Source organism: Lolium perenne, chromosome 2 (genome assembly GCF_019359855.2).
Source record: "Lolium perenne isolate Kyuss_39 chromosome 2, Kyuss_2.0, whole genome shotgun sequence".
In the NCBI taxonomy this organism is placed as follows: Eukaryota; Viridiplantae; Streptophyta; class Magnoliopsida; order Poales; family Poaceae; genus Lolium; species Lolium perenne.
This window is the reverse complement of record NC_067245.2, coordinates 249,554,249-249,626,337: the sequence shown is the minus strand read 5'-3', so window position 1 is coordinate 249,626,337 and position 72,089 is coordinate 249,554,249. Positions and strand designations below refer to the sequence as shown.

The window sequence follows — 72,089 nt, the reverse complement described above, 5'->3', positions numbered from 1 at the left end:
GTTGCCACTAGGGATAAAACATTGGTGCTATGTTCAAGGATGTAGTTACTGATTACATTACGCGCAATACTTAATGCAATTGTCTGTTGTTTTCAACTTAATACTGGAGGGGGTTCGGATGATAACCTGAAGGTGGACTTTTTAGGCATAGATGCATGCTGGATAGCTGTCTATGTACTTTGTCGTAATGCCCAATTAAATCTCACTATACTCATCATAATATGTATGTGCATGGTCATGCCCTCTTTATTTGTCAATTGCCCAACTGTAATTTGTTCACCCAACATGCTGTTTATCTTATGGGAGAGACACCTCTAGTGAACTGTGGACCCCGGTCCAATTCTCTATACTGAAATACAATCTACTGCAATACTTGTTTTACTGTTTTCTGCAAACAATCATCTTCCACACAATACGGTTAATCCTTCGTTACAGCAAGCCGGTGAGATGGACAACCTCACTGTTTCGTTGGGGCAAAGTACTTTGGTTGTGTTGTGCAGGTTCCACGTTGGCGCCGGAATCTCTGGTGTTGCGCCGCACTACATTCCGCCACCATCAACCTTCAACGTGCTTCTTGACTCCTACTGGTTCGATTAAACCTTGGTTTCTTACTGAGGGAAACTTGCCGCTATGCGCATCACACCTTCCTCTTGGGGTTCCCAACGGACGTGTCAACTACACGCATCAATGATACCTACATGTTTTATGCATACTTTATGTCATATTGTAGGATAACGTTGCATAGAAAACAAAAATTTTCCTACGGCGAACACGCAATCCAAGCCAAGATGCAATCTAGAAGACGGTAGCAACGAGGGGATATCGAGTCTCACCCTTGAAGAGATTCCAAAGCCTACAAGAGGAGGCTCTTGTTGCTGTGGTAGACGTTCACTTGCCGCTTGCAAAAGCGCGTAGAAGATCTTGATCACGATCGGTTCCGGCGCCACGAACGGGCAGCACCTCCGTACTCGGTCACACGTTCGGTTGTTGATGAAGACGACGTCCACCTCCCCGTTCCAGCGGGCAGCGGAAGTAGTAGCTCCTCTTGAATCCGACAGCACGACGGCGTGGTGTCGGTGGTGGTGGAGAAATCCGGCGGAGCTTCGCTAAGCATGCGGGAAGTGGAGGAGCGGGGCGGCTAGGGTTTGGGGAGAGGGGGGCGCCGGCCACTATAGGGATGCGGCCACCTTGGTGGTGTTTGAGGTGGCCGGCCCCCTCCCCCTTGGCCCTCATTATATAGGTGGAACCCCAAGAGGTGGTGTCCAAGTCTTCGAATAAGACCCGAACCCAAAACCTTCCATAAGAGGGGGAAACCTAGCCCAACTAGGACTCCCACCCAAAGGTGGGATTTCCACCTCCCATGTGGGGGGTGGCCGGCCCCCTATGGTGGAGTCCACTTGGGACTCCACCCCATCTAGGGCTGGCCGGCCATGGAGGTGGAGTCCCATGTGGACTCCACCTTCCTTGGTGGTTTCTTCCGGACTTTTCTAGAACCTTCTAGAACCTTCCATAGAACCTTCCGCGACATTTTTATTCACATAAAATGACATCCTATATATGAATCTTATTCTCCGGACCATTCCGGAACTCCTCGTGATGTCCGGGATCTCATCCGGGACTCCGAACAAATATTCGAACTCCATTCCATATTCAAGTTCTACCATTTCAACATCCAACTTTAAGTGTGTCACCCTACGGTTCGAGAACTATGCGGACATGGTTGAGTACTCACTCCGACCAATAACCAATAGCGGGATCTGGAGATCCATAATGGCTCCCACATATTCAACGATGACTTTAGTGATCGAATGAACCATTCACATACATTACCAATTCCCTTTGTCTCGCGATATTTTACTTGTCCGAGGTTTGATCTTCGGTATCACTCTATACCTTGTTCAACCTCGTCTCCTGACAAGTACTCTTTACTCGTACCGTGGTATGTGGTCTCTTATGAACTCATTCATATGCTTGCAAGATATTAGACGACATTCCACCGAGAGGGCCCAGAGTATATCTATCCGTCATCGGGATGGACAAATCCCACTGTTGATCCATGTGCCTCAACTCATACTTTCCGGATACTTAATCCCACCTTTATAGCCACCCATTTACGCAGTGGTGTTTGGTGTAATCAAAGTACCTTTCCGGTACAAGTGATTTACATGATCTCATGGTCATAAGGACTAGGTAACTATGTATCGAAAGCTTATAGCAAATAACTTAATGACGAGATCTTATGCTACGCTTAATTGGGTGTGTCCATTACATCATTCATACAATGACATAACCTTGTTATTAATAACATCCAATGTTCATGATTATGAAACTAATCATCCATTAATCAACAAGCTAGTTAAGAGGCATACTAGGGACTTCTTTGTTTGTCTATATATCACACATGTACTAATGTTTCGGTTAATACAATTATAGCATGATATATAAACATTTATTATAAACATAAAGATATAAATAATAACCATTTTATTATTGCCTCTAGGGCATATCTCCTTCAGTCTCCCACTTGCACTAGAGTCAATAATCTAGTTTACATTTGTAAAGATATAACACCTTGGCCTTATGGTGCTTTATCATGTATAGCTCACGGGAGAGGTTTTTAGTCAACGGATCTGACACGCTCAGAAACGTATGTATTTTGTAATTCATTTGCGTCTCAACGCATCACTCATTTCCAAATGAGTTGGCATTAAATATGTTTGATCTTATGGTGGAACCTTAATTCCGCGGTCTGAAATAAGTCACTAATATTGTCACATACAATATAGCTTCAAAGTTCTGACACTATCGAAACTACACCAAGTTCTCAAAGAACTTCTTGACTCAACATCCTCAGTCATTTGTCAAAACAAATGACATACTCTGCCTTCGTTTTGTAGAATCCATCACAATATTTAGAACTCTTCTAAATCTAACATAGACAACTTCTAGTTCATTGTGCTACCTTTAAAACAACACTTAGTCTAATTTGAGATTGAAATTCTATTTTGATATGTGACAAAATAAATATCGGTGTAACACCTTACAGCGATTTGTTTGTCATTTCTTCATACAAAAATATATATGTATATCCTTAGTTCTTCTAAAGTACTCAAGGATATTCTTCTTTATCGTCCTATGATCATCTTATGAATCATTCCGGTATATGCTCATAACATTTTAGAGCACAAGATATCTGATTTTGTACATTTTATTTGTGATCTAAAATCACTCATGTATTTTTACTCATCGAGTGTCAGATACACTCAAGTCTTGTTAAACTTTCACATGACAAGAACATTTTCTTAATATTTCTATATTGAACTATTTCAATATCCATTCTATGTACTTCGACTTAAACTTATTATGTGTTTCAATCTATCTTCATAGATCTTGACACTAAATATGTTTTAGTCCATATCCTTTCATTGAAGTTAATTTTCAATGAAACCTTTTAATCAAGTATGTAATTACATTATTTATAACCAACTATATGTCTTCTACATAAGTATTATAAATATGTCTCAGCGCTCCCACTTAATTTCTTGCAAATGCAAGCCTCTTCATCGTCTCTGATGAAATCAAAAACTCTTTGACCATTTCATCCAGTGAAGATTCAAACTCCGCGATACTTACTTCATCCAATTGAAGTTCGTATACCTATCTAGTATTTCACGGACCAGCAAAACTCTTGGTTTGTATCTAGTATACACCTTTAATATACACTTCTGTTAAGTAGTGTATTTTGCCATCCTACTAACATATCTCATAAAAGAAATATGTAGTGATTACTAGAATAATCCACATAGACTATAAGCATTGCTACGGAAGATCTAATCTTATCGTAGTCAACTCTTTGAACTTTGTCGTAAACAACTTTTCAATAAGTTGAGCTTCTTCAAGGATATTTCATCCAAGTCCATCAATTTCATAGATCCATTTACTTTCAAAAAGTATTCATCTATCTTGGATTTTATGGCGTATAGCCATTTTAACGAAGTCAGGGCCCATCATAACTTCTTTGTTTGTAGTTGGTTTATCATTGTTCAAAATCAATCCTTTGTCCACAAATCATTTATTTGATCACAAAGTAAACCATACCTACAAGGTTCAATATGTACTTCGATCTCCATGGCTAAAACACTTTGTAGTCATGAGAGCCATGATCGTCGTGGCCGCTTCCGAAACCAATTCGATGCTGCGCTACTCGATCATTATGCTTAGGTTCATAAACCTTACCAAATTATATTGTCCTCCCACTCAAATACTTCACTCGAAACAATTTCTCGGAAATAAGAAACATTGACAAACACTTTTGTCTTTGTCTCGTGGGAAGAATTCCCAATTAAATCTATGGGATAACCAACAAAGACATTCATCCGATTTTGGTTGACTATTAGGGTTTATACCCATGCCATAACTTGTATGGTGTCATTTCAACGGATCATGATGATGCTCTATTCAGTGTAAAAGCGGTAGTCACTAAAGCATAATCCACAAAAATATAATGGCATCAATATTTTATCTCATCATTGATCCAACAAAATTTGGATATATCTCTTGGATACTTCATCATCACTATGATACTCCAAGAAACATAAGTTGTAGAACAATTTCATAACTCTCTTAGATGTTCGCTAAAACTCGTAATTCAAATATTTCCACCATGATCCAATCATAGATATTTGATTTCTATTACGATGATTTCCACTTCATACTGAAATTTATTTGAATCCATTCAAATGTTTCAAACTTCTTCCTTATTGAATATATCCACATATATATACTCAATTCATTGTTGAAAGTTTTCATGAAGTAGAAGAATCTCCCGCACACAACTATGCCCAGTGAACCACATACATCATCATGTATTTTTCCACTAAGTTAGTTGTCCGTTCTACTTTTGGCCTATGAACGGTATTTTAATCATTCTCTTTAGAAAAGATTTGCAAGCGCCAAATGATTCAAAAATCAAATGACTCCAAAAATCCATTTGCATGGAGTTCCTTCATGCGTTCCTTTCTAACATGACCTAAACGGCGGTTCCACAAATAAGTGGAATTCAAATCATTTGCCTTATGGCATTTTAGCGTCAGTGTTATGTATGTGTGTTTCACCATTAAGATTTATAATAATTTATCCATCGTATATGGAGTAATGTCATGATTTGAACAACTCATTGTTTTCATTTGACCAGAGCAAAATAACAATTATTAAGTTCTTTATTATAAATTCTAAGGGCTAGATAGAATGCTAACGACGAACATAATAACACTTTATTTTGTTCCAGGCGAACATTCTTATCATATTCCTCGTCAGTCACTTAGGCCATTGTATTCTTGTATTGTGTTGTTTTGTATGACACTTCATACCAACCAATATAGTACTAATACCCAAGAATTTCATAGTGTGACTTAACTAGAAATACAACCATAACATGTATATCATTTATATACACCTGAGCTAGACTTTCTAGTCTTTTCTTTTTCTTTTTGCCAAAATATCTTTTGCAGTTTCTCTTTTAGCTTTCCTCATTATTCAGAGAAACATATCAACTTCAATAACTTCTCGGTTTGTTGGTCAAATACCAATAACCTTGAGGTTCTTACTTTGAAGTTGATCATCATATGACAAGTGTTCCAGATTTCACTATTAGTAACTTTGTAATATGATGAACAATTTCACTCATAATTTTATCCATCATATCATGACGACTTTCCGAGACCATGTCTGTACATGCTAGGCTCGTAAAGTTTTAACCTTGGTATTTGCATGTGCAAATCTAGCTTGCACCCGTTGTATGCACTCGTAGAATCTATCACACCCGATCATCACGTGATGCTTCGAAACGACGAGTCTTAATAACGGTGCATATTAAGGATGGTCACTTCATGGATATGCGAATATTGTTAGTGCCCCAATAGTTGGAGGATTGTGACGCCTGGCGTCTTCAACCTTCATACATTCCCATAAAACTTATGAGTTTATGTAGTCTCACCAAATTATATTCTATTATCTTGTAATAAGGTCTTAGATATCACATATATCTCATACCTTGATTATTTCTGAAAACTAAATTTTCAGCTCCTTACTTTTCAAACAAATTTGAACTTCAAGTTTTACGGAGACAAGATAACTTTAGGTACTAATTGAAACTATAACTCTTTGAATCAACAATGTGAGGTTTACTAAAAGTTTGCAATAGGACTTAATTAATCTTGATTCTTTAACAATACGGTACCAAACCGTAAAGTTTCTTGTCAGATTTTAACAGTATTTCTATCTCAATTACAAGACTAGCGCATAGTAGTAAACGGATGCCAATACTACAAAATTAATTCAAAATACTACTCAAACTATGTTTATGATAATTAGTTCATGTTTTAATCTAATTACTAATGAACTCCCACTTATTACAACATCCCTCATAGTTGTTAAGTGGTACACGATCCAAATCCACTACACCAAAAACCGATCATCACGTGAGATGATGTAGCTTCAATGGTGAACATCAACATGTTGATCATATCATCCATATGACTCGTGTTCAACCTTTCGGTTTCCGTTGTCCCGAGGCCATGTCTGTACATGCTAGGCTCGTCAAGCAAACCCAAGTATTCCGCGTGTGCAACATGGCTTACACCCGTTGTATGTGAATCGTTGAATCTATCACATCCGATCATCACGAGATGCTTTGAAACGACGAACTGTTACAACGGTGCATACGAGGGGAGAACACTTTATTATCTTGATATTAATGTGAGGGATCATCTTATAATGCTACCGTCGCGATCTAAGCAAAATAAGATGCATAAAGGATTAACATCACATGCAGTTCATATGTGATATGATATGGCCCTTTTGTTCTGGCGCCTTTGATCTTCATCTCCAAAGCACGGATATGATCTCTATCATCTTCGGGCATGATCTCCATCATCGTCGGCGTAGCGTCAAGGTCAATGGCGCCGTCTTCATGATTGTCCTCCATGTAGCAACTATTACAACTACTTTGAAATACTACTCAACATGAAATTTAAAGACAACCATAAGGCTCCTGCCGGTTGCCACAATACAATAATGATCATCTCATACATATTCATCATCATATTATGGCCATATCACATCACCAAACCCTGCAAAAACAAGTTAGACGTCTCTAATTTGGTTTGCATATTTTACGTGGTTTAGGGTTTTCGATAGAGATCTAATCTACCTACGAACATGAACCACAACGTTGATACTAATGTTTTCGATAGAAGAGTAAATTGAATCTTCACTATAGTAGGAGAGACAGACACCCGCAAAGCCTCTTATGCAATACAAGTTGCATGTCGAACGAGGAACAAGTCTCATGAACGCGGTCATGTAAAGTTAGTCCGAGCCGCTTCATCCCACTATGCCACAAAGATGCAAAGTACTCAAACTAAAGATAACAAGAGCATCAACGCCCACAAACCATTGTGTTCTACTCGTGCAACCATCTATGCATAGACACGGCTCTGATACCACTGTAGGATAACGTTGCATAGAAAACAAAAATTTTCCTACGGCGAACACGCAATCCAAGCCAAGATGCAATCTAGAAGACGGTAGCAACGAGGGGATATCGAGTCTCACCCTTGAAGAGATTCCAAAGCCTACAAGAGGAGGCTCTTGTTGCTGCGGTAGACGTTCACTTGCCGCTTGAAAAAGCGCGTAGAAGATCTTGATCACGATCGGTTCCGGCGCCACGAACGGGCAGCACCTCCGTACTCGGTCACACGTTCGGTTGTTGATGAAGACGACGTCCACCTCCCCGTTCCAGCGGGCAGCGGAAGTAGTAGCTCCTCTTGAATCCGACAGCACGACGGCGTGGTGTCGGTGGTGGTGGAGAAATCCGGCGGAGCTTCGCTAAGCATGCGGGAAGTGGAGGAGCGGGGCGGCTAGGGTTTGGGGAGAGGGGGGCGCCGGCCACTATAGGGATGCGGCCACCTTGGTGGTGTTTGAGGTGGCCGGCCCCCTCCCCCTTGGCCCTCATTATATAGGTGGAACCCCAAGAGGTGGTGTCCAAGTCTTCGAATAAGACCCGAACCCAAAACCTTCCATAAGAGGGAAACCTAGCCCAACTAGGACTCCCACCCAAAGGTGGGATTTCCACCTCCCATGTGGGGGGTGGCCGGCCCCCTATGGTGGAGTCCACTTGGGACTCCACCCCATCTAGGGCTGGCCGGCCATGGAGGTGGAGTCCCATGTGGACTCCACCTTCCTTGGTGGTTTCTTCCGGACTTTTCTAGAACCTTCTAGAACCTTCCATAGAACCTTCCGCGACATTTTTATTCACATAAAATGACATCCTATATATGAATCTTATTCTCCGGACCATTCCGGAACTCCTCGTGATGTCCGGGATCTCATCCGGGACTCCGAACAAATATTCGAACTCCATTCCATATTCAAGTTCTACCATTTCAACATCCAACTTTAAGTGTGTCACCCTACGGTTCGAGAACTACGCGGACATGGTTGAGTACTCACTCCGACCAATAACCAATAGCGGGATCTGGAGATCCATAATGGCTCCCACATATTCAACGATGACTTTAGTGATCGAATGAACCATTCACATACATTACCAATTCCCTTTGTCTCGCGATATTTTACTTGTCCGAGGTTTGATCTTCGGTATCACTCTATACCTTGTTCAACCTCGTCTCCTGACAAGTACTCTTTACTCGTACCGTGGTATGTGGTCTCTTATGAACTCATTCATATGCTTGCAAGACATTAGACGACATTCCACCGAGAGGGCCCAGAGTATATCTATCCGTCATCGGGATGGACAAATCCCACTGTTGATCCATGTGCCTCAACTCATACTTTCCGGATACTTAATCCCACCTTTATAGCCACCCATTTACGCAGTGGTGTTTGGTGTAATCAAAGTACCTTTCCGGTACAAGTGATTTACATGATCTCATGGTCATAAGGACTAGGTAACTATGTATCGAAAGCTTATAGCAAATAACTTAATGACGAGATCTTATGCTACGCTTAATTGGGTGTGTCCATTACATCATTCATACAATGACATAACCTTGTTATTAATAACATCCAATGTTCATGATTATGAAACTAATCATCCATTAATCAACAAGCTAGTTAAGAGGCATACTAGGGACTTCTTTGTTTGTCTATATATCACACATGTACTAATGTTTCGGTTAATACAATTATAGCATGATATATAAACATTTATTATAAACATAAAGATATAAATAATAACCATTTTATTATTGCCTCTAGGGCATATCTCCTTCACATATTTATGCATTTTCCGGCACTAACCTATTAACGAGATGCCGAAGAGCCAGTTGCTGTTTTCTGCTGTTTTTGGTTTCAGAAATCCTAGTAAGGAAATATTCTCGGAATTGGACGAAATCAACGCCCAGGGTCCTATTTTTCCACGAAGCTTCCAGAAGACCGATGGAGAAACGAAGTGGGGCCACGAGGTGGCCAGACAACAGGGCGGCGCGGCCTGGACCCTGGCCGCGCGGCCCTGGCGTCTGGGCCCCTCGTGACGCCCCTTGACCTACCCTTCCGCCTACTTAAGCCTATGTCGATAATAGCCCCAGTACCGAGAGCCACGATACGGAAAACCTTCCAGAGACGCCGCCGCCGCCAATCCCATCTCGGGGGATTCAGGAGATCACCTTCGGCACCCTGCCGGAGAGGGGAATCATCTCCCGGAGGACTCTACACCGCCATGGTCGCCTCCGGATTGATGTGTGAGTAGTTCACCCCTGGACTATGGGTCCATAGCAGTAGCTAGATGGTCGTCTTCTCCTTATGTGCTTCATTGTCGGATCTTGTGAGCTGCCTAACATGATCAAGATCATCTATCTGTAATGCTATATGTTGTGTTTGTTGGGATCCGATGGATAGAGAATACTATGTTATGTTGATTATCAATCTATTACCTATGTGTTGTTTATGATCTTGCAAGCTCTCCGTTATTAGTAGAGGCTCTGGCCAAGTTTTTACTCTTAACTCCCAGAGGGAGTATTTATGCTCGATAGTGGGTTCATGCCTCCATTAAATGCAGGACGATGACAGAAAGTTCTAAGGTTGTGGATGTGCTGTTGCCACTAGGGATAAAACATTGATGCTATGTCCGAGGATGTAGTTATTGATTACATTACGCACCATACTTAATGCAATTGTCTGTTGTTTGCAACTTAATACTGGAAGGGGTTCGGATGATAACCTGAAGGTGGACTTTTTAGGCATAGATGCATGCTGGATAGCGGTCTATGTACTTTGTCGTAATGCCCAATTAAATCTCACCATACTCATCATATCATGTATGTGCATTGTCATGCCCTCTCTATTTGTCAATTCCCAACTGTAATTTGTTCACCCAACATGCTATTTATCTTATGGGAGAGACACCTCTAGTGAACTGTGGACCCCGGTCCATTCTTTTAATCGAATACAATCTACTGCAATACTTGTTCTACTGTTTTCTGCAAACAATCATCATCCACACTATACATCTAATCCTTTGTTACAGCAAGCCGGTGAGATTGACAACCTCACTGTTTCGTTGGGGCAAAGTACTTTGGTTGTATTGTGCAGGTTCCACGTTGGCGCCGGAATCCCTGGTGTTGCGCCGCACTACATCTCGCCGCCATCAACCTTCAACGTGCTTCTTGGCTCCTACTGGTTCGATAAACCTTGGTTTCTTACTGAGGGAAAACTTACTACTGTACGCATCACACCTTCCTCTTGGGGTTCCCAACGGTCGCGTGTTGTACGCGTATCAGGGGGCGCGGCCCACCCCTTGGCCGCGCCGCCTACATGTGTGGGCCCCCTGTGGCCCCCCTCTGGTGACTCTCGGGTGTTCTGGAAGCTTCGTGGAATTCTAAGATGTTGGGCGTTGATTTCGTCCAATTCCGAGAATATTTCCTTACTAGGATTTCTGAAACCAAAAATAGCAGAAAATAGGAACTGGCACTGCGGCATCTTGTCAATAGGTTAGTTCCGGAAAATGCATCAAAACGATGAAAAGTGTGAACAAAACATGTAGGTATTGTCATAAAACAAGCATGGAACATAAGAAATTATCGATACGTCGGAGACGTATCAATGGCCCACTACCGTCTCAACACTTGGCACAATGAACTTCTGACACATCGACAATTGGGGCCCACATGCAGGCACACATGTGGCAGGGAACTGAACTTTGGGCCCATGTTTGTAGTCACTACATCGGGTCATTAATGGACGGCCCAATTGTGGCGGTCCGGTATGGGAATGGCTCATTAATGGACGGCCCAATTGTGGCGGTCCGGTATGCGAATGACTCATTAACAGACGACCCAGTTGTGGCGGTCCGATATGGGAATGGCCCATTTTTGTGGCCCATAACGACAAGCCCGTTTACGGTGGTCTTTTTCTTGGCCCACTCACGGCCGGCCTTTTAACAGCCTAAATGTGAGGCCTTACTATCCCGGTCCATTATTACTACTACAACGTCTCAAAAAATAATTGCAAAAAGGTCTGTTACTTCAAGCCCATGGTGTGTTAATAATGGCTTGTTAGCACGGCCCGGCCTAGTTATCGCAGCCGGCTCGTTACTACCCGCCCATAAATGCCGGCCCGTAAATAACGTCCGGCCTCGTTATCTTAGCTGGGCCGTTACTTTCAGCCTGTCAAACCCGGCGTGTCAAATAGCGGACATTTTGTGGCGGCCTTACATATAAATAATACATAAACACTCAAAAATAATTACATACAGAATAACTAGATAACTGTGCATCAATTTATATTTGATCTTAGGTTCATCCTGCATACTCGCACCATCAATATAATAGTTCAGCTCCTCCAAAATAATAACAGTTTAACTTGCACCAAAGCGAGACAACCAACCCACAACTGTCTCACCATAGCACCACCAGCACCATAGCACCACCAGCACCATAGCACCACCAGTTGACCATGTTTACTCGCGCACGGACCTGGTAAATGTTTCAAGCTTTGCCTCACAAGATCTTGAAGGTCCGCTTTTCCCCTCCGCTCCGTCTCCAGTAAATCAGCTAGGGTGCTCATATTTGATCGCGTGGGTCTATGCTCGAGTCCCACATTCTGAAGAAACATAGGTTTCTTTACTCTCTTACCAAGGACCTCAGATAAAACATGGGTCTCATTCTTTCGCTCTCCATGTGGTGTAGGTTGGGACATCTCTTATTCAATCTCATCCTTGTTTAGCAATAAAGACAGAAGACAGATTAGTGTTAGATGAAGCAATGTATAAACTTCATTTCAGTGATAACTCAATAAATGCTTACTCACCAGAACACGTTGTACTTCAGAGGAGTAGCAGTCGTCCTGGCTACGGTGTGTCTCCTTGAACAGATTTATGGGACTTGGTTGTTTACCCATGTACGAGTCTCCCTGAAAACAAACACATACATGCAGCCAGCTTATAGGTTCTATAAAATATTTTGTGAATAATCAATAATGTGTGCGATGTTATATGTTGATGTGCAAGTTAATCACTATTTAGAGCACTTCGATGCAGAGCATCTATATTGTAGAAAGAATCTGCAGATTTACCGCAAGCAACAATGTGCACAAAAGCTCCTGCAAACAAACAACTACCTACCAAAAGAGGAATTTAGTTTAAAATGCACCTGAGCTATCTATCAGAGAACTAAGCAATCTACCTTCTTGGCAAAGTGAGCATCATGAAAATGATATCAGGAGTTAGATATATTAACTATCTATGTCAAACATGTATGAACACAATCAGTGATTTAAAAGACCACCGCATGCATCCAGCAAAATACAAGCTACATAGTAAATACCCATCCAGCTTGTTGATGATTCCATGATTATAAGTTCATAACCCATGTACTCTATCATTCTATAAACAACACAGGTCTTCACTTACGAGATTTTCCACGTGTGCAGTGTAGCTGCGCGATCCAGTTGTTTGGTGGAGCAGAACCTTAGAACGGTTGGTTTTATTTATACTGCTGATCCTCTCCATCAAAGGTAGAATTACTAACGCTATACATGCATATGCATGTACAAGTAAAAAAACTTTGATTTTAAAAAATAGACTGACAATGTTGTGGGGAGACTTCCACTACTCCACAAGCCGGAACCAATCCTCGTGAGTTGTACTGGTAACTTGAGAAAGTGGAACGCCATCAAGTATTTTTTTCTTTAGATTGTGCCGAAATTTACGTACACCATTATGAAGATGCTTGTTGCATGCACCTTTTACTGGTGACTGCTTTATGTCCATTGAAAATTTACCCTAACATGCATAAGAATGAAAATTTATGAGAAATAAAAGCTTTATAAACAGTAAAGAGAGGCAAAGGAATGCAGTTTGTAAAGACCGTCATTTTTCCATAGAAGTCACACATGAGCTCTGGGTCTTGGCAGTACTTCTTTCAATGCGTATGTACAGGAATATGGTTCCTGACTGCAATGTTGCACTCAGTTACAAATTTTATGCCGATAAGAGCTGATGTCGATCTTGTCCTCCCTCTTGTTATTATCAAAGGCAGGTTAGATCCTCGAGAACATGTCAATTTGGTCAGACCTTTCCCCATGTTCGGCCCCCTTACCTCTACACATATAAACAACTGATGATATAATAATGGTGTTACACCAAATAGACTCTGTAAGGAACCTTCCTTTATCAACAATGCCATTCTCGGATGGCACCATAGGGTCCTTGTTTGCTTCATCTAAATCATCATTTTCACTGCCCTGACCTGTAGCCATGTGAATCCTAGCATCAATGTGATACTGTGAATAAGGCAAAAACTCAACATTTATTTCATTGTTCTGGTATATTCCAAGGCCCCCACTAAGGCCCGAGCTACCGACAGCAAAACAATCATCGTAACCTAGCATTGTAGCTAGTCCTTCCACCTGAGTCTTATGTATTTACAATTTTGCAACACATAGCATTGTATGTTTGAAATGTCTCACGAGATCTGGAAGCTCACGAACCACTTCATTTCCGAGACCGCGAAAATTTCACCATATGCAATGCAACTCATTGGTCCTGGTGGCACTCCATAGAGCCCGCCTTGTCATTGTTTGTGTCACTCTTTTGTGCAAACTTTGGGTCAGGTTTAAGTAGCGATGTAACCATCGCAGGATTGGTCCGTCCCTCCTCCATTTGTAATGCCATATCAAGATTTTTTCTCATGCTTGTCGCGTTGCCAATCCCATCTAGCCTAGAGTCACCGGTGAGCTGCGGCAGTTTTTTCTACCCCTCATATGCATTTGTTTCATCATGCACAATTTGTGGCTAACCGCCCCGAGGCTGTTTGCGAGTCTGCGGTCCTGCCACCACCATTTCCTCTATGGCTACCTTCGCAAACCGGTGCACTTGTCCTCACCTCGGGTGTTGGTGCGATCATCCATGTCATATATTTCTTGGCTATGTCATCGCGGACTCCATCACCACGCTCCAGATTATGATGTCCAAATAAACACACACCCACACACCTCACGGAATCAAGGTAACTTTTCATACACTGGAAAATCTAGTCTCTCGTTGGACTCCGTATGTAGCCCAACAAACCTTGTAACGGGCTTCGTCACATTAATCTTTACCCTCACCTGCCCGAAATTGGTGCCACTCCATGCTTTGAACCTCTCCAATGCGTTCCTTCACATCCATTGCGACTCCCTCCTTACAAAACAGCGGGGGAATGCCTCGGATTTGAACCCATGTATAGACGCGGTCGTGGGTTACCAACTTTGGATCCGCGATCCCGTTGTATGGTTCCAGCAAGACTCCTATCTTTTGAACGATCTAAGCCCCTCAAACATCGCCATGTTCCATTCGCCGAGGCAAGCAACTTGAAGAACAAACATATTGCTCTCCACAAGCCTAATTTCCATTTTTGCGCAAAATCCCACATGAAATCCATCTTCTCGAAGAACGGTTGATTGCTGAAGTGCTTAATAGTGTGCACTTTCACCACCGCCATCCAATGGGCTCCCTCTCTGAGGTTTTTAAGGTCTTCCTTCTGGATTACCACATCATCCAGCTCCTCATCCTTAGTACTAGGTTTTCATCAGCTCAGCTCGTGTTGATTCATCGCTGGTTTGGGCTCGAAGATCTTCCCTCAAACAAAAACTTCACCGCCATCTTCTAGGGTTCCGCCGTCCGAGCCGAGTGCACCGCCTTGAAACAATCTTCCCCACATCACCATGGTCAAGTAGATGTAAAGGACGTCCTTTTGATCAGCCCGAAAGGATCACGGGTCGAAAGCACGGCGTTGGAAAAAAAATCCTTTCGCCACCGCAAATGCGAGAGATAGTTAAAACTCTAAAACCCCTAGGTATCCCTAGCCTCCTACGAGAACAGTTGACTAATTACAATTGGCCAATTGTTAGATTTTTTTGTCCAACGATTAGGCAGGACAACATGGCCCACTTTTATTTTTTTTTATCTACTTACGGTTTTTACGGGATATATCTCTCGTCCCCATAGGCCATAATCCCCCAAACTTGGTTATGTTTTGGTCCTGAGCCGTGGCTATATCTTGGATTGATGTAAATCTGTTTTTTTTTAGAGATCAGAGGTGAGCTCCTATATGCCGGCCGGGTTGGTGTGTATGGGTGCCGCACACATCCTGACCCACCTTGGTTTAGTGGGTCGTGGCTCATTAGGTAATATTCTTTTTTCTTGTTTTTTTTCGTTTATATTTAAAAATAACATTTAAAAAAATCAAGAACTTGATTTTAAAATTGTAATAGTTTGTTAATCTATTTTAAAAAAAAAATCAAGAACTTACTTTTTATAATTTCAATAGTTTTTTAATCTATTTTCAAAAACTGAACATTTTTCAAAATCATATTTTTCGTAACTCTATATTTTCAAAATTTAGCATTTTATAAATTTACACATTTTCAAATCTAAACATTTTATAAATTTGAACATATTTTAAAATCTGCACATTTTTCAAAATTAATATATTTTTGGAATCTTAATATTTTTTGAATCTTACAACAAAAAGAAACATACAAAAGGAGAAGAAAAAGAAGAAACGAGATTTAAAAAATATAAAAAAATGTTGTATCGCTTAACTGGGCCGGCACGTACGACGCGATGTACGTGCGGACCTAGTCGGCTTATAGAATCCGGAGATCAAAGGTACAATACTTTTGGATGCAACATGCATGGGATCAACACGACTAAGTCGAAGTGATTTGGTTGTAATAGGAAAAAGTTAGTTGATGGATTTTGCTACTACATTTTTTCTTTGTTAAGGCACAACTTACAGCTAATTACATGCTTCCATAGGTCTTCAAGGCTGATTTTCTTAAATGAAACATAAGGACGACTGAGATTAAACCATACCGGTTTAGAATGAGAGGTAGGATGGATAAGATTAAACGATACCATGATACCCTTTCAGGAGTTTACACTTTTTTAAGGCTTGGATTTTATGAAAGCACAAACCTTACACTACAATTTATATAAACTGGAAAATGTAAATATAGGTACTGTAATTTTAGTTTAGAAATCATCTAGACTAAATTTTCCTCCTGTTACTCTGTACAAGTTCTCTATTTAGGAAGTTATTCTAGTCCGTTACAGTGATATATTTACATGATCCAGTACATGCAATTTTAGGGAAACGATGTTGTAATTCTAGTCTTGAAATGATGTACTATTATGGGTTTCATCTCTCTTCAATTTATTTGATTATTGCAGATTGAACCAGTAGCCCAACTATAGAGCTTCTTAAATGATTTTTTCTAGGAGGTTGCGTGATCTTTTTTTTTTTACATGACTCATGTCGTGTTGTGACTTGATGAAAGATCGACTAACTTACAACGAATTAAAAATTAGTCGACTGCCAAATATAAACTCCCTGTAGGTCTGTAACAAACGGTGACATTGGTGCATAAAGGATCCGGTACCAAGCAGATCGAGCGCTACACGGCACGGGACGGGAGTGATGTTGAATGAACAATGTAAACATTGACGGAAAACGGTTCCACCGGTGATATGACGAGCCAGCTCACTGCTCATTCCTTCACGTCTGTACCAATCGTACACTTTTCTCCCTCTAGGTGGATGCACACACCGTGCTCGTGCTTCTCGTTCCTCGCGTGTACTACAAGACGAGCAGAGCGCGCTAGAAATTGACCCATCACAGTTGCGTTGATCCCTCTGTGGCGCCGTAGCTTGCTAGGTTGCTTCCTTTACTCGACAGCTTGAGCTGAATCGTGTGGCACGGAGAGCGTCATGGCGGAGGAGGCTAAGGCGCCGACCGAGGCAATGGCGACGGTGGCGGAGGCAGCGCCGGTGACGGCCGAGCGGCCGGTCCGGGCAGACCTGGAGTCCCGCCTTCCAAAGCCATGTAAGTGTCTTCCACGTTTCTTCGTCTAAAATTGACGGCGTCGATCTGACAGGCAAAACATCCATGCAGACTTGGCTCGAGCTCTGGCTGCGCCCGATGTGAACAATCCTGAAGGGACCGAGGAGGGGCACGAGCACGGGCAGAAGAGCGTGCTGCAGCAGCATGTCTCCTTCTTCGACCTCGATGGCGATGGGATCGTCTATCCTTGGGAGACTTACGGAGGTAAGGCATGGTGAGCCGTCTATTGCCTGTCCGACATTCATGTGCAATAAGGCTCAATTTTACACAAATCGGGATACAAGTGTGCGGATCCAAGTCTGGTAGTGCATGTACACTTAATGGATGAACTTGTGTTGCACGACTTCCAGGAATGCGGGCGCTGGGCTTCAACGTCATCGTGTCGTTCATACTGGGTATTGCCATAAATGTTGGTCTAGGCTACCCAAGTCTACCGGTTAGTACAAAAATTTCAAAGACTTTAGATAGTCCAGTACTAGTATTGGACTCGGCATATATCTCTCATCAATCTTGGCTTTTCATGATCGGTGCAGACCTGGATACCATCTCCACTATTCCCCATACATATCAAGAACATTCACAAGGATAAGCATGGCAGCGATTCCTCAACTTACGACACGGAGGGAAGGTAATTTGAAACTCTAAATCCTCTTTAAAAGTGCATACCAGTTCAAACTGTCACACGGTATTTCGATCAGTTTTAAAATACTGTGTTCCAACTATGAAACACAGGTTCATGCCGGTAAATTTTGAGAGCATCTTCAGCAAGAACGCCCACACTGCGCCCGACAAGCTCACCTTGGGCGAGATCTGGCGGATGACCGAGGGCAACCGGCTGCAGTATGACTTCTTCGGATGGTGAGCGCTAGCAAATTTTAATCTGATTTTAACCGTTTACTTGAGTTACTTGTGGCAGAAATGCTTGCTTCTTAATGCTCAATTTTGAACCATCTATTCAGGCTAGCAAGCAAGGGGGAGTGGATATTGTTGTATGTGCTCGCCAAAGACGAGGAAGGGTTCCTTCCGAGGGAGGCTGTTCGCCGATGCTTTGATGGGAGCTTGTTCGAGTTCATTGCCCAGCAAAGGAGGGAAGCACACGAGAAGCAGCAGTAGACTTCCACTCTGTTATCCTGATCCTGGAATATCTAGTTCAAAGGATTTAGCTCATGTGTATGCCTGTGAAATAAAAACAGAAACGAACGGTGCTTTTCTACTCAGTTTTACCTGACTGGATTCTTTTCGTTCCCACCAGCGATTGTCTCATTCACGGCCGTAAGTGCATCTTTAGCGGTGTCCCTCGAACAGGCAAAAGCGTTAAATGGTCGATGGAAACATTACAACGTGGTTGGGCCACGCCCATTTCTAGCCGCATTCCCAGACGCCTTGTACGAAAACAATAAAATTTTACAGAAATTAAACTTCTTTATTCAAATTTCGTAATATATTACAAAGTTGAGTGAAGAAGTTTAAACCTTTAACTAAAACCTAGCCTACTTGTCGCCGTTCGGGACACGCAACGGGCCAGCATCGCCATCGTTCTTCTCCTTTGCTTGTAGCGCCCCGCCCGCCTGGCCGCCAGCGCGCACATGCATGCGCCTATTCTTGTGTTGCTTCCAATACGGTGTCGTGGGAGCTTCCCCGCGATGTTGGCCCTTCTCCTCATTCTGGGTGACCCGTACTGCTTCGTGAGGTGTGATGCCCGTGGTTGACGTATTGTATTTTCGTTCGACACGCGTCTGTTGGGAACCCCAAGAGGAAGGTGTGATGCGCTCAGCGGCAAGTTTCCCTCAGTAGAAACCAAGGTTTATCGAACCAGTAGGAGTCAAGAAGCACGTGAAGGTTGATGGCGGCGAGATGTAGTGCGGCGCAACATCAGGGATTCCGGCGCCAACATGGAACCTGCACAACACAAACCAAGTACTTTGCCCCAACGAAACAGCGAGGTTGTCAATCTCACTTGCTGTAACAAAGGATTTGATGTATAGTGTGGAAGATGATTGTTTGCAGAAAACAGTAGAACAATATTGCAGTAGATTGTATTTCAGTATAGAGAATTGGACCGGGGTCCACAGTTCACTAGAGGTGTCTCTCCCATAAGATAAACAGCATGTTGGGTGAACAAATTACAGTTGGGCAATTGACAAATAAAGAGGGCAAGACCATGCACATACATATTATGATGAGTATAGTGAGATTTAATTGGGCATTACGACAAAGTACATAGACCGCTATCCAGCATGCATCTATGCCTAAAAAGTCCACCTTCAGGTTATCATCCGAACCCCCTCCAGTATTAAGTTGCTAACAACAGACAATTGCATTAAGTATTGCGCGTAATGTAATCAATAACTACATCCTCGAACATAGCATCAATGTTTTATCCCTAGTGGCAACAGCACATCCATAATCTTAGAGATTTCTGTCACTTCCCCAGATTCACGGAGACATGAACCCACTATCGAGCATAAATACTCTCTCTTGGAGTTAAGAGTAAAAACTTGGCCAGAGCCTCTACTAATAACGGAGAGCATGCAAGATCATAAAGAACATATAGATATAAATTGATAATCAACATAACATGGTATTCTCTATTCATCGGATCCCAACAAACACAACATATAGAATTACAGATAGATGATCTTGATCATGTTCGGCAGCTCACAAGACCCGACAATTAAGCATAATGAGGAGAAGACAACCATCTAGCTACTGCTATGGACCCATAGTCCAGGGGTAGACTACTCACACATCACTCCGGAGGCGACCATGGCGGCGTAGAGTCCTCCGGGAGATGATTCCCCTCTCCGGCAGGGTGCCGGAGGCGATCTCCTGAATCCCCCGAGATGGGATTGGCGGCGGCGGCGTCTCTGGAAGGTTTTCCGTATCGTGGCTCTCGGTACTGGGGGTTTCGCGACGAAGGCTTTAAGTAGGCGGAAGGATAGGTCAGGGGGCGACGCGAGGGGCCCAGGAGACAGGGCGGCGCGGCCAAGGGTGGGGCCGCGCCGCCTGCCCTCCTGGCCACCTCGTGGCCCCACTTCGTTGACTCTTCGGTCTTCTGGAAGCTTCGTGGCAAAATAGGACCCTGGGCGTTGATTTCGTCCAATTCCGAGAATATTTCCTTACTAGGATTTCTGAAACCAAAAACAGCAGAAAACAGCAACTGGCACTTCGGCATCTTGTTAATAGGTTAGTTCCAGAAAATGCATAAATATGACATAAAGTATGCATAAAACATGTAGATATCATCAATAATGTGGCATGGAACATAAGAAATTATTGATACGTCGGAGACGTATCAGGGTGCGGCGTCGGCGCGGGTCTGAGCGTCGAGCTAAAGGATCCTCAGCTCTCAAGCCATCATGAGGAGGAAAGTCTCCGCCGTTGGTGCCGGGCGGAGATCTTGGTGATGCAGTGGATGATGGCCTCGTTGACCTCCTCTCGGGTATGGGTGGCATCCCTAAGCTGTCGCATCGTCTGGTATGGCGCGAGGATAACCGCCTGCTTCATCATGTCGTCCCACTGCTGCTCTTGCTCCTCCGCTGCCTCGTGCTTTGCGTCTGCTAGGGATGCCTCGTCCATCTCGGCAAACTCGTCGGAGGTGTCGGAGTCATCGTCCGAAGGGGCGGGCTTGGCATGCTGCAACACAGGTTCCGTCAGCGGCGTGGGGCTATTGCGGCCTAGCATCGAGTAGGTGGTGATGTGGCAGCGTGATATTGTGTCTAGGAAGCTTTGGCTAGGAGGCGGAGGCGAGTGATGAAGGCGGGTGTGAGGTTTGTCATGCAGCGGCGGGGCTTTTTATAGCTAGAGATGAGGCGGGAAACGGCCGAAAGAGGAGGAGAAAGGGTGGGAAGGAATAGTATGCATTAAGGATGGCGCAACACCAACGAGACATCTCAAGTGCCTCCTCCCTATGAACCATCGCCGCCATTATGGAAAGCTACTTGCATGTGGTTGTGTCTATGATAGGGTTGGTGCGCCACTCGCCAAGTCGTCACCCCTTTGTGGCCAACACGCCCGCAGGGAGTTCTGGGGTGGTGGGGATGGCCTCGGGGCGCCGGACGTGGTATTGGATGCACCGAACCGGAAATGTCTCCAACACACGTGGTCGACGTAGTTTTCTATCTAGCAAGCCCCAAGAATATTTAGGCGATGGTTTGGAGATGCAATTAGATATGTTCTAACATGGTCACAGTGCCTCTTCCATCTCTACCTCGGTGGCAGCTCCCGACCAAGCTCTCAAGATTTTATGGGTTGTAGTAGCTTACGGAGAGCTCTTGTTTTCCACTCGACGGGAACACAATATCTCCCTCGTGTGCACCTCTCCCTTATGGCCCACTCCCGATCCCTCCCAAAGTAACATGCGATGTTTCTAAGGAAGGGGTTGCGAGGCTTACCGAGTTCTAATTATGTTTTGTGAACGGTTTTTCGAAAAGAATATTTATCTTATTTAAATGTTTTTAATATAGAAAATTGCATTATTTGAACGACTTTTAAAAAACATTAATCTTATTTGAACACAATAAAAAATAACTAATAAAAAATGATATTAATATGAACATTTATGCTATTTGAACTTTTTAAAAAATATTTAATTTTGTTGTTGAAATTAAATAACCTATGTTTAGGGGTTTTCCGAGTGACTCGGTGAATTACCGAGTGTTTAGTGGTTAGTAGGGGTGCATATACAGAGAAAGTCGTGGTACAATATATGAGAGTTGACACAACAATATTTTTTAGTAGGTTGGGGTGTCTCCTTAGAGCGCGGCATACTCGAACGCTAGGAGAACGTTGATGGTCTTGGGCATGGACACCGGACCATCAACGACTTTCATGGGGGTGAAGTCAAACTACCACACGATGTCGGCCTCAAGTCGTTCACGACTCTGTCGATCCGTACCTAGAGCATTGATGTCTACGGGAGCTTCTATTCTTGTAGACAGTGTTGAGCCTCCAAGAGCAGAGGTTTGTAGAACAGCAGCAAGTTTCCCTTAAGTGGATCACCCAAGGTTTATCGATCTCAGGGAGGAAGAGGTCAAAGATATCCCTCTCATGCAACCCTGCAACCACAAAGCAAGAAGTCTCTTGTGTCCCCAACACACCTAATAGGTGTACTAGTTCGGCGAAGAGATAGTGAAATACAGGTGGTATGAATAAGTATGAGCAGTAGCAACAGCGCCAGAAAAGTGCTTTGCTATCCAGGACTGGCGGGTGGATGATGGTGGTAATATTGCAGGCAGTAGAAACGCAGTAAAACAGTAAACAAGCAGCGATAGCAGTATTTAGGAACAAGGCCTAGGGATCATACTTTCACTAGTGGACACTCTCAACATTGATCACATAAATAAATAGATAGATGCTAGACTCTACACTCTCTTGTTGGATGATGAACACCACTAATTGTGTAGGATTACACGAACCCTCAATGCCGGAGTTAACAAGCTCCACAATATTCGATGTTCATATTTAAATAACCTTAGAGTGCAAGATAGATCAACATAACCAAATAGATCACATCAATACCATCATAGTAATAGTTAACTTCATAATCTACAAGAGATCACAATCATAAACTACGCCAAGTACTACATGATGCACACACTGCCACCTTTACACCATGCAGGAGGAATAGAGTACTTTAATAACATCACTAGAGTAGCACATAGATGAATAGTGATACAAAACTCATATGAATCTCAATCATGTAAGGCAGCTCATGAGATCATTGTATTGAAGTACATAGGAGAGAGATTAACCACATAGCTACCGGTACAGCCCCGAGCCTCGATGGAGAACTACTCCCTCCTCATGGGAGACAGCAGCGTTGATGAAGATGGCGGTGGAGATGGCAGCGGTGTCGATGGAGAAGCCTTCCGGGGGCACTTCCCCGTCCCGGCGGCGTGCCAGAACAGAGACTCTTGTCCCCCAGATCTTGGCTTCGCGATGGCGGCGGCTCTGGATGGTTTCTCGTACCGTGGCTTTTCCGTCTCGAGGTTTTAGGTCGAGGGGCTTCTTATAGGTGAAGAGGCGGCGTCAGAAGGTCAACGAGGCGACGACACGCTAGGGGGGCGCGGGCCACCCCCAGGCCGCGCCGGCCTGCCATCTGGTGGGCCTGTGGCCCCCCTCTGGCCTCTCTCGGGTGTTCTGGATGCTTCCGGGGATTCTAAGATGCTGGGCGTTGATTTCGTCCGATTCCGGGAATATTTCCTTACTAGGATTTCTGAAACCAAAAACAGCAGAAAACAGCAACTGGCCCTTCGGCATCTCGTCAATAGGTTAGTTCCGGAAAACGCATAAATATGACATAAAGTATGCATAAAACATGTAGATATCATCAATAATGTGGCATGGAACATAAGAAATTATCGATACGTCGGAGACGTATCAGCATCCCCAAGCTTAGTTTCTGCTCGTCCCGAGCAGGTAAACGATAACAAAGATAATTTCTGGAGTGACATTGATGCGTGTGGTTGGCACGTCCGTTGGGAACCCCAAGAGGAAGGTGTGATGCGCACAGCGGCAAGTTTCCCTCAGTAAGAAACCAAGGTTTAATCGGACCAGTAGGAGTCAAGAAGCACGTTGAAGGTTGATGGCGGCGAGATGTAGTGCGGCGCAACACCAGAGATTCCGGCGCCAACGTGGAACCTGCACAACACAACCAAAGTACTTTGCCCCAACGAAACAGTGAGGTTGTCAATCTCACCGGCTTGCTGTAACAAAGGATTAACCGTATTGTGTGGAAGATGATTGTTTGCAGAAAACAGTAGAACAAGTATTGCAGTAGATTGTATTTCAGTATAGAGAATTGGACCGGGGTCCACAGTTCACTAGAGGTGTCTCTCCCATAAGATAAACAGCATGTTGGGTGAACAAATTACAGTTGGGCAATTGACAAATAAAGAGAGCATGACCATGCACATACATATCATGATGAGTATAGTGAGATTTAATTGGGCATTACGACAAAGTACATAGACCGCCATCCAACTGCATCTATGCCTAAAAAGTCCACCTTCAGGTTATCATCCGAACCCCCTCCAGTATTAAGTTGCAAAGCAACAGACAATTGCATTAAGTATGGTGCGTAATGTAATCAACAACTACATCCTTAGACATAGCATCAATATTTTATCCCAAGTGGCAACAGCACAACACAACCTTAGAACTTTCTGTCACTGTCCCAGGTGTCAATGCAGGCATGAACCCACTATCGTGCATAAGTACTCCCTCTTGGAGTTACAAGCATCTACTTGGCCAGAGCATCTACTAGTAACGGAAAGCATGCAAGATCATAAACAACACATAGATATAACTTTGATAATCAACATAACAAGTATTCTCTATTCATCGGATCCCAACAAACGCAACATATAGTATTACAGATAGATGATCTTGATCATGTTAGGCAGCTCACAAGATCCGACAATGATAGCACAATGGGGAGAAGACAACCATCTAGCTACTGCTATGGACTCATAGTCCAGGGGTAGACTACTCACACATCACTCCGGAGGCGACCATGGCGGCGTAGAGTCCTCCGGGAGATGAATCCCCTCTCCGGCAGGGTGCCGGAGGCGATCTCCTGGATCCCCCGAGATGGGATCGGCGGCGGCGTCTCAGTAAGGTTTTCCGTATCGTGGCTCTCGGTACTGGGGGTTTCGTCACGGAGGCTATTTGTAGGCGGAAGGGCAGGTCAAGAGGCGGCACGGGGGGCCCACATCATAGGGCCGCGCGGCCAAGGGGGGGCCGCGCCGCCCTAGGGTTTGGCTCCCTCGTGGCCCCTCTTCGTCTCTCCTTCGGACTTCTGGAAGCTTCGTGGAAAAATAGGCCCCTGGGCTTTGATTTCGTCCAATTCCGAGAATATTTCGTTACTAGGATTTCTGAAACCAAAAACAGCAGAAAACAGCAACTGGCACTTCGGCATCTTGTTAATAGGTTAGTTCCAGAAAATGCACGAATATGACATAAAGTGTGCATAAAACATGTAGATAACATCAATAATGTGGCATGGAACATAAGAAATTATCGATACGTCGGAGACGTATCAGCATCCCCAAGCTTAGTTCTGCTCGTCCCGAGCAGGTAAAACGATAACACAGATAATTTCTGGAGTGACATGCCATCATAATCTTGATCATACTATTTGTAAAGCATATGTAGTGAATGCAGCGATCAAAACAATGTATATGACATGAGTAAACAAGTGAATCATAAAGCAAAGACTTTTCATGAATAGCACTTCAAGACAAGCATCAATAAGTCTTGCATAAAAGTTAACTCATAAAGCAATAATTCAAAGTAAAGGTATTGAAGCAACACAAAAGAAGATTAAGTTTCAGCGGTTGCTTTCAACTTATAACATGTATATCTCATGGATATTGTCAACACAGAGTAATATAACAAGTGCAATATGCAAATATGTAGGAGTCAATGCACAGTTCACACAAGTGTTTGCTTCTTGAGGTGGAGAGAAATAGGTGAACTGACTCAACAATAAAGTAAAAGAATGGTCCTCCATAGAGGAAAAGCATCGATTGCTATATTTGTGCTAGAGCTTTTATTTTGAAAACATGAAACAATTTTGTCAACGGTAGTAATAAAGCATATGTATCATGTAAATTATATCTTACAAGTTGCAAGCCTCATGCATAGTATACTAATAATGCCCGCACCTTGTCCTAATTAGCTTGGACTACCGGATCATCACAATGCACATGTTTTAACCAAGTGTCACAATGGGGTACCTCTATGCCGCCTGTACAAAGGTCTAAGGAGAAAGCTCGCATTGGATTTCTCGCTATTGATTATTCTTCAACTTAGACATCCATACCGGGACAACATAGACAACAGATAATGGACTCCTCTTTTATGCATAAGCATGTAACAACAATTAATAATTTTCTCATCTGAGATTGAGGATATTTGTCCAAAACTGAAACTTCCACCATGGATCATGGCTTTAGTTAGCGGCCCAATGTTCTTCTCTAACAATATGCATGCTCCTACCATAAAGGTGGTAGATCTCTCTTACTTCAGACAAGACGGACATGCATAGCAACTCACATGATATTCAACAAAGAATAGTTGATGGCGTCCCCAGAAAACATGGTTATCGCACAACAAGCAACTTAATAAGAGATAAAGTGCATAAGTACATATTCAATACCACAATAGTTTTTAAGCTATTTGTCCCATGAGCTATATATTGTAAAGGTGAATGATGGAATTTTAAAGGTAGCACTCAAGCAATTTACTTTGGAATGGCGGAAAATACCATGTAGTGGGTAGGTATGGTGGACACAAATGGCATAGTGGTTGGCTCAAGTATTTTGGATGCATGAGAAGTATTCCCTCTCGATACAAGGTTTAGGCTAGCAAGGCTTATTTGAAACAAACACAAGGATGAACCGGTGCAGCAAAACTCACATAAAAGACATATTGTAAACATTATAAGACTCTACACCGTCTTCCTTGTTGTTCAAACTCAATACTAGAAATTATCTAGACCTTAGAGAAACCAAATATGCAAACCAAATTTTAGCATGCTCTATGTATTTCTTCATTAATGGGTGCAAAGCATATGATACAAGAGCTTAAACATGAGCACAATAATTGCCAAGTATCACATTACCCAAGACATTTATAGCAATTACTACATGTATCATTTTCCAATTCCAACCATATAACAATTTAACGAAGAAGAAACTTCGCCATGAATACTATGAGTAGAAACTAAGGACATACTTGTCCATATGCTACAGCGGAGCGTGTCTCTCTCCCATAAAGTGAATGCTAGGATCCATTTTATTCAAACAAAACAAAAACAAAAACAAACCGACGCTCCAAGAAAAAGCACATAAGATGTGATGGAATAAAAATATAGTTTCAGGGGAGGAACCTGATAATGTTGTCGATGAAGAAGGGGATGCCTTGGGCATCCCCAAGCTTAGACGCTTGAGTCTTCTTGATATATGCAGGGGTGAACCACCGGGGCATCCCCAAGCTTAGAGCTTTCACTCTCCTTGATCATGTTGCATCATACTCCTCTCTTGATCCTTGAAAACTTCCTCCACACCAAACTCGAAACAACTCATTAGAGGGTTAGTGCACAATATAAATTGACATATTCAGAGGTGACACAATCATTCTTAACACTTCTGGACATTGCATAATGCTACTGGACATTAGTGGATCAAAGAAATTCATCCAACATAGCAAAAGAGGCAATGCGAAATAAAAGGCAGAATCTGTCAAAACAGAACAGTTCATATTGACGAATTTTAAAATGGCACCAGACTTGCTCAGATGAAAATTCTCAAATTGAATGAAAGTTGCGTACATATCTGAGGATCATGCACGTAAATTGGCTTAATTTTCTGAGCTACCTACAGGGAGGTAGACCCAGATTCGTGACAGCAAAGAAATCTGGAACTGCGCAGTAATCCAAATCTAGTACTTACTTTTCTATCAACGGCTTAACTTGGCACAACAAAACACAAAACTAAGATAAGGAGAGGTTGCTACAGTAGTAAACAACTTCCAAGACACAAAATAAAAACAAAGTACTGTAGGTAAAAACATGGGTTGTCTCCCATAAGCGCTTTTCTTTAACGCCTTTCAGCTAGGCGCAGAAAGTGTGTATCAAATATTATCAAGAGATGAAGTGTTGTTATCATGAGCTCCCCCATCCATAGTGGTACTAAGGGCTTTGTCAATTTTAGGCCTATAATAATACTTCTTTGGTCTAGGCACTTTAGAGACATACATAAACTTTTGCTCCTTACCCACATAAGCTTTCTCCTTATATTTAAGAGAAGAAAATATTGAACCCAAGGTTCCCATAGCCTTTTCAAGTTCATCAATCCTATTAATTTGATCATCATGGACAACACAAGTTCCTAGGGCACTAATTCTTTCATCAATTCCTACTAAGGATTTATCAAGTTCATCAGTTTTATCAAGTAACACTTCCACTTTAGCTTCAATACTTGGAAAAATTTTCTCTATGGTTTCCAATTTTTTCATAACATCTTCAAGAGAGATTTCAGTTTTAACTTTATCAACAGGGGGTATTCCAAATAGACTCTCAATAATGCAGCTAGCTTCTAATGCAGGGGTACTTAAGAAGTTACCTCCTACGAGACAATCAAGAACATGCCTATTCCAGCTAGAGATACCAACATAAAAATTCCTGAGTAAAATAGTGGTGGAGTGTTTCTTAGTGCACCTATTATGGGCATTAATAATTCTATACCAAGCATCTCTTAAACATTCTCCCCCTTGTTGCTTAAACGAACGAACTTCAACTTCAGGATTACTCATTTCAGTAGTAGTAAATAAAGCAAACTAGATAAAGTAAATGCAAGTAAACTATTTTTTTTGTGTTTTTGATATAGCAAACAAGATAGCAAATAAAGTAAAACTAGCAACTAATTTTTTTGTATTTTGATTTAGTGCAGCAAACAAAGTAGTAAATAAAACTAAGCAAGACAAAAACAAAGTAAAGAGATTGAGAAGTGGAGACTCCCCTTGCAGCGTGTCTTGATCTCCCCGGCAACGGCACCAGAAATTTGCTTGATGCGTGTGGTTGGCACGTCCGTTGGGAACCCCAAGAGGAAGGTGTGATGCGCACAGCGGCAAGTTTCCCTCAGTAAGAAACCAAGGTTTAATCAGACCAGTAGGAGTCAAGAAGCACGTTGAAGGTTGATGGCGGCGAGATGTAGTGCGGCGCAACACCAGAGATTCCGGCGCCAACGTGGAACCTGCACAACACAACCAAAGTACTTTGCCCCAACGAAACAGTGAGTTTGTCAATCTCACCGGCTTGCTGTAACAAAGGATTAACCGTATTGTGTGGAAGATGATTGTTTGCAGAAAACAGTAGAACAAGTATTGCAGTAGATTGTATTTTAGTATAGAGAATTGGACCGGGGTCCACAGTTCACTAGAGGTGTCTCTCCCATAAGATAAACAGCATGTTGGGTGAACAAATTACAGTTGGGCAATTGACAAATAAAGAGAGCATGACCATGCACATACATATCATGATGAGTATAGTGAGATTTAATTGGGCATTACGACAAAGTACATAGACCGCCATCCAACTGCATCTATGCCTAAAAAGTCCACCTTCAGGTTATCATCTGAACCCCCTCCAGTATTAAGTTGCAAAGCAACAGACAATTGCATTAAGTATGGTGCGTAATGTAATCAACAACTACATCCTTAGACATAGCATCAATGTTTTATCCCTAGTGGCAACAGCACAACACAACCTTAGAACTTTCTGTCACTATACCTGTTGTCAATGCAGGCATGAACCCACTATCGAGCATAAGTACTCCCTCTTGGAGTTACAAGCATCTACTTGGCCAGAGCATCTACTAGTAACGGAAAGCATGCAAGATCATAAACAACACATAGATATAACTTTGATAATCAACATAACAAGTATTCTCTATTCATCGGATCCCAACAAACGCAACATATAGTATTACAGATAGATGATCTTGATCATGTTAGGCAGCTCACAAGATCCGACAATGATAGCACAATGGGGAGAAGACAACCATCTAGCTACTGCTATGGACCCATAGTCCAGGGGTAGACTACTCACACATCACTCCGGAGGCGACCATGGCGGCGTAGAGTCCTCCGGGAGATGAATCCCCTCTCCGGCAGGGTGCCGGAGGCGATCTCCTGGATCCCCCGAGATGGGATCGGCGGCGGCGGCGTTGTAATATCCCAGGTAATGGGGTTACAAAATTAGAGGAAACAGATGTGTGCATTGCATTCATGCATAGAAAATCTGGGGAATTTTCGCGCTTTAAAGTAAAACAGTCACAGTAACTGAAGTTTCACTTGACCTTGGTGGAATTGAAGTAGCTCATCAAGTCAAGCGCTATAAACCTCAATGTGACTTGGTTAAAACTTTGTTTTGGGTAGAGATAATTTGATCTAAGGGGTTAGATCAAATGGAACTAATAATCAACACAACAACACTTTACTCAATGATCAACTACCTGATCTTATTAAATATCACAACATGATATTCCTAGCCATAACATGTGAACATCCATGTAATTGGAAATCAAGTAATAATAATTGAAGAAACTATTCTCCACTTATCTTCTCCATGTCTTAAACTAATCCATGATCCTACCATGAATCTCATGGTATTTATTTTACTTCATTCTTGGAAGCAAGACAAGGAGATAAACTCTAGAAATATATAATCCTCTCTACTACATATTAATATACATCAAACCTAGAGAAGTGAGAGTTCTATGTTACTTATTAGAGGATCAATGATAAACCTTGAACTAAACCTTGAATATACATCCATGTATTCAAATCATCATCTCAGAGAAACCCTAGGATATTATTGAAGACATTTCCTAGAGAGAGAACCCATTTATGTTAACCATAGATATTGGTGACCACATCATTATCTTTGGAGAATAACCTTAGGTTAGCATTGAAGTCTTTTCCAAATGAGAGAGTCCATTCATATCAATCCTAGCTTTACCTAATTAAGAATAAAGGACAACCTGTGAACTAAAAGTATTAGGAGATTAACCATTACCTCTTGGAGTGGTGAGACAACCTAGTATCACATGGAATAATAACATATCCATGAATTGATAAAGTAAGGAGGAGATTAATTCAACCAAGATAGCCAAGTGGAGTTTAGACTAGATACCTATTGAGATATGGTGAGTACACCATAAACTCTAGGATAAACCATTCCTTTATAAGAAAGCCCCAAGCTATGGTGTTACACTTAAGTAGTTAAGGAAACAATTGAATATGAGGGAGATAACTATCCATACACTTGATGATTATATCATCATTGATTAAGTAGAACCTTAACATAATACCTCAGACATTCTCCTGGGATATAAACTTTAGAGGCAACCATAGTAGTCCCATTCAAGAAGGTAAATTAGAAGTATTATACTTAGTTGATCAGGACAATACTTAATTTTGGGAATGAGAAACCTAATTCTTGAGAGATAACTTAGGAAGCCAAACCTTGATCATTATAAATTGAGTGATGATCATAAACCCTAAGAACTTGAGATAAAGATATTAAGAACAAGTTGACCATGCCTAATCCATGATCATGCTCTTGATGTATGTGAGGATAAGTTAAATCCTAATAGGATTAGTAGATGTTATTCACCACATGAAATTATAAGGAGATCAATAGTAAGCAATCCTAGGCTTATATCCCAACCCTAACTTGAGAACCACTTGGTAATCATAAGTAGGATTCTACCACATCTACATTCCACTTATTATTCACCTAAGAAACATAAGAAAACCTTAGAGTTAAACTCTATACCTTATATAGTGAGAAACCATACATCCATATGACCAAAGCTAACTATAAAAAGAACTATAACCAATGTAGTTACTTTAATGATAAATTGAGGTTAATAATAGAAGTTAATTGGTAGAAGATAAAACCAAATCTCAAAGCCTTAGTAATTAGGGAAGCACATGAAATATTCAGCAAGTAACCACCTTATCATGGTTAGGGGTGATTAAACCCTAGCACATGCAATATGGTGTTATTTCATCTCTATAACCTAGAATTAAACCTCAACCCTAGTTTATGTATCACTATGGTGATCATAATATAAACCTAGACCATAATTGAGAATTAAATCAATGGCCATTAGGTAAATATCACTAGAACCCTAGTGTGGCATATTAATAAAATCTTATGCTTCAATTATTAAACCTGAGAAAAACCATTGTGATACATCTTATAATTAAAACCATAAGTGTAATTATCAACCACTTATCTATTTAATTAAGACCAACCCATAAATGCAGTAATACCTACTCTAAGTAATTCAAGGTGTTATTAAATATAATCCTAGTGCCAACTCTGAAATATGGTTGTAATAGAAATCATAAAACCCTAACAGATTGATGCTCACATAAAATCATATGTGAAGAACCAACTTCTTAAATAAGAAAAACAAGTCCTAATGATAAACTCTATAATACCTTGAGCTGGACTTACCAACTCTAATACTTCAAATAGATTGATCCACAAGAAAAGAAAAACATAAAAAATAAATGAGGATATAAATTCATGCTCATTTGCTATTTTGAATAAAACACAAGTATGTAATATAATGCTTTATAAAATACTTGTTTCAAATGGATTATGGGTGTAATAGTCATTTCACAACATCCAAATGGAATTAACACAATTGAGACCTGCCAAAAATAATTGAATTCAAATATGAATTCAATTTGGTAAATTATAAAACAGAAAATGAAAACAGAAAAAGAGAAAAAGAAGAAAGGCCTCACCTGGACTTACCTGGCCGTGTAGCCCACCAGCAGCCCATGGTACAGCCCAGCACCACACTCCACCACCAGCCCAACACAACCCAGCAGCAGCCCGAAATACCCCTTCGTCACAAATATCACGAGGACGAGCTCGTCCTCATCTCTTCGTCCCGCATGGAGGACAGCACGACGGCGTGCTCGTCCTGGTCTCTCGCTGGCGACCTCCCCTGGCTCGACGCCGTGACGAGGCTTGCTCCTGCGCCCTATAAAAGCTCCATGACAAGCACTGGCCCGAGTTCTTCCCTCTCTCTGTAAAAAAAATTCCCCAAACCGAAACCCTAGCCGCTCGGACGCCGACCATCGCCGTCGTTCGGAGCATCCCTGAGCTTCGCCGTGGCCACCATCAGCATCGCCGTCCTCGATTTGCTCTTCCTGCAAGAGGAATCGAGCTGGGGAGACCCGTAGCGCCGTCATCGACTCCATCCTCTCCGACGGCCGGAGCTAGAAATTCCGGCGATGCCGACCTCCTCTCGTCTCGCCGCCATGCTCATCGTGCTCAGGGTGAGTCACTGATGCTCAAGCGCCTCCTAGCCCCCTCGATTGCTCGCTGTATCGCCGCCGCGTCGTTAGGCCGTGAGTACTGCCGCCGCCCCTCACCGCCGAGCACGCTCCGGCGACCATACCGAAGCGGCGCCACCACTATGAGGCTCGCCTCGGCGTCCTCGTTCCAACGCAGCCCCGCGCAGCCCCGCGGAAACACTCTAGCGCCGGCGCCGTCGATCACTGGCCACCGGCAGAGCCCATGGTTGCCACATCGGCACCATGTGGCAGCTGACGTGGCCCCGACCCACAGGTCAGTGTCTGCGTGGGTAGAAGGCCGGGTAGCTTTAGCTATTTGCTTATATTTCAAATTTTAGTAATTGCTGAAACTTTACATAAATGAATAAAATTCATATTAAGTCAGAAAAATATAAATGAGATCTTAAAATTCTTATAAAGGAAAAGTCTACCCAATAAAAATATAATATGAAATTTTTATTTTTAATAAAAATTTAATTAATTATTACGTATTATTTAAGCCTTTTATTTTAATTCTAAATTCAGTTAAAATTCAATACTTAGGAAAAAAGTATAAAATAAATAAAAACCAGAAAATAAATAAGGAAAACATTAAAATTAATTTTCCTTTAGTATTAACTTATTAAATTATTATCAGAAGGATTTAAACCCTAATTAATAATTATCTTAAAATTAATTATTTAAAAATAATAAAATGCCAAATCCAATATTAATTTTATTTCAAAGTTATTAATAACTTCAACCTTAAATTGAAGTTATTAATTCAAGAACTTTAGGGTATTTAGAAAACCCTAATTTCATAAGTAATAGAACCAGGAAACCACAATTTCATGTGGGATCCTAAAACCCTAATACCATTAGGCAACCTAGCTCCATTTATTCATATGAACCCTAATTTGTTTCTAACCTAAACCCTAGGTTAAGATGAGTGATCATGATATTTTCCTTTTGATCCATAGAACCATAATTAGCAAATAAATACTTACCATGTTCACATAAAATGTAGGAGCCTTATTATCCATAATTTAGTATTCCATGTATGCATACCTATCCTCTCTAGTTAATCAAGTAGGGTAAGCCAAGTGTAAACCCTAGATCCTATTACTAAAACACCAACCTTAATCATTCTTACTTAGCATCACACCATCGTGATGAATTCTTATAGCAATCATATCTGATGTTTAGCATTACATACCATACTCCACTAAACCCTACTAGTGTGAGATACTTAGGAACCATCACATCTAAGAGCCAACCATTCTTTACTTAGTGAATCCAATAACAAACCCTAGACAACCTCAACCTTAGTTATAATACTTCTTATTACATAAGAAGTATGTTCTTCAAAAGTTATTCTTTTAAAGTAAATAAAGAATCATCACCAACCCTGCTTATAGAACCTATCACCCTTAGCTAGCTATCACCAACAAGATGAACCAACCCTGATAGCCACCTTGTATAAATAATTGCTTAGAAGGCCTAGTCTTAACTCAACCTTACCAGCCCTAGATGTTGATGAATCCAACCTTATTGGGATCCATCTAATACTTACTCCAGAAACTAGATGAAACCATAGTCAACCATAGAACCCCACCAATCTAATTATCATACTTGTTCTTTATTCAAGAACATGTTCTTCAAAAGTTATTCTTTTTAAATATATAATAAGTAATCATCAACCATGCAATATTAGACTTAAAATTGACAACTGCTCTTTACTTATTATACAACTACTAATCCTGGGTGTGCATGATTATTACTATGCATTGTACCATCTGCTTATGATTCTAAAACAACACAACCCTGAATAAGAACCTTGTTTGTGAATCACCCTAAAAGTGCAACACACCCTGAACCAATCATTATAACTCACTGATCCTAAATCATCGGGGTTAAGTCACGCTTAGAGCGATTGCATCTCATACTTATGCATTATTGCATACTTGCCAATCTTTTAAACATTGTCCTTACCGGACAATGATGCTATTTCAGAATTTGGAGTTATTGCGTATCGAAGACCTTGCCTGCATAATCTTGCAGTCAAGAAAGGCAAGTTCATCACTTGCTCATGTCAGTTGAGTATTTCTATCAAATTACTTGCAAAGTATTATGGTTATCACTATTGCATAAAAATCAAAACCACTACTTTCATAACTATGAATATGACTATGTGGTGGGCAATGGAACCATGGATTGTGTTGATATGGTGGAGGTTCCATTGCAAGGGTTATATCCATCTAGGATTAAACAACAAATGTCGCCAGTGATTCTTGTGCCGTAATACCCGTGTTAACCATAAGATCCAGAGTGGGACGGAGTAGTCAAAAGTGTTTCCACCTCTCGTTCATCAACGGATGCGCTTTACCGTAGACACTTGTATCTGTCAGGGCAAGCGGTTGGCTGGGGAGGCCTTAAGTCCCCACGGCATAGTCCGTAGACACTTGTCGCTCGAAGTGCAAGCGGTTGGCTGGGGAAGCCTTAAGTCCCCACGGTATTGCGTTCTATGATGGGTTGCAGCTACCGGCGAAGGAGTTTGGTTCGATCCCAAACTGTCGTCGTGGTCGGGGTCCACCCGTGAGTGGGAATAATGGGACCGGCGAGGACCCAGGGTCGGGGCATGCAACAAAGGGTGGGTGTTCGAGGTAGCGGAGGAACATGATTGGCTAGACCTTATACCGGGCCTCACACCAAAGGAAGTGTGGACGAGAACTTAAGCTCGGTTGGCACCAAGGTTAAGATCTCTTATGGGTAAAGCAACACACCTCTGCAGAGTGTAAAAAAACCGTGACCTGTCACTCCCTGTTCCGGGATATGGAACTGCGAACGCGGCCGGAAAGGAGCTCCATGAAGTTCTAGTAAACCGGTGAAGGCTGACGGACATAGTTCTTCTGAATAAAAGCAACCTTTTGAAGAAATGGTTATGAAAACTTGCATTGGTATTAGACTTTCTGGTCTAATGCCGTAGCTAGTGCATTAAACACCTCTTTCCTATAATGAACTTGTTGAGTACGCTCGTACTCATCCCACTCTTAAATCCCCTGCTTAGATATGGAAGCATCGAATGAGGATCTACATCGCAACTCGAAGACCGAGGAGTCAACAACTACTTCAAGATACAGGACCCTGTCAGAGGAGTCAGATACCACATCCAACAAGGAGAAAACCTAGTTTAGCCATAGAAGGGAACTAGCTTCCTAAACCTAGCTCCTATTTAGCTAGAGTCTATTCTTAGCCTCTGTAGTTAGTGAAATACTCTTCAAATAGAGTTCGTAATAGGACTAGACTACGAGTCATTCTTCTGGAGTTTATTTGCAGTTTTACCTCATTGTAAAGTAGGAGGCTGTGATGATCTTATGTAACTGAGTCGATGCTGTAATTCTATAGACATGCCTTGGACCCGCATATGTTTCTGTTGTACCACTCTGAGCGATATAATACCCGTGGAACCGTGTTTCATTGGTGTTGTATCAGACTTGCATACTACACCATGCAGTGGTATGCCGGGTCACCACAGGCGTCTCAGTAAGGTTTTCCGTATCGTGGCTCTCGGTACTGGGGGTTTCGTCACGGAGGCTATTTGTAGGTGGAAGGGCAGGTCAAGAGGCGGCACAGGGGGCCCACACCATAGGGCCGCGCGGCCAAGGGGGGGCGCGCCGCCCTAGGGTTTGGCTCCCTCGTGGCCCCTCTTCGTCTCTCCTTCGGACTTCTAGAAGCTTCGTGGAAAAATAGGCCCCTGGGCTTTGATTTCGTCCAATTCCGAGAATATTTCGTTACTAGGATTTCTGAAACCAAAAACAGCAGAAAACAACAACTGGCACTTCGGCATCTTGTTAATAGGTTAGTTCCAGAAAATGCACGAATATGACATAAAGTGTGCATAAAACATGTAGATAACATCAATAATGTGGCATGGAACATAAGAAATTATCGATACGTCGGAGACGTATCAGACATACCATCATAACCTTGATCATACTATTGTAAGCACATGTAATGAATGCAGCGATCAAAACAATGGTAAATGACATGAGTAAACAACTGAATCATGAAGCAAAGACTTTTCATGAATAGTACTTTCAAGACAAGCATCAATGAGTCTTGCATAAGAGTTAACTCGTAAAGCAATAATTCAAAGTAAAGGTATCGAAGCAACACAAAGGAAGACGAAGTTTCAGCGGTTGCTTTCAACTTATAACATGTATATCTCATGGATAGTTGTCAATGTAAAGTAATATAACAAGTGCAATATGCAAGTATGTAGGAATCAATGCACAGTTCACACAAGTGTTTGCTTCTTGAGATGGAGAGAAATAGGTGAACTGACTCAACATAAAAGTAAAAGAAAGGCCCTTCACAGAGGGAAGCATCGATTGCTATATTTGTGCTAGAGCTTTGATTTTGAAAACAAGAAACAATTTTGTCAACGGTAGTAATAAAGCATATGTGTTATGTAAATTATATCCTACAAGTTGCAAGCCTCATGCATAGTATACTAATAGTGTCCGCACCTTGTCCTAATTAGCTCGGATTACCTGGATTATCATTGCAATGCACATGTTTTAACCAAGTGTCACAAAGGGGTACCTCTATGCCGCCTGTACAAAGGTCTAAGGAGAAAGCTCGCATCGGATTTCTCGCTATTGATTATTCTCAACTTAGACATCCATACCGGGACAACATAGACAACAGATAATGGACTCCTCTTATATGCATAAGCATGTAGCAACAATTAATTTTCTCATATGAGATTGAGGATATTTGTCCAAAACTGAAACTTCCACCATGGATCATGGCTTTAGTTAGCGGCCCAATGTTCTTCTCTAACATTATGCAATGCTCTAACCATTCTAGCGGTAAATCTCCCTTACTTCAGACAAGACGAACATGCATAGCAACTCACATGATATTCAACAAAGAGTAGTTGATGGCGTCCCCAGGAACAAGGTTATCGCACAACAAGCAACTTAATAAGAGATAAAGTGCATAAGTACATATTCAATACCACAATAGTTTTTAGGCTATTTGTCCCATGAGCTATATATTGTAAGGTAGAGGATAGAAATTTTAAAGGTAGCACTCAAGCAATTTACTTTGGAATGGCGGAGAAATACCATGTAGTAGGTAGGTATGGTGGACACAAATGGCATAGTGGTTGGCTCAAGTATTTTGGATGCATGAGAAGTATTCCCTCTCGATACAAGGTTTAGGCTAGCAAGGCTATTTGACACAAACACAAGGATGAAACGGTGCAGCAAAACTCACATAAAAGACATATTGTAAACATTATAAGACTCTACACCGTCTTCCTCGTTGTTCAAACTCAATACTAGAAATTATCTAGACCTTAGAGAGACCAATTATGCAAACCAAATCTTAGCATGCTCTATGTATTTCTTCATTAATAGGTGCAAAGTATATGATGCAAGAGCTTAAACATGAGCACAACAATTGCCAAGTATCACATTATCCAAGACATTTTAGCAATTACTACATGTATCATTTTCCAATTCCAACCATATAACAATTTAACGAAGAAGAAACTTCGCCATGAATATTATGAGTAAAGCCTAAGGACATATTTGTCCATATGCAACAGCGGAGCGTGTCTCTCTCCCACACAATGAATGATAGGATCCATTTTATTCAAACAAAACAAAAACAAAAACAAACCGATGCTCCAAGCAAAGCACATAAGATGTGACGGAATAAAAATATAGTTTCAGGGGAGGAACCTGATAATGTTTTCGATGAAGAAGGGGATGCCTTGGGCATCCCCAAGCTTAGACGCTTGAGTCTTCTTGATATATGCAGGGGTGAACCACCGGGACATCCCCAAGCTTAGAGCTTTCACTCTCCTTGATCATGTTGTATCATCTCCCTCTCTTGATCCTTGAAAACTTCCTCCACACCAAACTCAAAACAACTCATTAGAGAGTTAGTGCACAATCAAAATATACATGTTCAGAGGTGAAATAATCATTCTTAACACTTCTGGACATTGCACAAAGCTACTGAAAGTCAATGGAATCGAAAAATCCATCGAACATAGCAAAACAGGCAATGCGAAATAAAAGGCAGAATCTGTCAAAACAGAACAGTTCGTAAAGACGAATTTTATTGAGGCACTATACTTGCTCAAATGAAAATGCTCAAATTGAATGAAAGTTGAGTACATATCTGAGGATCACTCACGTAAATTGGCATAATTTTCTGAGTTACCTACAGATAATTCAACCCAGATTCGTGACAGCAAGAAATCTATTTCTGCGCAGTAATCCAAATCTAGTATGAACCTTACTATCAAAGACTTTACTTGGCACAAAAATGCAACAAAACTAAGATAAGGAGAGGTTGATACAGTAGTAACAACTTCCAAGACACAAATACAAAATAAAAGTACTGTAGCAAAATAAACACATGGGTTATCTCCCAAGAAGTTCTTTCTTTATAGTCATTAAGATGGGCTCAGCAGTTTTAATGATGCACTCGCAAGAAATAGTATTTGAAGCAAAACAGAGCATCAAGAAGCAAATTAAAAATAAATTTAAGCCTAACATGGTTCCTATGCATAGGAATCTTGTAAATAAACAAGTTCATGAAGAGCAAAGTGACAAGCATAGGAAGATAAAACAAGTGTAGCTTAAAAAAATTCAGCACATAGAGAGGCATTTTAGTAACATGAAAATTTCTACAACCATATTTTCCTCTCTCATAATAATATCCAGTAGCATCATGAGCAAACTCAACAATATAACTATCACATAAAGAATTCTTATCATGAGTCTCATGCATAAAATTATTACTCTCCACATAAGCATAATCAATTTTATTAGTTGTAGTGGGAGCAAATTCAACAAAGTAGCTATCATTATTATTCTCATCATCAAATATAGGAGGCATATTGTAATCATAATTAAATTTATCCTCCATAACAGGCGGTACTAAAAGACTACTATCATTATAATCATCATAAATAGGAGGCAAAGTATCATCAAAGTAAATTTTCTCCTCAATGCTTAGGGGACTAAAAAGATCATGCTCATCAAAACCAGCTTCCCCAAGCTTAGAATTTTCCATAGCATTAGCAACAACGGTGTTCAAAGTATTCATACTAATATGTTCCATGGGTTTTTTAATTTTCGCATCAAACCATCCATGTTTTAAATCAGGAAATAGAATAAGAAGCTCATTGTTGTCCATTATGCCTTACTAGTGTAAACAAGAAACAAAAAGATGCAATTGCAGGATCTAAAGGAAATAGCTTCGAGCACAAACACAATGGCGCCAGAAAAGTTCTGTTACCTGGAACCGGAGTATGAGTGCCTTTTACCTTTCCTCCCCGGCAACGGCGCCAGAAAAGTGCTTGATGTCTACGGGAGCTTCTATTCTTGTAGACAGTGTTGAGCCTCCAAGAGCAGAGGTTTGTAGAACAGCAGCAAGTTTCCCTTAAGTGGATCACCCATGGTTTATCGATCTCAGGGAGGAAGAGGTCAAAGATATCCCTCTCATGCAACCCTGCAACCACAAAGCAAGAAGTCTCTTGTGTCCCCAACACACCTAATAGGTGCACTAGTTCGGCGAAGAGATAGTGAAATACAGGTGGTATGAATAAGTATGAGCAGTAGCAACAGCGCCAGAAAAGTGCTTTGCTATCCAGGACTGGCGGGTGGATGATGGTGGTAATATTGCAGGCAGTAGAAACGCAGTAAAACAGTAAACAAGCAGCGATAACAGTATTTAGGAACAAGGCCTAGGGATCATACTTTCACTAGTGGACACTCTCAACATTGATCACATAAATAAATAGATAGATGCTAGACTCTACACTCTCTTGTTGGATGATGAACACCACTAATTGTGTAGGATTACACGAACCCTCAATGCCGGAGTTAACAAGCTCCACAATATTCGATGTTCATATTTAAATAACCTTAGAATGCAAGATAGATCAACATAACCAAATAGATCACATCAATACCATCATAGTAATAGTTAACTTCATAATCTACAAGAGATCACAATCATAAACTACGCCAAGTACTACATGATGCACACACTGCCACCTTTACACCATGCAGGAGGAATAGAGTACTTTAATAACATCACTAGAGTAGCACATAGATGAATAGTGATACAAAACTCATATGAATCTCAATCATGTAAGGCAGCTCATGAGATCATTGTATTGAAGTACATAGGAGAGAGATTAACCACATAGCTACCGGTACAGCCCCGAGCCTCGATGGAGAACTACTCCCTCCTCATGGGAGACAGCAGCGTTGATGAAGATGGCGGTGGAGATGGCAGCGGTGTCGATGGAGAAGCCTTCCGGGGGCACTTCCCCGTCCCGGCGGCGTGCCGGAACAGAGACTCCTGTTCCCCAGATCTTGGCTTCGCGATGGCGGCGGCTCTGGATGGTTTCTCGTACCGTGGCTTTTTCGTCTCGAGGTTTTAGGTCGAGGGGCTTCTTATAGGCGAAGAGGCGGCGTCAGAAGGTCAACGAGGCGACAACACGCTAGGGGGGCGCGGGCCACCCCCAGGCCACGCCGGCCTACCATCTGGTGGGCCTGTGGCCCCCGTCTGGCCTCTCTCGGGTGTTCTGGATGCTTCCGGGGATTGTAAGATGCTGGGCGTTGATTTCGTCCGACTCCGAGAATATTTCCTTACTAGGATTTCTGAAACCAAAAACAAAGCAAAACAAAGAATCGGCCCTTCGGCATCTCGTCAATAGGTTAGTTCCGGAAAACGCATAAATATGACATAAAGTATGCATAAAACTTGTAGATATCATCAATAATGTGGCATGGAACATAAGAAATTATCGATACGTCGGAGACGTATCAAGCATCATCTTGGATCTCTAGTCCTCTCCCCTTCAGGTATTCCAAAATGGTATTTCAACCAGGACTATGGTTCTTGTTGACCAGTTCTTGGCTAACTTGCCGCTCAAAATTCCATGTAGGTGGCACTAGGCTTGGGGATCTCATTAGCTCGACAAACCCTATTTGCCACTCAAAAGTCCATGTAAGCGCCTACTAGCCTTTGGGGTCCCATTAGAAGGGAGGAACCCATTCCTGCAGCAAATTTTTTCCAATGGTTTTTAATATAATTATTTGTATTCTATAATTTTTTAAATAAGAATATTTATCTTATTAAAAAAACTACTACTTCCTCTGACCCATAATATGTGTCGTGGTTTTAGTTCAAATTTAAACTAAAATCATGAAAAGTATTATGGATTGGAGGGTCTAATAGTTTTTTCACAACATAAACATTTTGTTAATATAGAAAAAGAAAAGTAAAAAAACAAAGAAAAGAAAAAATAACAAAAAGACAAGAGAATGAAATGAAATGTTTTTAACATAGCACAAAAATAAAATACGGAGTAGAAAGAATCAAATTCAAAATACAAAAAGGGAAACCTAAACAAAAATGAATTAAAACCGAACCAAGCCAAATAAAAAAATACAAACAAACCAAGACAAAACGTAACTAGGGCATAAAACCACGTAGTCTACGGAAAAGGGTCCTGCATTGAGCGGCAAATAGGGGGCTTGCTGAGCTGACCAAAATATAAGAGGCCGAGCCTGGTCATATGGGTTGCATGGGCCTCCAAGAGCACCTAGTCATGTGGGCTGCAAGGAACACGGAACCAGAGCCCATGCCGACAGATCGAGCTGAGGGCAACCGGCTGGCCCAGCCCACAAGAGAGCGAAAGAGCTGGACAGAAAAAACCAAGTGCTGGCAACCGCGGCAGTACTCACTCGAACCTCCGGACACGACGAGCGGAGCGTGTAGGTGCAGGGCGGCGGGCGAGGGACACGTTACGGCCGAGGAGGGCTGAGCTCCATGCACGCGCCCACGTCGCGCCGATGCGCCCTCCGCCGCGGCCACGTCCCCACCGTTCCTCCCCTCTTTATAATGGCGGTGCGGCCTCAGCACTACTCCATACGCAGGAACTTTGTGACGGACTCCGTTCTAGCGCGCAGAGATGGCCACCAAGGCGCGTAACGACGTCCGAGGCACCACCAGGACCGAGGGGAAGGGCGACGCCGGCGTCGGCGTAGACGTCCGTGGCGCGACGGCCAGGGCGGAGGGGAACGCCGGCGGCGCCAACAGGACGGAGGGGATGGGCGACGTCGCCGGCGGCAAGGACTCCCTGAAGATGGTGGCGCTGCAGGCGCCGGTCACCAGCGAGCGCCCCGTCCGCGGCGACCTCGAGGAGCACGTCCCCAAGCCATGTGAGCATATATGATGCTTCAGTCTGTCGCGTACTGCAGTATCGAATTAGCTAACAGTCACGATTTGCCCGACTAGCTAAGACCTCTTAACAATTTCGCTGAGCAGATTTGGCCAGGGCTCTGGCGGCTCCGGACATCTACCACCCGGAGGGGACGACGGACGATCACCACCACCACAACATGAGCGTGCTGCAGCAGCACGTCGCCTTCTTCGACCGCGACAACGACGGCATCATCCATCCTTGGGAGACTTACAACGGTATTTCTACGCTTCATCTATCTCTGGTTTGCGGTATCCAGCTTCGCCCACGCAAATTCATACAGTACTTAAACATGTGAACATGAACTCTTGTCTTGCATGCGTGATTTGCCGCCCACCAATTAAGGATGCCGTGCGGTTGGGTTCAACTTCATCATGTCTGCCCTCATCACCGTGCTCGTGCACCTGGTCATGAGCTATCCCACCCTGCCAGTGAGTAGAACCATCTCATGTTTTGACTGCAGGAATCGCATGTCTTTGTATGTACTACTGACTGCAATTATTTTGTAACTTTCAGGGTTGGATGCCTTCCCCGCTGTTTCCAATTTACGTCCACAACATCCACAAGTGCAAGCACGGAAGTGACTCTGCGACCTATGACAAAGAGGGCCGGTAATTAATAGTTCTTCTCTTGTCAGTCATGTAGCAGTATTGACAGGCTAACCACGAATGTCTCTGGCGTGGTTCAGGTTCATGCCGGTGAATTTCGAGAACATCTTCAGCAAGTACGCCCGCACGTATCCTGACAGGCTGAGCTACAGGGAGATGTGGCGGATGACGGAGGGTTCCCGGGAGGTGTTTGATTTCTTCGGCTGGTACTAAAGCACCGGCCGATCAGCATGAATCTTCGTTTTAGCCGCTGTTGATCCAGCTATAGTCATAACTAGCTCGAGACCCCAATTTGCTGTTCAGGATTGCGATGAAGCTGGAGTGGACGTTCCTGTACGTGCTGGCGAGGGACGAGGAGGGGTACCTGTCGAGGGAGGCCATCCGGCGCATGTACGACGGCAGCCTCTTCGAGTACATGGAGAGGCAGCACCATGCCCAGCAGGAGCACGTCAAGACGTACTAGATCACGCATGCATCATATCTATGACCTCTGTACGTACAAGTGTAGAACGGACACAGTTCCGTGCGGAACATAAGCAAATAAGATGGGGTTTTGTGTGCTGTACCCGGTCGGGAGGGAAGCTGCGTTTGGCGGTTGTCTGTTAAAGAGAGCTGATTACACAGTGTGGCTTCTGCCTGGTCGTTGCAGTTGCACCTTTTATAAATCGCACATGTTGGAGTTCACAGATAATTAGAGAATACAGTAATATCCATACATAACCGGCCTATTAGCTCAGCTGGTTAGAGCGTCGTGCTAATAACGCGAAGGTCACAGGTTCGAGACCTGTATGGGCCAAATTTTTTTGTTTTCTAAATTTTGATCGAGCAGAATTTTTTAAAGCAACCGTCATTTTAAAACTAGTCCATGGAGCTTTTATTTTGGCAAATCCTATACACCGACCAGGTCGGTGTGTACGCCGCTGGTCGGGTATAGGGCCCGGCCCATTTCGGCCTTTTTCTTCTTTTTTCGTTTTCTGTTTATTTTTTCTCTTTCCTTTTTGTTTCTTTTTCCTGTTTTTTTTGTTTCTTTTTCATTTTTCTTTTTTTGCAAATTTCTAAAACGTTTCAAATTTAAAAAATGTTCAATTTTAAAAACTGTTCAAACTTTAAAATTGTTCAAAATTAAAAATGTTTAAATTTAAAAAATGTTCAAATCTAAAAATTGTTCAAAGTTAAAAAATTGTTCACATTCGAAAAATGTTCATCTTCGAAAAATGTTCATATTCTAAAAATGTTCAAATTTAAAATATGTTCATGTTCGTAAAAATTTTAAATTTTAAAGAAAATTCAAAAAAATGTTCAAATTTAAAAAATGTTTAATTTCTGAATTTTTCAAAAAATATTTTTTTTAAACAATATTTTTTAAAAAAACATAAAAATTAAAAATTCGGATTTTAAAAACAAACGGATTTTAAAAATATTTCTGCTTTTTAAAAAAACGAAAATATATAAACAGAAACGAAAAAGAGTAAGAAAATTACCTGATGGGCCGCAGCCCACTATACAACCTCCGGGTCGGGGGTGTGCGGCACCCCATCCGCACCGACCCGATCGGTGTATAGCACCTCCCTTTTTTTTGAAGTTACACTTGAAGCTATCCGATAAAAACAATGGTCCATTGTTTTCTAAAAATCCATGACCTCGTCTTTTTTTAAGTAACCTTTATTTTAAAATTGAAAATCCATGGGCCCACTTCTCATTCCATTTGTGAAAATCTATATGGTAACGAAACATTGTACTAATTCGCAAGGTCCTATCATTTTGATTGGTCCACCTCTCATTTCATTTGTGAAAATCTGTATGGAGATGGAACGTTGAAGTTCGCAAGGTCTTATCATTTTGATGGGCCCACCTCTCATTCTATTTGTAGAAATCTGATGATTTATAAATTTTCCCTCGTGTAGAAATCTAATGATTTTTTTTTGAACAGGGGCTGGTCCCGAAGGACCAAGAAGCATTCATATCATATCATCGGTGGAGTTACAAGTTACATCAAGGACCCTAAGAAAATAAGAAAAAGCAAACAGGTCCACACTTTTTTCATAGAAGACCCTAGATCTAACCAGAAAAACGCCATCGGGTCCAGCTCCTTCTCCACCGAATCAAATCTTCGCACCACAGTCAACTGCCTCGTCGCCGGGGACGTTACCACTTGGGGCGGGGCAGCGGGAGCTCGCTGTGGTGGAGCAGAGGGGCCTCCTTGGCATGGTAGCCTTGAGGTTGTTCGTCGCCTTCAGTCGCCGGCCGGAAGAAACCGAAGCCGCCAACAGAGGTGGGAGTGGTCGGCGTTCGCCATCAGAGACGGCAACGAACGTAACGTTGTCGTGAATGCACTCCCAAGAGAAGCTTCACCACTCCCCTGCTGCAGATTCATCCAGCAGCAGCCGCGAGGATGGAGATCCATACCTTCCTCGTCACCATGACGAGAGAAAGGAGTGGAGCTCGATTCTTGGCTGCGGCCACCGAATCCACCAATGGACCCACTCAAACTTATTAACGGAGACGCCGACGTTGCTCTCGCCGGCCACACGCAGCACCTCACCGCCACGACCATGAAGAGCACCGTCGCAGACAACCACCCGCAGCTTGAACACGGCGGCGGAGCGCTCCAGGCCGGCATCAAGCCGAAACCAGACCTGAAACACCTAAACCTAGCTACTTCTGTACATGGGAGGGGACCCTCACCCGCCACTTTGCCGGCAATCGCAGGAGAAGGGAGGGAGAGGGGCCAATCGGCCCAGATCTGGAGGGGAACGAGAAGAACGGGTGTTGGGATAAGAGCGGTCGTGGGTTGGGACCTGATGATTTATAAATTGTCCCTAGTGAATAAAAGGTATCGATCCCATACTAGATCAGAAATACAGAGTATTAATCTGATCTAGGGTGTAGATGCTCCAAGAATAAAGACCATTAGCATTTAGATACATTCTTTTGAAGGGGTTCCTAGCCAAAAACAATAATTTTCCGGAGAAGAAAAAACAAAAAATGTAACTATTGTGCTTCCATTGTCTAGATCTATGTAGGAATAATGTTGTAACGGAGAAAATTTCACTGACATACTTTCATAGGTCGAAAGCGGTTAACGTTCCGCCGGAACATGGATGATTTAGTCAAACTACGTTACCGACCTCTTGGATACCTTCGTAGCCGAAAGCGGTTAACGTTCTGATACGTCTCCGACGTATTGATAATTTTTATGTTCCATGCTTGTTTTATGACATTACCTACATGTTTTGTTCATACTTTATGATGATTTTATGCGTTTTCCGGAACTAACCTATTGACGAGATGCCGAAGTGCCAGTTCCTGTTTTCTGCAGTTTTTGGTTTCAGAAATCCTAGTAAGGAAATATTCTCGGAATTGGACGAAATCAACGCCCAGAATCTTAAAATCCCACGAAGCTTCCAAAACACCCGAGAGCCACCATAGGGGAGCCCTGGGGGCCCCAGACGCCAGGCTGGCGCGGCCAGTGGGTGGGTCGCGCCCCCCTATTGTGTCGCCGCCTCGTCGACCTTCCGACTCCGCCTCTTCGCCTATATAAAGGTCCCTGACCTAAAACATCGAGACGAAAAAAGCCACGGTACGAGAAACCTTCCAGAGCCACCGCCATCGCGAAGCCAAGATCTGGGGGACAGGAGTCTCTGTTCCGGCACGCCGCCGGGACGGGGAAGTGCCCCCGGAAGGCTCCTCCATCGACACCACCGCCATCTTCATCACCGCTGCTGTCTCCCATGAGGAGGGAGTAGTTCTCCATCGAGGCTAAGGGCTGTACCGGTAGCTATGTGGTTCATCTCTCTCCCTATGTACTTCAATACAATAATCTCATGAGCTGCCTTACATGATTGAGATTCATATGATGATGCTTGTAATCTAGATGTCGTTATGCTAGTCAAGTGAATTTTACTTATGTGATCTCCGGAGACTCCTTGTCCCACGTGTGTAAAGGTGACAGTGTGTGCACCGTGTGGGTCTCTTATGCTATATTTCACAGAATACATATTCACTGTTATGGATAGCATAGTGAAGTGCTTATTTATATCCCTTTATGATTGCAATGTGCTTTGTATCACTACTATTATATGTGCTACTCTAGTGATGTTATTAAAGTACTCTATTCCTCCTGCACGGTGTAATGGTGACAGTGTGTGCATCGTGTAGTACTTGGCATAGGTTATGATTGTAATCTCTTGTAGATTATGAAGTTAACTATTGCTATGATAGTATTGATGTGATCTATTCCTCCTTCATAGTGTGATGGTGACAGTGTGCATGCTATGTTAGTACTTGGTTTAGTTGTGTTGATCTATCGTGCACTCTAAGGTTATTTAAACATGAATATCGAATATTGTGGAGCTTGTTAACTCCGGCATTGAGGGTTCGTGTAATCCTACACAATTAGTGGTGTTCATCATCCAACAAGAGAGTGTAGAGTACAGCATTTATCTATTTATTCTGGTATGTGATCAATGTTGAGAGTGTCCACTAGTGAAAGTATAATCCCTAGGCCTTGTTCCCAAATACTGTAATCACTGCTTGTTTACTGTTTTACTGCATCTGTACTGCCTGTAATATTACCACCATTGACAGCACGCCAGTTGTAGCGTCAAGCTATTTTCTGGTGCCGTTACTACTGCTCATATACATTCATACCACCTGTATTTCACTATCTCTTCGCTGAACTAGTGCACCTATTAGGTGTGTTGGGGACACAAGAGACTTCTTGCTTTGTGGTTGCAGGGTTGCATGAGAGGGATATCTTTGACCTCTTCCTCCCTGAGTTCGATAAACCTTGGGTGATCCACTTAAGGGAAACTTGCTGCTGTTCTACAAACCTCTGCTCTTGGAGGCCCAACACTGTCTACAAGAATAGAAGCACCCGTAGACATCAAGCACTTTTCTGGCGCCGTTGACGGGGAGGAAAGGTAAAAGGTACTCACACTCCGGATCTCGGCTACTAAGCTATTTTCTGGGTGAGTACTCGAAGCTATTTCCTTTAGATCCTGCAATTGCATCTTTTTGTTTCTTGTTTATCACTAGTTTGGCATAATGGAAAGCAACATGGAGCTTTTTATTCTATTTCCTGAGTTAAGACATGGATGGTTTGATGCGAAAATTAAAAAACCCATGGAACATATTAGTATGAACACTTTGAACACCATTGTTGCTAATGATATGGAAAATTCTAAGCTTGGGGAAGCTGGTTTTGATGAGCATGATATTTTTAGTCCCCCAAGCATTGAGGAGGAAATTTACTTTGATGATACTTTGCCTCCTATATATAATGATTATAATGATAGTAGTCTTTTGGTACCACCTGTTATGGAGGATAAATTTGATTATGATTACAATATGCCTCCTATATTTGATGATGAGAATAATAATGATAGCTACTTTGTTGAATTTGCTCCCACTACAACTAATAAAATTGATTATGCTTATGTGGAGAGTAATAATTTTATGCATGAGACTCATGATAAGAATGCTTTATGTGATAGTTATATTGTTGAGTTTGCTCATGATGCTACTGAAAGTTATTATGAGAGAGGAAAATATGGTTGTAGAAATTTTCATGTTACTAAAACACCTCTCTATGTGCTGAAATTTTTTAAGCTACACTTGTTCTATCTTCCTATGCTTGTTACTTTGCTCTTCTTGAACTTGTTTATTTACAAGATTCCTATGCATAGGAAGCATGTTAGACTTAAATGTGTTTTGAATTTGCTTCTTGATGCTCTCTTTTGCTTCAAATACTATTTCTTGCGAGTGCATCATTAAAACTGCTGAGCCCATCTTAATGGCTATAAAGAAAGCACTTCTTGGGAGATAACCCATGTGTTTATTTTACTACAGTAATTTTGTTTTATATTTGAGTCTTGGAAGTTGTTACTACTGTAGCAACCTCTCCTTATCTTAGTTTTGTTGCATTGTTGTGCCAAGTAAAGTCTTTGATAGTAAGGTTCATACTAGATTTGGATTACTGCGCAAAAACAGATTTCTTGCTGTCACGAATCTGGGCCTAATTCTCTGTAGGTAACTCAGAAAATTATGCCAATTTACGTGAGTGATCCTCAGATATGTACGCAACTTCCATTCAATTTTAGAATTTTCATTTGAGCAAGTCTGGTGCCTCAATAAAATTCGTCTTTACGGACTGTTCTATTTTGACGGATTCTGCCTTTTATTTCGCATTGCCTCTTTTGCTATGTTGAATGGATTTCTTTGTTCCATTAACTTTCAGAAGCTTTAGGCAATATTCAGAAGTGTTAAGATTGATTGTGTCACCCCTGAACATGTGAATTTTTGATTATGCACTAACCCTCTAATGAGTTTGTTTCGAGTTTGGTGTGGAGGAAGTTTTCAAGGGTCAAGAGAGGAGGATGATACAATGTGATCAAGGAGAGTGAAACCTCTAAGCTTGGGGATGCCCCCGGTGTTTCATCCCTGCATATTTCAAAAAGACTCAAGCATCTAAGCTTGGGGATGCCCAAGTCATCCCCTTCTTCATCGACAAATTATCAGGTTCCTTCTCTTGAAACTATATTTTTATTCGGTCACATCTTATGTACTTTACTTGGAGCGTCTGTTTGTTTGTTTCTATTTTTGTTTTTGTTTGAATAAATGCATACTTGTGTGGGAGAGAGACACGCTCCGCTGGTTCATATGAACACATGTGTTCTTAGCTTTTAATTTTCATGGCGAAGGTTGAAACTGATTCGTTAATTGTTATATGGTTGGAAACGGTAAATGCTACATGTAGTAATTGGTACGATGTCTTGAATAACTTGATACTTGGCAATTGTTGTGCTCATGATTAAGCTCTTGCATCATATACTTTGCACCTATTAGTGAAGAAATACATAGAGCTGGTTAAAATTTGGTTTGCATGATTGGTCTCTCTAAGGTCTAAATATTTTCTAGTAAGGGTTTGAACAACAAGGAAGACGGTGTAAAGTCTTATAATACTTGCAATATGTTTTTATGTAAGTTTTGCTGTACTAGTTCATACTTGTGCTTTCTTCAAACAACCTTGCTAGCCTAAGCCTTGCATTGAGAGGGATTACTTCTCATGCATCCAAATCCTTGAGCCAAACACTATGCCACTTGTGTCCACCATACCTACCTACTACATGGTATTTCTCTGCCATTCCAAAGTAAATTGCTTGAGTGCTATCTTTAAACACTTCAAAAGTTATTACCTTTTATTTGTGTCAATGTTTTATAGCTCATGAGGAAGTATGTGGTGTTTATCTTTCAATCTTGTTGGGCAACTTTCACCAATGGACTAGTGGCTTCATCCGCTTATCCAATAATTATGCAAAAAGAGCTGGCAATGGGGTTCCCAGCCCCAAATTAATTAACTTTCATAATTTTACAAAAATAGACACTCCTCCATGGTATGTGATTGTTGGACGGCACCCGAGGATTTGGTTAGCCATGGCTTGAGAAAGCAAAGGTGGGGAGGAGTGTCATCTAAATAAAACTAAAATAAAAAGGCACTCCTTCATGGTATGAGATTATTGGCAGGCACCCGAGGATTCGGTTAGCCATGGTTTGTGAAAGCAAGGTTGGAAGGAGTGCCACCCAAAAATAAAAATATTTCATGGGAGCCGCTCTTTGAAGGTTTGTCTGGCAAGGGGGTTAGAGTGCCCACTACCATTCGTTGACAACAACAAACACCTCTCAAAACCTTACTTTATGCTCTCTTGATGTTTTCAAAATAAAAGCTCTAGCACAAATATAGCAATCAATACTTCCCTCTGCGAAGGGCCATTCTTCTACTTTTATGTTGAGTCAGTTTACCCACTTCTCTCTATCTTAGAAGCAAACACTTGTGTTAACTGTGCATTGATTCTTACATGTTTGCTTATTGCACTTATTATATTACTTTATGTTGACAATATCCATGAGATATACATGTTACAAGTTGAAAGCAACCGCTGAAACTTAATCTTCCTTTGTGTTGCTTCAATACCTTTACTTTGAATTTATTGCTTTACGAGTTAACTCTTACGCAGGACTTATTGATGCTTGTCTTGAAAGTACTATTCATGAAAAGTCTTTGTTATATGATTCAGTTGTTTAATCATTGTCTTTATCATTGCTTTGAATCGCTGTATTCATCTCATATGCTTTACAATAGTATGATTAAGATCATGTTGGTAGCATGTCACTTCAGAAATTATCTTTGTTATCGTTTACCTACTCGGGACGAGTAGGAACTAAGCTTGGGGATGCTGATACGTCTCCGACGTATCCATAATTTCTTATGTTCCATGCTTGTTTTATGACATTACCTACATGTTTTGTTCACACTTTATGATGATTTTATGCGTTTTCCGGAACTAACCTATTGACGAGATGCCGAAGTGCCAGTTCCTGTTTTCTGCTGTTTTTGGTTTCAGAAATCCTAGTAAGGAAATATTCTCATAATTGGACAAAATCAACGCCCAGAATCTTAAAATCCCACGAAGCTTCCAGAACACCCGAGAGCCACCAGAGGGGAGCCCTGGGGGCCCAGACGCCAGGCTGGCGCGGCCAGGGGGTGGGTCGCGCCCCCCTATTGTGTCGCCGCCTCGTCGACCTTCCGACTCCGCCTCTTCGCCTATATAAAGGTCCCTGACCTAAAACATCGAGACGAAAAAAGCCACGGTACGAGAAACCTTCCAGGGCCACCGCCATCGCGAAGCCAAGATCTGGGGGACAGGAGTCTCTGTTCCGGCATGCCGCCGGGACGGGGAAGTGTCCCCGGAAGGCTCCTCCATCGACACCACCGCCATCTTCATCACCGCTGCTGTCTCCCATGAGGAGGGACTAGTTCTCCATCGAGGCTAAGGGCTGTACCGGTAGCTATGTGGTTCATCTCTCTCCTTATGTACTTCAATACAATAATCTCATGAGCTGCCTTACATAATTGAGATTCATATGATGATGCTTGTAATCTAGATGTCGTTATGCTAGTCAAGTGAATTTTACTTATGTGATCTCCGGAGACTCCTTGTCCCACGTGTGTAAAGGTGACAGTGTGTGCACCGTGTGGGTCTCTTAGGCTATATTTCACAGAATACTTATTCACCGTTATGGATAGCATAGTGAAGTGCTTATTTATATCCCTTTATGATTGCAATGTGCTCTGTATCACTACTATTATTGAAGGAGATATGCCCTAGAGGCAATAATAAAGTGGTTATTATTTATATCTTTATGTTTATGATAAATGTTTATATATCATGCTAGAATTGTATTAACCGAAACATTAGTACATGTGTGATATGTAGACAAACAAGAAGTCCCTAGTATGCCTCTTAAACTAGCTTGTTGATTAATAGATGATTAGTTTCATAATCATGAACATTGGATGTTATTAATAACAAGGTTATGTCATTGTGTGAATGATATAATGGACACACCCAATTAAGCGTAGCATAAGATCTCGTCATTAAGTTATTTGCTATAAGCTTTCGATACATAGTTACCTAGTCCTTATGACCATGAGATCATGTAAATCACTTATACCAGAAAGGTACTTTGATTACATCAAACACCACTGCGTAAATGGGTGGCTATAAAGGTGGGATTAAGTATCCGGAAAGTATGAGTTGAGGCATATGGATCAACAGTGGGATTTGTCCATCCCGATGACGGATAGATATACTCTGGGCCCTCTCGGTGGAATGTCGTCTAATGTCTTGCAAGCATATGAATGAGTTCATAAGAGACCACATACCACGGCATTTAGTAAAGAGTACTTGTCAGGAGACGAGGTTGAACAAGGTATAGAGTGATACCGAAGATCAAACCTCGGACAAGTAAAATATCGCGAGACAAAGGGAATTGGTAATTTATGTGAATGGTTCATTCGATCACTAAAGTCATCGTTGAATATGTGGGAGCCATTATGGATCTCCAGATCCCGCTATTGGTTATTGGTCGGAGTGAGTACTCAACCATGTCCACATAGTTCTCGAACCGTAGGGTGACACACTTAAAGTTGGATGTTGAAATGGTAGCACTTGAATTATGGAATGGAGTTCGAATATTTGTTCGAGTCCGGATGAGATCCCGGACATCACGAGGAGTTCCGGAATTGTCCGGAGAATAAGATTCATATATAGGATGTCATTTTATGTGAAATAAAATGTCGCGGAAGGTTCTATGGAAGGTTCTAGAAGGTTCTAGAAAAGTCCGGAAGAAACCACCAAGGAAGGTGGAGTCCACAAGGGACTCCACCTCCATGGCCGGCCAGCCCTAGTGGGGGTGGAGTCCCAAGTGGACTCCACCATCGGGCGCCGGCCACCCCGCTCATGCGTGGTGGGAAGCCCACCTTTGGGTGGGAGTCCGAGTTGGGCTAGGTTTCCCCCTCCTATGGAAGGTTTTGGTTTCGGGTCTTATTCGAAGACTTGGACACCAACACTTGGGATCCACCTATATAATGAGGGGCCAAGGGAGGGGGCCGGCCACCCCAAGACCATAGCTTGGCCGCCCCCCTTGAGTGGCCGGCCACCCCCTCCCAAACCCTAGCTTTGCTCCTCCACTTCATATTGCCCGCGTAGCTTAGCGAAGCTCCGCCGGACTTCTACACCGCCACCGACACCACGCCGTCGTGCTGTCGGATTCAAGAGGAGCTACTACTTCCGCTGCCCGCTGGAACGGGGAGGTGGACATCGTCTTCATCAACAACCGAACGTGTGACCGAGGACGGAGGTGCTGCCCGTTCGTGGCGCCGGAACCGATCGTGATCAAGATCTTCTACGCGCTTTTGCAAGCGGCAAGTGATCGTCTACCGCAGCAACAAGAGCCTCATCTTGTAGGCTTTGGAATCTCTTCAAGGGTGAGACTCGATACCCCCTCGTTGCTACCGTCTTCTAGATTGCATCTTGGCTTGGATTGCGTGTTCGCGGTAGGAAAATTTTTGTTTTCTATGCAACGTTATCCTACAAAGTGGTATCGCAGCCGTGTCTATGCATAGATGGTTGCACGAGTAGAACACAATGGTTTGTGGGCGTTGATGCTCTTGTTATCTTTAGTTTGAGTACTTTGCATCTTTATGGCATAGTGGGATGAAGCGGCTCGGACTAACTTTACATGACCGCGTTCATGAGACTTGTTCCTCGTTCGACATGCAACTTGTATTGCATAAGAGGCTTTGCGGGTGTCTGTCTCTCCTACTATAGTAAAGATTCAATTTACTCTTCTATTGACAACATTAGTATCAACGTTGTGGTTCATGTTCGTAGGTAGATTAGATCTATATCGAAAACCCTAAACCACGTAAAATATGCAAACCAAATTAGAGAGCGTCTAACTTGTTTTTGCAGGGTTTGGTGATGTGATATGGCCATAATGTGATGATGAATATGTATGAGATGATCATTATTGTATTGTGGCAACCGGCAGAAGCCTTATGGTTGTCTTTAAATTTCATGTTGAGTAGTATTTCAAAGTAGTTGTAATAGTTGCTACATGGAGGACAATCATGAAGACGGTGCCATTGACCTTGGTGCTTCGCCGACGATGATGGAGATCATGCCCGAAGATGATGGAGATCATGTCCGTGCTTTGGAGATGAAGATCAAAGGCGCAAAGACAAAAGGGCCATATCATATCACATATGAACCGCATGTGATGTTAATCCTTTTATGCATCTTATTTTGCTTAGATCGCGACGGTAGCATTATAAGATGATCCCTCACTAAAATCTCAAGATAATAAAGTGTACATCCATAGTAGAAACGTTATCAAGTCTTATCGTTTCAAGCATCTCGTGATGATCGGATGTGATAGATTCGATAAGTACATACAACGGGTGCAAGACAGCTTTGCACATGCGGATACTAAGGTGGCCTTGACGAGCCTAGCATGTACAGACATGGTCTCGGAACACGTGATACCGAAAGGTAGAGCATGAATCATATGGTTGATATGATGAACACTTTGAGTGTTCGCCATTGAAATCACACCTTTTCTCGTGATGATCGGGTTTAGGTGCGGTGGATTTGGTTCGTGTGATCACTAAGACAATGCGAGGGATATTGTTTTGAGTGGGAGTTCACTTAGGTTTTTAATTATGTTGAATTAAAATTTGAACTCAATTTGTCATAAACTTAGTCTAAACTATTGCAAATATATGTTGTAGAGATGGCGTCCCCAATCAATTTTAATCAGTTCCTAGAGAAAGAGAAACTTAAGAGCAACGGTAGCAACTTCACCGATCGGTTCCGCCATGTGAGGATCTTCCTCTCTCGGCGGAAATCTGCAATTTGTGCTTGATGCACCGCTAGGTGACCCTCCCGCAGAAGATGAATCCGATGAAGTAAAAGCTGTTTACGCGACTCGGAAAACTCGGTACTCTCAAGTTCGTGTGCCATCCCGTGCAGTCTGGAATCCGATCTTCAAAAACGTTTTGAGCACCATGATCCTCATGAGTTGATGAATGAGCTGAAAGCTATATTCGAGACTCATGCGGCAGTGGAATGCTATGAAGCATCGAAACATTTCTTCAGCTGTATGATGGAAGAAGGCAGCTCCGTTAGTGAGCACATGCTCGCCATGACCGGGCATGCGAAGAAACTCAGTGACTTGGGAATAGTGATTCCTAACAGACTGGGGATTAATCGTGTCCTTCAATCACTGCCACCAAGTTACAAGAACTTTGTGATGAACTACAATATGCAGAACATGAACAAGGAGTTACCTGAACTCTTTGGCATGCTAAAAGCTGCTGAGATTGAGATCAAGAAAGAGCACCAAGTGTTGATGGTCAACAAGACCACCAGTTTCAAGAAACAGGCAAGTCTAAGGGAAAATTCAAGAAGGGTGGCAAGAAAGCTGCCACGCCTCCTATGAAACCTAAGAACGGCCCTAAGCCCGATGCTGAGTGCTATTATCGCAAGGAGAAGGGACACCGGAAGCGTAATTGCTCCAAGTATCTGGCTGATCTGAAGAGCGGCCTTGTCAAGAAGAAGAAAGAAGGTATATCTGATATACATGTTATAGATGTTTATCTCACTAGTTCTCGTTCTAGTACCTGGGTATTTGATACTGGTTCGGTTGCTCATATTTGTAACTCGAAACAGGAACTAAAGAATAAACGACAACTGCTGAAAGATGAAGTGACGATGCGCGTTGGAAATGGATCCAAGGTCAATGTGATCGCAAATGGCACACTTCCTCTACATCTACCTTCGGGATTAGTTTTAAGCCTAAATAATTGCTATTATGTACCTGTGTTGAGCATGAACATTATATCTGGATCTTGTTTAATGCAAGACGGTTATTCATTCAAGTCTGAGAATAATGGTTGTTCTATTTTTATGAATAATATCTTTTATGGTCGAGCACCACAAAAGAATGGCTTATTTCTGTTAGATCTCGATAGTAGTGATACGCATATACATAACATTGATGCTAAGCGAATTAAACTTAATGATAATTCTACTTATATGTGGCATCGCTGCCTTGGTCATATTGGAGTGAAACGCATGAAGAAACTCCATACTAATGGATTACTTGAATCACTTGACTTTGAGTCACTTGATAGATGCGAAGCATGTCTAATGGGAAAAATGACAAAGACTCCATTTTCTGGTATGATGGAGCGAGCTACTGACTTATTGGAAATCATACATACCGATGTATGTGGACCAATGAGCGTAGCATCGCGCGGTGGTTATCGTTATGTTCTAACCTTCACAGATGATCTGAGTAGATATGGGTATATCTATTTCATGAAACATAAATCCGAAACTTTCGAGAAGTTTAAGGAATTTCAAAGTGAAGTAGAAAATCAACGTAACAAGAAGATCAAATTTCTACGATCTGATCGTGGAGGTGAATATCTGAGTTATGAGTTTGGCATGCATTTAAAGAAATGCGGAATACTTTCACAATTGACACCGCCGGGAACACCTCAACGAAACGGTGTGTCCGAATGTCGTAATCGAACTCTCTTAGATATGGTTCGTAGTATGATGTCTCTTACTGATTTGCCGTTATCATTTTGGAGTTATGCATTAGAGACAGCCGCATTCACTTTAAATAGAGCACCATCAAAATCCGTAGAAACGACACCGTATGAATTATGGTTTAATAAGAAACCTAAGCTGTCGTTCCTGAAAGTTTGGGGTTGCGAAGCCTATGTAAAGAAGTTACAACCGGACAAGCTAGAACCCAAAGCGGAGAAATGCGTCTTCATAGGTTACCCTAAGGAAACTATAGGGTACACTTTCTATCACAGATCCGAAGGCAAAATCTTTGTTGCTAAGAACGGAACCTTTCTTGAGAAAGAATTTCTCACTAAAGAAGTGACTGGAAGAAAAGTAGAACTCGATGAGATTGATGAATCTATACTCGTTGATCAGAGTAGCGCAGTACCGGAAGTTGTACCCGTACCGCCTACACCGGCAACAGAGGAAGCTAATGATAATGATCATGAAACTTCGAACGAGGAAACTACTGAACCTCGCAGATCGACAAGGGAACGTGCCACTCCTGATTGGTATGATCCTTGTCTAAATGTCATGATTGTAGATAACAATGATGAGGACCCTGCGACGTATGAAGAAGCGATGATGAGCCCAGATTCCAACAAATGGCAAGAAGCCATGAAATCCGAAATGGGATCCATGTATGATAACAAAGTATGGACTTTGGTAGACTTACCTGATAGCCGAAAGGCTGTCAAGAATAAATGGATCTTCAAGAGAAAAACAGATGCTGATGGTAATATTACTGTCTATAAAGCTCGACTTGTCGCAAAGGGTTTCCGACAAATTCAAGGAGTTGACTACGATGAGACTTTCTCACCTGTAGCGAAGCTAAAATCTGTGAGGATTTTGTTAGCAATAGCTGCATTTTTCGATTATGAGATTTGGCAGATGGATGTCAAAACGGCGTTCCTTAATGGAGACATTGAGGAAGAGTTGTATATGGTACAACCCAAAGGTTTTGTCGATCCTAAAAATGCTGAAAAAGTATGCAAACTTCAGCGTTCAATCTATGGACTGAAGCAAGCATCAAGAAGTTGGAACCGACGCTTTGATAAGGTGATCAAAGACTTCGGGTTTATACAGTGTCATGGAGAGGCCTGTATTTACAAGAAAGTGAGTGGGAGCTCGTAGCATTCCTGATATTATATGTAGATGACATATTATTGATCGGGAATGATATATAACTATTAAGCAGTGTTAAGGGTTATTTGAATAATAGTTTTTCAATGAAAGACCTTGGTGAAGCATCGTATATATTAGGCATCAAGATTTATAGAGATAGATCAAGACGCCTAATAGGGCTATCACAGAGTACATATCTGGACAAGATTCTAAAGAAGTTTAGAATGGACGAAAGTAAGAAAGGGTTCTTACCTATGTTACCAGGCAAGGTATTGAGTAAAACTCAAGGACCGGCTACGGCAGAAGAAAGAGAAAGGATGAGTAACATCCCCTATGCCTCGGCAGTAGGATCTATCATGTATGCCATGCTATGTACAAGACCGGATATAGCACATGCTGTTAGTTTGACTAGCAGATATCAAAGTGATCCAGGAATGGAACACTGGACAGCGGTCAAGAATATCCTGAAGTACTTGAAAAGAACTAAGGATATGTTTCTTTGTTATGGAGGTGACCAAAAGCTCGTTGTAACAAGTTACACCGATGCAAGTTGGAACACCGATCCCGATGACTCTAAGTCACAATGCAGGTACGTGTTTATATTGAATGGTGCTGCAGTAAGCTGGGCAAGCTCGAAGCAGTGCACGGTGGCGAAATCTTCAACAGAATCAGAGTACATAGCGGCTTCAGAGGCTTCATCATAAGCGGTATGGATGAAGAGGTTCATTGTAGAGCTCGGTGTGGTTCCTAGTGCATTGGACCCATTAATCATTTACTGTGATAACATGGGTGCCATCGCCAATGCACAAGAGCCAAGGTCACACAAGAGGCTGAAGCATATCAAGCTGCGTTACCACTCGATTCGCGAGTACATCGAAGATGGAGAAGTAAAGATTTGCAAAGTACACACTGATCTGAATGTAGCAGATCCGTTGACTAAAGCTCTCCCTAGGGCAAAGCATGACCAACACCAAAATACCATGGGTGTTAGGTATATTACAATGTAATCTAGATTATTGACTCTAGTGCAAGTGGGAGACTGAAGGAGATATGCCCTAGAGGCAATAATAAAGTGGTTATTATTTATATCTTTATGTTTATGATAAATGTTTATATATCATGCTAGAATTGTATTAACCGAAACATTAGTACATGTGTGATATGTAGACAAACAAGAAGTCCCTAGTATGCCTCTTAAACTAGCTTGTTGATTAATAGATGATTAGTTTCATAATCATGAACATTGGATGTTATTAATAACAAGGTTATGTCATTGTGTGAATGATATAATGGACACACCCAATTAAGCGTAGCATAAGATCTCGTCATTAAGTTATTTGCTATAAGCTTTCGATACATAGTTACCTAGTCCTTATGACCATGAGATCATGTAAATCACTTATACCAGAAAGGTACTTTGATTACATCAAACACCACTGCGTAAATGGGTGGCTATAAAGGTGGGATTAAGTATCCGGAAAGTATGAGTTGAGGCATATGGATCAACAGTGGGATTTGTCCATCCCGATGACGGATAGATATACTCTGGGCCCTCTCGGTGGAATGTCGTCTAATGTCTTGCAAGCATATGAATGAGTTCATAAGAGACCACATACCACGGTATTTAGTAAAGAGTACTTGTCAGGAGATGAGGTTGAACAAGGTATAGAGTGATACCGAAGATCAAACCTCGGACAAGTAAAATATCGCGAGACAAAGGGAATTGGTAATTTATGTGAATGGTTCATTCGATCACTAAAGTCATCGTTGAATATGTGGGAGCCATTATGGATCTCCAGATCCCGCTATTGGTTATTGGTCGGAGTGAGTACTCAACCATGTCCACATAGTTCTCGAACCGTAGGGTGACACACTTAAAGTTGGATGTTGAAATGGTAGCACTTGAATTATGGAATGGAGTTCGAATATTTGTTCGGAGTCCCGGATGAGATCCCGGACATCACGAGGAGTTCCGGAATGGTCCGGAGAATAAGATTCATATATAGGATGTCATTTTATGTGAAATAAAATGTCGCGGAAGGTTCTATGGAAGGTTCTAGAAGGTTCTAGAAAAGTCCGGAAGAAACCACCAAGGAAGGTGGAGTCCACAAGGGACTCCACCTCCATGGCCGGCCAGCCCTAGTGGGGGTGGAGTCCCAAGTGGACTCCACCATAGGGGGCCGGCCACCCCCCACATGGGAGGTGGGAATCCCACCTTTGGGTGGGAGTCCTAGTTGGGCTAGGTTTCCCCCCTCCTATGGAAGGTTTTGGTTTCGGGTCTTATTCGAAGACTTGGACACCAACACTTGGGATCCACCTATATAATGAGGGGCCAAGGGAGGGGGCCGGCCACCCCAAGACCATAGCTTGGCCGCCCCCCTTGAGTGGCCGGCCACCCCCTCCCAAACCCTAGCTTTGCTCCTCCACTTCATATTGCCCGCGTAGCTTAGCGAAGCTCCACCGGACTTCTACACCGCCACCGACACCACGCCGTCGTGCTGTCGGATTCAAGAGGAGCTACTACTTCCGCTGCCCGCTGGAACGGGGAGGTGGACGTCGTCTTCATCAACAACCGAACGTGTGACCGAGTACGGAGGTGCTGCCCGTTCGTGGCGCCGGAACCGATCGTGATCAAGATCTTCTACGCGCTTTTGCAAGCGGCAAGTGATCATCTACCGCAGCAACAAGAGCCTCATCTTGTAGGCTTTGGAATCTCTTCAAGGGTGAGACTCGATACCCCCTCGTTGCTACCGTCTTCTAGATTGCATCTTGGCTTGGATTGCGTGTTCGCGGTAGGAAAATTTTTGTTTTCTATGCAACGTTATCCTACAATTATATGTGCTACTCTAGTGATGTTATTAAAGTACTCTATTCCTCCTGCACGATGTAATGGTGACAGTGTGTGCATCGTGTAGTACTTGGCGTAGGTTATAATTGTAATCTCTTATAGATTATGAAGTTAACTATTGCTATGATAGTATTGATGTGATCTATTCCTCCTTCATAGTGTGATGGTGACAGTGTGCATGCTATGTTAGTACTTGGTTTAGTTGTGTTGATCTATCGTGCACTCTAAGGTTACTTAAACATGAATATCGAATATTGTGGAGCTTGTTAACTCCGGCATTGAGGGTTCGTGTAATCCTACACAATTAGTGGTGTTCATCATCCAACAAGAGAGTGTAGAGTATAGCATTTATCTATTTATTCTGTTATGTGATCAATATTGAGAGTGTCCACTAGTGAAAGTATAATCCCTAGGCCTTGTTCCCAAATACTGTAATCACTGCTTGTTTACTGTTTTGCTGCATCTGTACTGCCTGCAATATTACCACCATTGACTGCACGCCAGTTGTAGCATCAAGCTATTTTCTGGTGCCGTTACTACTGCTCATATACATTCATACCACCTGTATTTCACTATCTCTTCGCCGAACTAGTGCACCTATTAGGTGTGTTGGGGACACAAGAGACTTCTTGCTTTGTGGTTGCAGGGTTGCATGAGAGGGATATCTTTGACCTCTTCCTCCCTGAGTTCGATAAACCTTGGGTGATCCACTTAAGGGAAACTTGCTGCTGTTCTACAAACCTCTGCTCTTGGAGGCCCAACACTGTCGACAAGAATAGAAGCACCCGTAGACATTGATACGTCTCCGACGTATCGATAATTTTTTATGTTCCATGCCACATTATTGATGATATCTACATGTTTTATGCATACTTTATGTCATATTTATGCATTTTCTGGAACTAACCTATTAACGAGATGCCGAAGAGCCAGTTGCTGTTTTCTGCTATTTTTGGTTTCAGAAATCCTAGTAAGGAAATATTCTCGGAATTGGACAAAATCAACGCCCAGGGGCCTATTTTGCCATGAAGCTTCCAGAAGACCGAAGAGGAGACGAAGTGGGGCCACGAGGTGGCCAAACAACAGGGCGGCGCGGCCCAGGTCTTGGCCGCGCGGCCCTGGCGTCTGGGCCCCTCGTGTGGCCCCCTGACCTGCCCTTCCACCTACAAATAGTCTTCGTCGCGAAACCCCCAGTACCGAGAGCCACGATACGGAAAACCTTCCAGAGACGCCGCCGCCGCCAATCCCATCTCGGGGGATTCAGGAGATCGCCTCCGGCACCCTGCTGGAGAGGGGAATCATCTCCCGGAGGACTCTTCACCGCCATGGTCGCCTCCAGAGTGATGAGTGAGTAGTTCACCCCTGGACTATGGGTCCATAGCAGTAGCTAGATGGTTGTCTTCTCCTTATGTGCTTCATTGTCGGATCTTGTGAGCTGCCTAACATGATCAAGATCATCTATCTGTAATGCTATATGTTGTGTTTGTTGGGATCCGATGGATAGAGAATACTATGTTATGTTGATTATCAATCTATGTGTTGTTTATGATCTTGCATGCTCTCCGTTATTAGTAGAGGCTCTGGCTAAGTTTTTACTCTTAACTCCAAGAGGGAGTATTTATGCTCGATAGTGGGTTCATGTCTCCGTGAATCTGGGGGAGTGACAGAAACCTCTAAGGTTATGGATGTGCTGTTGCCACTAGGGATAAAACATTGATGCTATGTCCGAGGATGTAGTTATTGATTACATTACGCACCATACTTAATGCAATTGTCTGTTGTTTGCAACTTAATACTGGAAGGGGTTCGGATGATAACCTGAAGGTGGACTTTTTAGCCATAGATGCATGCTGGATAGCGGTCTATGTACTTTGTCGTAATGCCCAATTAAATCTCACAATACTCATCATATCATGTACATGTATGTGCATTGTCATGCCCTCTCTATTCGTCAATTGCCCAATTGTAATTTGTTCACCCAACATGCTATTTATCTTATGGGAGAGACACCTCTAGTGAACTGTGGACCCCGGTCCATTCTTTTACATCGAATACAATCTACTGCAATACTTGTTCTACTGTTCTCTGCAAACAATCATCATCCACACTATACATCTAATCCTTTGTTACAGCAAGCCGGTGAGATTGACAACCTCATTGTTTCGTTGGGGCAAAGTACTTTGGTTGTGTTGTGCAGGTTCCACGTTGGCGCCGGAATCCCTGGTGTTGCGCCGCACTACATCTCGCCGCCATCAACCTTCAACGTGCTTCTTGGCTCCTACTGGTTCGATAAACCTTGGTTTCTTACTGAGGGAAAACTTGCCGCTGTACGCATCACACCTTCCTCTTGGGGTTCCCAACGGTCGCGTGCTGTACGCGTATCAGACATCACGTTCCGCCGGAACATGGATGATTTAGTCAAACTACGTCACCGACCTCTTGATACCTTCGTAGGCCGAAAGCGGTTAACGTTCCGCCGGAACATGGATGATTTAGTCCAACTTCGTCACTGACCTCTTGGTCGTGATGGTCCTCGTACAATGACAGGCGCCACAAATGACAACACCTTCGTGGTCTCGCAACAACTCCCGATTCTTTGATCCAGCTGATATTGTGGAAGTAGATCTTTTGGATCAGAACACCAGCAACATGACGGCGTAATGGTATGGAACCAACTCCCATGTGCGCATATATTTTAGGAACCGCGCACGGGAGAGAAAACTAGAGCGAGATGGGTGGAGGTGCATGGGGAGGGGAGAAGAGCTGTCCTCTCAATTGCCTATATAGGGGGAGGGCTGGCCGGCCAAGTGAGGTGGGGCGGTGCCCAAGGTGTGTCTTGCACCTAAAACCCCAACCCTTGCCGCCCCCACCCATATCCGTTGGGGGGCAGCCGGCCCCTTAATGGGCTCCCATCAAGTGGGATGCACCTATTTAATTAAATAAAAATATTTACTATTAATTTATCTAATTAACATGTAATATATATTATTTAATTTCTAGTGATCTGAAACACCTTTTGAACCACTTCGAACTTCTTTCGAATTCACGCGGAACATTTTTGGTTCTCTCTTCTCAATTCTCCGGTATTTCCAATGATACCAAAATCATCTCTAAGCGTCACTGAATACCCTACGGTTTGGGAACACTACAGATATGATCGAGACACCTCTCCGATCAATGATCATAAATGAGACCTTGATGCTCATACTGATCCATGTGTATTCCACAAATATACATATGTCGATGAACCATAAATTTTGAGTCATATTCCCGTTGTTACTTCGATACCAGCACTTGTCCGAGATCTGATCATCGGTATTATCATACCTAATTCAATCTCGTTTCCTACAAGGCTATTCAACTTGTTCTCGTGATATTCCATCCTCATGACCTAGTCATATGTTGCACAGCTTCATGGATGCAATCTCACCGGAGTGGAACCAGAGTATTTGTCCGTCACGCGGATGAATCTGACATGGGTATGCCTTGTTGGGCATGAGGCTTGTAACCTTGGTACGTATTCGGGAGAAGCCCATGATATAGAAGATGAAGATAGCTAAAGCCACCAGCCGAACCGTGTCGAATAGGAAAGAGCCCATTGGAGGAGCCGGCATAAGTATAGTTATGTATAAAACAATTGTAAACCGAGCTGAACTAGACTCCGAGACATAGCCCGCTTTACAGTATAACATGACAGGCCAGTCTGATTCTCCCTTGCTCCACTGTTTTTTCCTTATATTTCATTTTACTTTTCCCTTTCGCTTATCTTTTTCTATCTTCACGTTTGAATGCTACTAATATTACAAAATTTTATAATTTGTTTTTCTTGTTCCAGATACATTGCACATTACCTTATATTGAAGGATACTGAACATTGGAAAAATAATATGGTGTTGCGCTTTCTTCTTCTTTCACATAAACGTTGCACATTGCAGGCTAATGAATATTGCACAAAAACTAATCTTGTTATTCTTGTCGGTCATCAACATGGACATTGAACACAAGCAGGCCATTCATGTCTAACTACAACACTAACTGCACTGCCTAACTACTAATGATCAACACATAAACAATCCGAGGAGCAATTACACAAAAATAATAAAAAATGCAGCCATGAGATTGTCATGCTTCTTCAGGACAACAAGTTTCTTTAGCTGCTTGTTGATCTGCTTCAACTCCTTCAACTATGTTGCCTTCACTTCTGCCACATTTCCAACAGTAGAAGCAAGCCCGTCGGGGGTGGTAGATCCCGATTGCTCCAGGGATGCGCCTTGAAATCCAATCCTCTCGATGTACTGATCCAACACTCAAAATGATTGCAATTGCGCAGATCCCGAAACCAATTCCCTAATCGAAAAGATGAGCCCTAATTCCCAAATCGGAAAGATGAACCCTAATTCCTAAATCGGTAGCAAAACCAGAAATTGGACACAAAAACAATAAATTGGGGGGCAAATAACTTAGATTTCACCTTCCCGAGCTCTGGCTTGATATCGCATTTGACATACTCGCGCCCAAGATTGCCATGCTTGTTGGTCGTTGTAACACGCCGCTTCAGGGGCACCTACTCATTATCACTAGACCATATTACGGCCATCAGGAGGTTGAAGAGCTCGACATCGTCGTCGGAGAAGGAGGGGAAGAAGGGCAAGAAAAAGAGGGAGGATGCAACGGTCGGAATGGTCACAGGGGAGAGGCTCCGGGGGTGACGGCTCTGTTTTCCACTGGGAGTTGTGGGTCCCACGCCATGACATGGACAAGTGGTGGGTCCCTCACTGGAGGTGGTCAGGTGGACACACGATGGAGCCTTAGGTGCGGCCCCTTAGCTGATGTGGATAGGTTCTAGGCCCCGTAAAGATCACTTTTTTTATTTAGGTCAGCAGAAATGTCGCACGACAATTATTGCCACGAAAAGCGTAGCTTTCTGGAATGTTTGCCTCAACAATATCGCTGATGACCCACAAGTATAGGGGTGTATTGTAGTACTTTCGATAAATAAGAGTGTCAAACCCAACGAGGAGCAGAAGGTGTTGATGAGCAGTTTCAATGAAGGATTCTCTGTAAACACTAGCAAACGGGTTTTCAGTGGTATTTGATATTGCAAATAAATAAAACGCAAGTAAATAAAAGGCGGCAGTAATAATTGCAGTAAGTGTCACAATCCTTTTTAGCACAAAGAACAAGCCGGTTGTTCTACTTATATCGACCAAACGTTTCTGAGGACACACGGGAGGTTTTATGTCAAGTGCTTTCGCGTCGCATCCGTGAATAATCTCTATTGGTATGGTAAGTGTTTTGTGGGTGAACCTATGCTAATGCACTACCCTTAATAGGATAATACATACTTGTGATTAAACCCCTTGCAAGCATCCGCAACTATAAGAAGGTAATTAAGATAAAATCTAACCACGGCCTTAAACTCTGAGATCGTACGCGCCCTCATGCAATGGCTTCCTAACGGGGGTTCAGGTTTCTGTCGCTCCGGCAACCCCGCAATTAGTAGCCAAATACACGATGCATTCCCCTAGGTCCATAAAGGCGAAGTATCATGTAGTCAATGTTCACATGATACCACTAGAAGAATAACACCACAACTTAAATATCATATCAATACATATTACTCACATAGCTCCACTACTAACACAATACTTCTCCCATGTCCTCAAGAACTAAACGAACTACTCACGGGAAAACATATAAAACATGATCAGTGGGTATATAATGATGAATAACAATCTGGACATAAACCTTAATCCGATGGTTTCACTCAATAGCATCAAATACAACAAGTAATCAATACCGGGAGAGTTTCCCCTTCGAAATATGCGATGTACAACCCAAATAGTTACAGCGGGATGAGGTGGAGACGGCGGTGATGATGGTGCTGATGGTGGAGATGATGAGGCTGATGATCACGATGAAGTCCAGCTCAATGGCGGTGGCGATGGCGACGATTTCCCCCTCCGGGAGGGAATTTCCCCCGGCAGATTTCTATCTGCCGGAGAGCTTTTCTCTCTCTGGTGTTTTCCGCCTCGTAGTCTGATGTCTACGAGTGCTTCTATTCTTGTAGACAGTGTTGGGCCTCCAAGAGCAGAGGTTTGTAGAACAGCAGCAAGTTTCCCTTAAGTGGATCACCCAAGGTTTATCGATCTCAGGGAGGAAGAGGTCAAAGATATCCCTCTCATGCAACCCTGCAACCACAAAGCAAGAAGTCTCTTGTGTCCCCAACACACCTAATAGGTGCACTAGTTCGGCGAAGAGATAGTGAAATACAGGTGGTATGAATAAGTATGAGCAGTAGCAACAGCGCCAGAAAAGTGCTTTGCTGTCCAGGACTGGCGTGTGGTTGATGGTGGTAATATTGCAGACAGTACAGATGCAGTAAAACAGTAAACAAGCAGCGATACCAGTATTTAGGAACAAGGCCTAGGGATCATACTTTCACTAGTGGACACTCTCAACATTGATCACATAACAGAATAAATAGATAAATGCTAGACTCTACACCCTCTTGTTGGATGATGAACACCACTAACTGTGTAGGATTACACGAACCCTCAGTGCCGGAGTTAACAAGCTCCACAATATTCGATGTTCATATTTAAATAACCTTAGAGTGCATGACAGATCAACATAACCAAACCAAGTACTAACATAGCATGCACACTGTCACCTTCACGCTACGAAAGGAGGCATAGATCACATCAATACCATCATAGCAATAGTTAACTTCATAATCTACAAGAGATCACAATCATAGCCTACACCAAGTACTACACGATGCACACACTGTCACCATTACACCGTGCAGGAGGAATAGACTACTTTAATAACATCACTAGAGTAGCACACAGATAAATTGTGATACAAAACACATTGCAATCATAAAGAGATATAAATAAGCACTTCACTATGCCATTCATAACAGTGAATAAGTATTCTGTGAAATATAGCCTAAGAGACCCACACGGTGCACACACTGTCACCTTTACACACGTGGGACAAGGAGTCTCCGTAGATCACATAAGTAAAACTCACTTGACTAGCATAACGACATCTAGATTACAAGCATCATCATATGAATCTCAATCATGTAAGGCAGCTCATGAGATTATTGTATTGAAGTACATAGGGAGAGAGATGAACCACATAGCTACCGGTACAGCCCCGAGCCTCGATGGAGAACTACTCCCTCCTCATGGGAGACAGCAGTGGTGATTGATGCGTGTGGTTGGCACGTCCGTTGGGAACCCCAAGAGGAAGGTGTGATGCGCACAGCGGCAAGTTTCCCTCAGTAAGAAACCAAGGTTTAATCGGACCAGTAGGAGTCAAGAAGCACGTTGAAGGTTGATGGCGGCGAGATGTAGTGCGACGCAACACCAGAGATTCCGGCGCCAACGTGGAACCTGCACAACACAACCAAAGTACTTTGCCCCAACGAAACAGTGAGGTTGTCAATCTCACCGGCTTGCTGTAACAAAGGATTAACCGTATTGTGTGGAAGATGATTGTTTGCAGAAAACAGTAGAACAAGTATTGCAGTAGATTGTATTTCAGTAAAGAGAATTGGACCGGGGTCCACAGTTCACTAGAGGTGTCTCTCCCATAAGATAAACAGCATGTTGGGTGAACAAATTACAGTTGGGCAATTGACAAATAAAGAGAGCATGACCATGCACATACATATCATGATGAGTATAGTGAGATTTAATTGGGCATTACGACAAAGTACATAGACCGCCATCCAACTGCATCTATGCCTAAAAAGTCCACCTTCAGGTTATCATCCGAACCCCCTCCAGTATTAAGTTGCAAAGCAACAGACAATTGCATTAAGTATGGTGCGTAATGTAATCAACAACTACATCCTTAGACATAGCATCAATGTTTTATCCCTAGTGGCAACAGCACAACACAACCTTAGAACTTTCTGTCACTGTCCCAGGTGTCAATGCAGGCATGAACCCACTATCGAGCATAAGTACTCCCTCTTGGAGTTACAAGCATCTACTTGGCCAGAGCATCTACTAGTAACGGAAAGCATGCAAGATCATAAACAACACGTAGATATAACTTTGATAATCAACATAACAAGTATTCTCTATTCATCGGATCCCAACAAACGCAACATATAGAATTACAGATAGATGATCTTGATCATGTTAGGAAGCTCACAAGATCCGACAATGATAGCACAATGGGGAGAAGACAACCATCTAGCTACAGCTATGGACCCATAGTCCAGGGGTAGACTACTCACACATCACTCCGGAGGCGACCATGGCGGTGTAGAGTCCTCCGGGAGATGATTCCCCTCTCCGGCAGGGTGCCGGAGGCGATCTCCTGGATCCCCCGAGATGGGATCGGCGGTGGCGGCGTCTCAGTAAGGTTTTCCGTATCGTGGCTCTCGGTACTGGGGGTTTCGTCACGGAGGCTATTTGTAGGCGGAAGGGCAGGTCAAGAGGCGGCACGGGGGGCCCACACCATAGGGCCGCGCGGCCAAGGGGGGGCCGCGCCGCCCTAGGGTTTGGCTCCCTCGTGGCCCCTCTTCGTCTCTCCTTCGGACTTCTGGAAGCTTCGTGGAAAAATAGGCCCCTGGGCTTTGATTTCGTCCAATTCCGAGAATATTTCGTTACTAGGATTTCTGAAACCAAAAACAGCATAAAACAGCAACTGGCACTTCGGCATCTTGTTAATAGGTTAGTTCCAGAAAATGCACGAATATGACATAAAGTGTGCATAAAACATGTAGATAACATCAATAATGTGGCATGGATCATAAGAAATTATCGATACGTCGGAGACGTATCAGCATCCCCAAGCTTAGTTCTGCTCGTCCCGAGCAGGTAAAACGATAACATACGTATAATTTCTGGAGTGACATGCCATCATAATCTTGATCATACTATTTGTAAAGCATATGTAGTGAATGCAGCGATCAAAACAATGTATATGACATGAGTAAACAAGTGAATCATAAAGCAAAGACTTTTCATGAATAGCACTTCAAGACAAGCATCAATAAGTCTTGCATAAGAGTTAACTCATAAAGCAATAAATTATAGTAAAGGCATTGAAGCAACACAAAGGAAGATTAAGTTTTAGCGGTTGCTTTCAACTTATAACATGTATATCTCATGGATATTGTCAACATAGAGTAATATAATAAGTGCAATATGCAAGTATGTAGGAATCAATGCATAGTTCACACAAGTGTTTGCTTCTTGAGGTGGAAAGAAATAGGTGAACTGACTCAACAATGAAAGTAAAAGAATGGTCCTCCATAGAGGAAAAGCATCGATTGCTATATTTGTGCTAGAGCTTTGATTTTGAAAACATGAAACAATTTTGTCAACGGTAGTAATAAAGCATATGCATCATGTAAATTATATCTTATAAGTTGCAAGCCTCATGCACAGTGTACTAATAGTGCCCGCACCTTGTCCTAATTAGCTTGGACTACCGGATCATCACAATGCACTGTTTTTACCAAGTGTCACAAAGGGGTACCTCTATGCCGCCTGTACAAAGGTCTAAGGAGAAAGCTCGCATTGGATTTCTCGCTATTGATTATTCTTCAACTTAGACATCCATACCGGGACAACATAGACAACAGATAATGGACTCCTCTTTTATGCATAAGCATGTAACAACAATTAATAATTTTCTCATTTGAGATTGAGGATATATGTCCAAAACTGAAACTTCCACCATGGATCATGGCTTTAGTTAGCGGCCCAATGTTCTTCTCTAACATATGCATGCTTAACCATAAGGTGGTAGATCTCTCTTACTTCAGACAAGACGGACATGCATAGCAACTCACATGAAATTCAACAATGAATAGTTGATGGCGTCCCCAGTGAACATGGTTATCGCACAACAAGCAACTTAATAAGAGATAAAGTGCATAATTACATATTCAATACCACAATAGTTTTTAAGCTATTTGTC

The 72,089-nt window shown here is 42.5% G+C and overlaps 2 protein-coding genes and 1 non-coding gene across 4 annotated transcripts; all 3 read left to right on the top strand.

The window, feature by feature from the left end:
• The first annotated feature begins 17,081 nt into the window (after positions 1-17,081).
• Positions 17,082-18,619, top strand: LOC127335560 (peroxygenase). The gene is made up of 6 exons (XM_051362265.2): positions 17,082-17,384; positions 17,454-17,606; positions 17,753-17,838; positions 17,936-18,030; positions 18,135-18,260; positions 18,362-18,619. Exons 1-6 carry the CDS (start codon positions 17,270-17,272, stop codon positions 18,513-18,515), a joined length of 729 nt encoding a protein of 242 aa, XP_051218225.1. The 5' UTR covers positions 17,082-17,269; the 3' UTR covers positions 18,516-18,619.
• Positions 18,620-43,281: 24,662 nt separating this feature from the next.
• Positions 43,282-44,814, top strand: LOC127335558 (peroxygenase-like). Of its 2 annotated transcripts, XM_051362263.2 has the most exons (6): positions 43,282-43,531; positions 43,638-43,790; positions 43,918-44,003; positions 44,089-44,183; positions 44,261-44,386; positions 44,484-44,814. In XM_051362263.2, exons 1-6 carry the CDS (start codon positions 43,282-43,284, stop codon positions 44,641-44,643), a joined length of 870 nt encoding a protein of 289 aa, XP_051218223.1. In that variant the 3' UTR covers positions 44,644-44,814. The 2 variants fall into 2 exon arrangements, with proteins under 2 accessions (XP_051218223.1, XP_071681285.1); XM_071825184.1 differs by lacking the exon at positions 44,261-44,386 and having other exon boundaries at positions 43,300-43,531.
• Positions 44,815-44,902: 88 nt separating this feature from the next.
• On the top strand, positions 44,903-44,976 carry TRNAI-AAU (transfer RNA isoleucine (anticodon AAU)). The gene has a single exon. It is a non-coding gene; the product is annotated as a tRNA-Ile (tRNA).
• Positions 44,977-72,089: the final 27,113 nt, after the last annotated feature.

Excerpts from the sequence above, each read along its gene's own strand:
- LOC127335560 (XM_051362265.2), top strand. The coding sequence starts at position 17,270 with ATGGCGGAGGAGGCTAAGGCGCCGACCGAGGCAATGGCGACGGTGGCG. Across the intron at positions 17,607-17,752 it reads TCCTTGGGAGACTTACGGAG|GAATGCGGGCGCTGGGCTTC; the intron begins GTAAGGCATGGT and ends CACGACTTCCAG. Across the intron at positions 18,031-18,134 it reads ACTTACGACACGGAGGGAAG|GTTCATGCCGGTAAATTTTG; the intron begins GTAATTTGAAAC and ends TATGAAACACAG.
- LOC127335558 (XM_051362263.2), top strand. The coding sequence starts at position 43,282 with ATGGCCACCAAGGCGCGTAACGACGTCCGAGGCACCACCAGGACCGAG. Across the intron at positions 43,532-43,637 it reads GGAGCACGTCCCCAAGCCAT|ATTTGGCCAGGGCTCTGGCG; the intron begins GTGAGCATATAT and ends TTCGCTGAGCAG. Across the intron at positions 44,387-44,483 it reads GTGTTTGATTTCTTCGGCTG|GATTGCGATGAAGCTGGAGT; the intron begins GTACTAAAGCAC and ends TTTGCTGTTCAG.